The following is a 72,089-nucleotide window of genomic DNA, read 5'->3' as shown; positions in this document are numbered from 1 at the left end:
TTTTATGCAATTTTGTGCAGTACACACACACACACACACATTTTCAGAACCGCTTGTCCCATACGGGGTCACGGGGAACCGGAGCCTACCCGGCAACACAGGGCGTAAGGCCGGAGGGGGAGGGGACACACCCAGGACGGGCTTGTGCAGTACATGTATCCTAAAATCTAATTATTTATTATCTCACTAATTCCTTCGTTCAAAACAAGTTACAGTTTTGGTATTACAATGATTTATCATTTAAAAAAAACATGGTATTGTTGATATATTAATTAATGGGCCCTGTTGCAGGAGAACATTTCCAACTGGAGAGATTCAAATTGCAAGACAATATCCATAACCACTGCAATACAGCAGATGAAATGAAATCTTAGCCTTCACAAAACACATTCTGAATCAATCTTTACAATTGCAAAAAAATAATAATTTTTCATATGTCGCTGCCTTTAAGCCAATAGCTATAACTGATCTTTGTTTTTAAGTGGGTGGTTGAAATTTATTATATTTTGTTTCAGTCTTAAGCTGGCGTACTTTACAATTGACACATCAAAGAACGAAGCCACTTTTGGAGCTTTGGAAGAACTAAAGAAAGTACTTTTGTCTTGTGAAATTTTAGACACATGACATGATAAGTTTGCTTATTATGTTTGGCACCATTTTATTTTAGTTATGTGATGAGGGAAAGACATTGTTTACAGAACAAGAGAATGGATATGGGGAATTTAAAAAGGTAACGTCAGTCATATGTGATAATTGTATTTTTCTGCCTATAAAACTGCCTGTTGTTACTCACTGTCTGTTGACATCTTGACATTTAAACACAGCTTAGAATATTTTCTAAGTGAAATGTAAATTATTGTTCGATTGACCATATTTGATTTATGTCTAAAAGATGCTATACATTTAAATTTTTTATGTTCTGATCTACGTTTCATTTTGGATTTTTTTCTACAGTACAGAATATTATTCAGATATGCCGCATTTAAACTTTTCATTCTACGAAATAAGGTGCTCTGCGTGCAAAAGCAAAAATAAAGATTATACAGAACTTCCATTTCCAAATCAGCTTGACAGGCACATGACAACTTGAGCAGCAGGGCATGAAATTACCTACTTTATCATATCTTGGCAGGTAATTGTTTTGTGGTGGGCTTTCTATATTTGTAAAGGCCAATGGTTCATAAAAAATGTGTTAAAAGGCATTAACTGGGTGTTGTTGAGACATAACCTCGGCTGCGTTCTTTTGGGTCAGTGTCTCGTTCTCCATTTCACCTCTTGCTAACTATACAAATCTGGAAAAACAAAACACTGTTTGTGTGCCCTACATAATACTTTCAGCATCAAAGGCACACAGTTTGTTTTGTTGTTTTAAGATCATGCACTGTGTGTGTTATTAAGGGCTATGAGCAATTACCATCAGAATTTATGTCACATGCTTTTTTAAGTGAATATAGACAATTAGTATTCGTTCTGAACAAGATGACATGAGCTGCCACTGTAGTTATTGTATTATACATCTACATTTATTCATTTAGCAGATGCTTTTTGCCAAAGTGACGTACATCTCAGTGAAAATACAATTTGTGCATTACATTAAGAGGAGCCATACCTGCAGACATGTGATTCTTAAGTAAACCTAGTTTGTTACTTTCCACTTGATGCACCGATGTTCATCGCTCAAGTAGGTGCATAAAACACAGGATAGATTAATCCCGATCACCTTCCTACAATTTTTTTTTTTTTTTTTTTTTTAGAAGGTGCACAAACATTTACATACAATACATGAGTAGCGGCTGTATAAAGGCTTATCTGGGGATTCATGATGTATGTCCACATGTATTGAATCACTGACTTCCATGTTTAACATGTTTATCCAAAATGACTGTACTGCTACACTATGTATATTTGGCCTTCAAAGGCACCTTTAGCATAGGAAACAGCTTGTTGTATCAGAATACTCCAAGAAGGATTGCCACATAATAGGCCGTGCGTTTGCCAGCTTCTTCTAACAAGAATCCAGTTTTATTTTTGCTTTGGTGGTTTCAGTGTGTGCCTGTCAATCACAGCAGGTCATACCTTCCTTTCCAAGCTCACATTTGATCATTATGGGAAAATGGGAATTGCTGTTTAATGAAAACCTATAAGGGTTCTGTTGCATTGCATTTGTCCAAAATGCCTCTTTCAGAAACAAGTGGTGAAGAATGGGGGAGCAACATTCTCTACTCAATGGGCTACTTCTGCAACCTTCCTTTGTCACCATTCCTCACCAGTGTCACCCTACACCAGCATTTATGCAAATCCAAACAGAGCAATTTCAAACTGTGACAAAATTTTTCTTAGGGAAGCAATTGCTACAATTTATGTACACAGCCAAGTGCAAGACCTGTTTGCTTTTTTACGTCAAGGTGTTCTTTTCATCATTGCTAGTGGGATGGGAGATTATGCTGGATCTTCCTATGAGCATCAAACCCATACAGAAAGCCAGGCTCTCTTTTAGTGATGATAAATGTCTTTTCTGCCATCTTGTCCATATGCATCTGAACCTCATCTATGGATATTCAAGCTAATTCAGAAAATGTACTTTACTTCAAAACTTCAGATCTACTTTACTTCATATGATATCCCCAGGGATATCTCAACTGTGTTTTAAATCTAAGGGCAATCCTGGCAATCTAATACGTTGATTCTGGAATTTTGACTGGATGCAAGTGTACTAGAGTAGGGTTAGCTTAACCATTCAAAAAATTGCTAACAGAAATTTGATACCTGATATTTTGTTAACCACATGCCAAATTCTGTTTTTCTTAAAGTTATGGAACATATGTTGATTACTCTTACACACATACTTTATCAGAAAATGCTTTTATTGTTATAGTCTACACCTGAAGTTCTTTTTTCTGCTAGAAAAATCAACATTTTATCTGTATAATAATTCAGTGGAATTCTGGAAAGTCTGGATACCCTTCTGGAACTTAGATATTGCTGCAGGAAACTCTTGCCCTTGTATTTTTGTAGGTGCATGCTTGTTGTTGACTCAGTGCTGTTCTGTCAATAATTTAAAAAGGCACTAACAGTAATATCAACACATAGGATTCTAATAGTACTTTCGTTTATCTTGGTCTTCTCTACCTTTTTTTTTTGTGTACGTGGGCAACTATGCCCTTCCTGATTTGGGGGAGGATCATGTTTTCTGTAAGCTTTTCTTATATCAGCCAGTGATGCGCATAGCTTTGCTGTACAGCAGTCTCTCTCCATTGCATTAGATTAAACATTTAAATTGGCAATGCACCTCTGTCATATTGAATGTGTTGAGATTTGGCCTCTGCCTTGAACATTTGTGTAGTAAAACTGAAGCTTGAACCATTGTGCCTGGAAAAAAATCTGGTTGTACATTTTCGAGCAGTACAGCAGAATAGAGCACTAATTCTGACAGAGCACTAATTCTCAACACTGAATGAATGCATGCATAAATGAATATGCAATGATCTACTTCATATTAAACATTTTATTCTACGTAGATTCTGTTTTACAAGTATTTCCTTTAATGAATGCATGCATGTTGTACTTTTAGCATAACATAGGCCCTGGACCATCTTGGCTCTCCATGGAGAAAATGGTATGTTAAATTGAATGGATGGAGGAATGGATGAATGGGCAGACAGATGACTTAAAATATGTAAAAGAAAGGATCAAGTGAACAACCAACAAGGACAACTGTAAATTGACAACTCACAAAAGCAAGCATCTAACCTTTACTGTTTATAAAACAAAATCGGCTGTATTAGTGTAGTAGTGGCAATCCACAGATTGCCAGCCGAATGAAAAGTGTTTTTCTTTTCTTTGCCTGTAAAAATTCTTAGCATTACATATAATGGCCACATCAAGGATTATCACCTGACAGACTTCCTGGCTGTACTAATACTGCCATAGGCTAAGAGGCACACATGCAGTTCTGGAAGAAATGTAGTTTTGACCATGAGCATGCCATCCTATAGAAAAGTGATCTTTCTGACAAGGCTGAGTCAAAGCCTCTAGATTCAACTAGTTGTCTGGCTTTCATGTAAAAATCCATAATCAACCCCTCAGCACTAAGTTAAGATGGCTACCTGGAATCATTATTCATATAAACAGAATAAGATACAATATGCATACATATAGTGACTATACTGTATTTTTCAGTATCCATTCCAGCAGGAATGTTGAGTACACCTGACTGGGAATGATATGTCAAAACAAAACTCAATAATAATGAAAACTCAGCATGGGCTCAGAAAAGAGGTATATATCAAGTAATGCATAGAAATTGCCACATCAAATGTGTGTGGTAGTTTGTAGTCTGTGGCTGGTTAGATGGAGGGGTTATATATCTCATGAATATGCACCAATGCACATACACAATCACATATATAAAAAAAAAAAAAAAAAAAAAAAAAACAGTGGTAAGAAGTCATTTTTCCATGTTCTTGACATGGATTCACTGAGCACTATTTTAACACTGGGCATGGCCTCAATGTGTTCTCAGACCAGCCTCAATTCTTTGTGGCATGGATCCTGCAAGATATGGGAAACATTCATTTGATATCCTGGTCCTTGCTGACATGATTGCATCACGCAATTTCTGCAAATTTGTCAGCTGCACATTCATGCTGCGAATGTCCCATTCTACCACACCTCAAATGTGTTCCGAAGTCCACTGAAGAACACTGAACTCATTGTTATGTTTGTGAAACTAGTGTGAGACAACTTTTTCTTAGTGACAAGGTGCATCATCATGATCCAAGAAGCCATTAGAAGATGGATAAATTACGGCCATAAACAGATGCACATGGTTAGCAACAATACTCAGACAGGCTGTGGCATTCAAGCAGTAATTGATCGGTATTAATGGACCTAAAGCGTGCCAAGAAAACATTCCCCATATTATTATACCACCACCACCACCAGCCTGGACTGCTGACACAAGGCAGGTTGGGTCCATGGATTCATGTTGATGCCAGTTTCTGACCCTTCCATCTCTGTGCCTCAGCAGAAATCAAGATTCATCAGACTAGGCTACATTTTTCCAGTCTTCAACTGTCCAGATTTAAACAGCCTATACTCACTGCAGCCTCAGGTTTATGTTCTTCGCTAATAAGAGCTGAACCCAACATGGTCTTCTGCTGTTGCAGCCCATCCACCTCAAGGCTTGACATGCTGTGCATTAGAGATACTAGTTTTCTTCTCACCACAGTTGCAAAGAGTGATTATCTATCGTAGCCGTTCTGTGAGCTCAAACCATTCTGGCCATTCCACTCTGACCTCTCTCATCAACAAGGCATTCCTGTCTGCAGAACTGCCGCTCACTGAAGGTTTTTTGCATCATTCTGAGTTAACTCTAGAGACTGTTGTGCGTGAAAATCCCAGGAGATCAGCAGTTGCTGAAATACTCAAACCAGCCTGTCTAGCACCAAAAATCATGCCACGGTCAAGACCAAATTTTTTCCCCATGCTGATGTTTGATGTAGCCTTTATCTGAAGTTCCTGACCTGTACCTGTATGATTAAAATGCATTGCGCTGCCGCCACATGATTGGCTGATTATATAATTGTATGAATGAGCAGGTGTACAGGTGCTCCTAATAAGGTGCCCTGTGAGTGTATGTTTGGTGTGAGATTGTCAGCAGAACTCCATGGACATGGCTAGAATTAAGTATCTTCCTCACAAAATAAAGGCAATCATCTAACATGGTGTTTTGGGTAAATGATAAAATATCTATTCATAGTGTGTTCATGGTTAAGACAGATGATTTCATCTTCAAGACTGCCTCTGCACCTGATTTCAATTCTATGAAAAATTCACATTACTAAAAATTATATTCATGCAGACACAATGCCCTAATTTATATTCGGTAGGAATGCCTGGCACTGGAGAGGTGAACTATGGTTTTTTACACATTTTCTATAATTTTAATTCACCATAACATGCAGTGGCCAGCATTCTTGTTGCCTGAATCTATAAATCTAAATTAAATTGAAATAGTGTTTAAAACATTCCCTTGTTATTAAAACTGTAACATCAGGCTTTTCCTTCTAATTTCTATTTCCTGGACTGTCTTTACTTTTGGAACGACATTTGAAGTTACGTTTTCCTATGTGCTAATGGATCCGCACCTACAATTATGTTAATACATAGTGGTTAATCAACCATTGCTTGACATTATGCACTCTCTAACAGCAAGTGAGACACTCACCTCGATGAATAAATAAACTGAGCGAGTGAGAGCAGTAATTCTATTTTTTTTCCTGTAATATAAATGTATTTGATGTTATTTTTAAGCACTTTCGGGCATTCTTTAAATAACATTCAGAATTAGAAGCATGTGGCTTAATGAAATAAATGTGACATAATACATTGATTCAATTTGTTTCAGTAGAAATTAACAATTTATGGTAAAGTAAAGACAATGTCTTCATAATAAATGTAGTCAGTTAATTAAGAGAAAGTAATGGAATCTGGGCACAATGGCAGAGGGCTGGAATTGCATGGAGGCTTGGTAATAACAACCTCGCCTTATCTGACAGGTTATAATCAGTTGCCTTTAAACCATTAATTGGTACTTGTGGCTCATTCCGGAAAGTTTCATATCAGCTTTGGCCCAACTTTAAAAATGTTTTATTTAAAATTATTTTACACGTGTGAAGCCTTGATTAAAACCAGCATTCTTGCTTCTGCAGTATTACATCTAACTGTTCATAAGACAAGAAGTATAAGGCAGATATATGAGAATTAAACAAATAATAGCAAAAACAGCAAGAATAACAAAGCTGAAAATAACGTAGTTGGTTGTGTTTGCTTGGAAAAATTACTGGAGGTAAAGTTGTTAGCACTCAGAATATTAGACTTAGTTCTGAATCAGCATGATTTTGAACAAGTGAAAAATGAACCTTGCCAGGTTTCCCTCCTGCAGAAATGAAATGGGGCAAAGACACACAATTAATCTCTATTCTGGTTTCTGTTACAAAACGTTTCTTTTGGGGACTTTACCGCTGACTTTACCTTATTATGTTTGGCTGTGGCTGTTCTGTTCCAAAGGCACCTGTATTCTGTCCTTGACATTCTGCACGGAGTCCAGCGGTTCTGACACTTGCACTGGAAAGTGGTTGCTCTCCTTCAACCTTTATCATTTTTCCTGCCTCCTTTTGCTGTGATCTTTTGCCGTATCACTGTGCTCATTCAAACACAACAATTCATTGCTGAAATGCCATGAAATGGATGCACAAAGAATGGCGAAGGATATTAAATATTTCATATTTAGTCAGAGCTTTATTTTCCTGAATTACGTTTTTGATTTTGTTCCCAGTGTTCAATCAGTTTCTTTATAATCTCATAACATTATCCTACACTTCATGGCACTTTACCCTCTCTTGTTTATCAATCTGCTTGCTTATTTACTTAAGTCATTTATCTACTTATCTCTGTTTTGTCACCCTATTAATGCATGTTCATATATCATACTGTATGCATATGTATGCTGTATATTTTATGCTGCTGCAAGTGGAATTTACCTCTGGCATTAATAAAGTTCTGCCTCATTTGTTTGTTTGTATGTTTGTTTACTTATTTTGTCATTCATTCATTCAGCATAGACTGGGAGTAATTGTCTCTTTATACACTAAGGCATATAAATTTGCATAAATAAACTGTGGAGTGCAGCATAACACAGGACATAGGCTATTTAACAAAAAAAAAAAAAAAACAATTACTGCATTCATCTCACACCAGCTGCAGATTTACTAATTAAAAAATATATATATATAAATCGAATACAAAAACAGGATACATTGAATGTCTGGCCTGGGGCAAAGCACTTTGCTTGAGCTGTTTCAATAAATGTGCACTTGTTCAGCTTTGTTAAGTGTCCTAACCTGCTGATCAGGTTTTTTTTTCTGAATTGTTTTGAAATAACCTGTTGAAGCAAATGGTGAACCCTCATGAATTCTGTTGCTAAAGGCAGAGATGGGCGATAGATGTGGAGAGCAGGGAAGGGTGCCACACAGATGTACTGTGTCACTGGCATAATTTTGTCTTTTGGCATTGTTTATATACAAGGCCTTCCATAGAAATGACAGAAAGCTGTTACGCGAATTTCATTCTCTTTTGAAATCAGTCTTTGCTATCAGAGAAACAACAGACCGAAATTTATTTGCCAGCTGCAATGGCGTAAGCACCGTACTGCTAGATTTTTCTTTATTTAAAGGAGCCTATTCTACACTTATACTCTACTTTTTTGAAAGATGACCATGGGTTTACCCTGATACTTTACCAAGTTTCATTATCATCTTATTGTTATTACCGCAACATTATGGCTCTTCGGGGAAACAGTGAGAAGAAGGTTTTTGCATTTTCAAAAAGGTAGATGAATCAGTAAAAGTGTTTGGCCTTCAAATGAGAACGTTTTATATACCTTCTATTACATCTGAACAGTTCCAGCAGCCCCATTCACATGGACTCACCCTCCTTCAGCTTTTTATACCTAATTAACCTTTCATAAACCTACTACAAAAATATACTAACAGCTGCTTAAATCTGACAAACCGTTGGAAGTTGCAGCTGAACAGTTTTTATTAATATTTAATAACTGACTCAGCAGAGAAGAAACAGTTCGTGTCAAACCACATGCATAATTAATAGGGCAAAATAAGACAGCACAAAGGTCGCGCAACAAAGTTTCCGAAAACACTGGTTAAATTTAGTACACGGTATATTCCCTCATAGGGGGTACGGTAGCGCAGTGGGTTGGACCGGGTCCTGCTCTCCAGTGGGTCTGGGGTTCGAGTCCCGCTTGGGGTGCCTTGTGACGGACTGGTGTCCCGTCCTGGGTGTGTCCCCTCCGGCCTTACGCCCTGAGTTGCCGGGTAGGCTCCGCGACCCCGTATGGGACAGGCGGTTCAGAATATTTGCTCATATCACATAAATAAAAGTGCCCGTGAATATTCCTTACTTTCATTTTTAGGTTGACAGCCAGTCGGACTGCAGTTCAGCAGGTCATTCCAAAGATGCATCAGTGAGCATGTTTCTGCTGTACGAGTGGGACATTTTTCTTTATTGTGTCTATTCCCCCCGCACATTTCAACCAAAGAAGGGCCCATTAAAGGAAATCTCCCAAGCGGTGTGTGAGTGGCCTCGTACCCACCTCAGAGCGCGAAGACAGGAACGGGGGTCCACAAGAAGTGCCCCAGGAGGCCAGAGCCAAGGAGGAGAGTGTGGCTCAGAGATAAAGCAGCTTGTCAGGCCCCCTTGATATCTGACAAATGATAAGATCCAGACTCAGCCCATCAGGCCAGCTTGTGGCATTACCTGCCATGTGTGTTATAAGGCAACTGTCAAAAGCACTCTCTTGTCATATAACTAGTGTTACACAGACAGGATCTGCGAAACAAGAACTTGTGAACATAAGCCATCGTAGCATTTTATCACAGAGGGCAAAAAGCAAAAGTGTGTTGATGTCAGGAATCCAGACATGTCATGTGAGTATGAGTTACTAACAACAAAATGTATATTTTTATGTCTTGAGAAGTTCTATAGTGCCATTTAGTCTAACAATTGAAAAAAGTACGGTGTGTGAGTAAAATTTACTTCTTAAAGTTTGCTATAAAGATATTTTACAAGTTTATGTGAAAGACTTTTAATATATGTAGCCATCTTATTAGTGTGTAAAGTGTGAAAGAATCCAATGAATAAATATTTAATATCCTTATAGTCCAGTCCAAGACAACAGAGGAAAGTTACTTAATTTGCATCAGTAACTCAATTAATACAATAATATTAAGGGCAACCTCATATCTATCTATCTATCTATCTATCTATCTATCTATCTATCTATCTATCTATCTATCTATCTAACATTATGTTTTGCTTTTTAACAAAGATATGAGGTGATGATATAATAATAGAAATCATATAAATATACCATATTTGGCATGAAAACACCATCAGATACCAATTTCTGACAAACTGTAATTTAAAGGCCACTTGGCTTGTCATCCCAGGTCACAAAGCTTTGATTAAGAATGTTTTAAGGATTTCTGCTATTTTTATGCGTTCATAGCTGAACATTTACAAAACACTGGAATGATAAATAACTCCATGAAAAGGCTTTCCTGGATAAAGAAGACGACCTGTTCTTCCTTTGATAAACTTTTTCTTTTAACAGTGTCCTGGGAATGCAAATAATTAGAGCACAAATCCCATATGGGTGCTCTGAATGCAAGTCAGCTAAAACAGTTTAAATGCAGAAAACTGATCAATTAATTCCACAGAGCTCTTTGAAAAAGCCTCTCAGACAAGATATGAAAACATGCAAATAAAGAAAGGTATTGAACCAGTTACCAAGTAACTGTCAAAAAGCAGGATGCTGTTTCGAGTTTAATTGAAAAGTATGTAATTGCACATTAATTCATAAGGGGATAAAAATCCAATCTCTATACATCATTCATTCCTGATGTGTGTCCTGGTTTACACTGTGTTCCTTTTCTTGTTTTGTCATTTAAGTGACAAAACCTTGAGTTATTCACAAAAACTGTTGTCATGTGCATTGTGTTTGGTTTGTTATTTGAAAAGAAAATAAAATGAAAATAACAGTGCATGTTATATTTCTACTTTATTTTTTCATTGAGTGAATAAATGAAACACACAAGATATTGTCTCTTCCAAAACACTCCACGCAATTTCTTACCCAACTTTGTTTTTTTTTACATTGAGAAACAATACACTTTGGTTTTGAACTGATTTATGAAACAAACAATGACAGTTTTTATGCATTATAATACCTTGAATATTGAAGAGATACATCCTAGTGGGGTGTGTGTTCAGAAACTAATCAAACAAATTAAGAGAAAAAGAAAGTTGTCATTAGATGTGCTATTATTATGTATCACATTGAGCCAGTCAGTACTCCCCTCTACAGAAATCTTTAGTGAAGTGCCAAAGGTGCATTTGTGCCAGAGAGAAGCCTGATCTGAACAAATCTAAAATTAACCTTGAGCCCTAACTAAACATTTCACTTGAGAGGAGTGTTAATGAATGCTTGTGCAATGTTCCACATGTCTAATACAGGGAGTCCGCAGCTTGCACAGTAAATCATGCTCAGTGTTGGCACTTTTAGTGAGTTTAAGTCACAATACACATCCAAGCCCAGTACCATGATTATACTCACACAGTAACTCACAGGTTAAATATGTGTAAGAGGAAAATTGTTTTAAATACTCACACTAGAGCACAGCAGAATCATGATTCATGCAATAATAAACTTCAGCAGCTGATTCATGCCATAATAAATGTCAGCTGTTTCCCTATAATGAACAAATCACAGTTGCTTATTTACATCAATAGGAAAAATGTCAGATGTAACACAGAAATTTAGCCTTCTATTATTTATTATTATTATTATTATTATTATTATTATTACAAATGATTTTTTTGCATTTGATTTTTTAGTTCTGAAAATTAAAAACAGTATAATTTGTATTAACACGTTTAATCTTTATTCTGTTCACTGTGATCAAATTCAATATTTGCAAGACCTTTTTTGTACTATTTCAAATCATGTACAGACCTTTGTACATGAGAATTAAACATATGCACATAGCAAAGTAATATAATACTTTTCTCACAGCATAATAAATTAATATATTTGCTTTTTAAGTAATGAGTGATTGATACTTGTTACTGCCACATGTTGATATGCAACATATCAATTTTTATGCAGTACTTCACACTTCAAAGAATGGAGAATTGGGTTTCTGTTTTAAAATATGGTTTTCCATTTTTCCTTGATGCAGATTGTGCTGTTGAAGGTGGTCTTTTGACTTCTTTACATTTATACTTGGAAGACAAAAATACTGGAATGTGTGAAGTGTGATGACAGGACAAGAAAAGGCGTATGGGAAGGCATGAAAACAATTACATAATGTAATATCCTTCTCCAGAAAAAATGCTTCTTTCTTCTTTTGGAAGATTTTTCATAAAATGTCCATTTTTCATATTTCAGAGTTAAGAACACACTAATCCCATCCTCTTTCATTTTTTATGCTTGCATTAGTATCTGTCAATTCAGACCAAAATGTGTCTAGCATATTGACACAACAAAATCATCCATCATCCACTCCATGATTGTCATAAATATTTGTGTCAGGTACTATTTAGCTCAATGTGATATCAGCTGGTATCAATCAAAACAGAACATACAAATAATGGTTAGGTGATGAGTTTTCCTTCTTGAGTATGTTAAAAAAAAGAGTTAGGAATGCTGGTACAAAAGAAGTGAAGTGAAAGGGCTGCAGAAGCAAGAAATAAAAGCATTTCAGCTCACAGTCTATTTTAAAACCTAATGTGGTTTATGTCCAGTCAAATCCTGATAGCCACATGGTGCTGGCCCAAAACGGGGCCAAACCCATGTGCCACCTCTCTGCAGAGCTAGCAAAATCTGGCTGTCATATTAGCCTTGTGTCTTTTTGCCTTTTTTTTTTTGATTTTGCATGGTGAATCACTGCTTGCTACTGGTCTTAGTCTACAGTTCTTGTACTCTGCAATTTTTTTTTCTTCATGTGTAACATCAAAAATTATTTTTTGATAACAACTGAGACCAGGGGTAGCAGCAGGTTTTCTTTATTCAAGGAAAAAATCCTGCAAGATACAACACACAACATTACAATTAATCAAGCACAACATATATATGACATATGGGATAAATGACTAGTTTACCAGAACAACCCTTTCCCTATGTCATTAATTGTATTCATGGGAATACTGTAGAAATAGTAATACAAAGTACTCAATGTGGAAATTAAAAAGTTTCAACGGTGGAAGAAATTATACTAAATTTATGGATTATGCATATTTACTTTAAAAACTAACAAACAAAAAACAAGACTTTAAAAAGAGACAGGAACAGAAAATCAACAGATAGTAACTTGTACGGAACACCCCATGACTTCATATATGGCACTATGAAAGGCTTGTTTTTCGTGTCTGGACCATTTCTGATCCAAGTTTATGAACTGTCAAAAATGAAAAAAAGACCAACTTTGACCCAATTTGTACCAGGTCTGATGGTTGTCTGTTAAAAATGAAAAATCCTTGGGTGAGAGAAGGTGAAAAGTATAAGGAAATTTTGGAAGAGGAAAAAATACAAGATTTAACATGATCTTTCTGTTCTTGTTCTCATAGTTTCAGCCAATTTGCGCGCATTTTGGACACCTCCTCAGCAAGTTACCGATTTGTAACGGTTCCTTCTCGTCTTTGTCTCTTTCCTTTAAGAGCTGTACTGTGGTGAAATTAACTTCTTGCTGCTTCACTGACAGTATTTTGACACGGAAATTGATATTTATCTGTTCAGACAAAGCCCAGATTTATACATACATTTCAGATGTTTGTAGAGCTTCCTGTTGTCTATTTGTATCTGCAGTTTGTTTATTAATTTACAAGATTTTGAATGGACTCCTGGACATTTGCAGGAAATACACCCTGGATGAAAAGCATATGGCAGAATTTAAGTGATACAGTAATAATCTTCATCATCAGGACAATATTCAGTTTTGAAATCAAAATGAACAAAGCAAAAAACCAAAAAAAATCTGCCCTTTGGTATCATACAGTGATTCCCTCATTTTAGCACATCCTAAGACTAGATAAATAAGGCATTAGTGGTGTGGATGGTAAAAGAGCTTATGCACAGAGGGTAAATGTAATATTTTTCAGAGAAATTTCATTCATTCATTCATTCATTCATTCATTCATTTATTCATTCATACCAATAACTGCTCTTGAAATTCAGAATCTCAAAGTGCAATTTTACGGTCTCTATGCCTTTGTGGGAAGAAAAATGCCAGACAAATAATTCAAACTGAAAATCAAACGTGTTGGTGTCTTTTTTTGTGCATCACTTTCCTATAAACACAGCTGGAAGCTTAATTTGATCAGATGACATGCAGTAAATATGCACACACACACACACACACACATTTTCAGAACCGCTTGTCCCATACAGGGTCGCGGGGAACCGGAGCCTACCCGGTAACACAGGGCGTAAGGCCGGAGGGAGAGGGGACACACCCAGGACGGGACGCCAGTCCGTCGCAAGGCACCCCAAGCGGGACTCGAACCCCAGACCCACTGGAGAGCAGGACTGTGGTTCAACCCACTGTGCCACCGCACCCCCCTTCCGTAAATATGCACAATTATATTTTAAAATTTAACACTGATTATGCATAACATTATTCATTTGTCTAATGGCCATTCCAATAGAACCACATTTTTAAGAATATATATTAAGTTTCCAGTGGATTTCAGACAATAATTCCACACAATGAGGGGCAGCTGATAGCATAGTGGTTAGCGCTATGGTCATTGGACCTAAAAATTGTAGGTTTGACTCCCACCTCTACCTCTAGTACCTTTGAGCAAGGACCTTATTGTTAATTGCTCCAACAAAGATCACTCAGTTGTTTAAACAGGTAGATAACTGCAAGGTATTTTGGAGAAAAGTGTCAGTTTTTTTTTTTTTCTTATATTTTAAAACTGGATAATGATGTTATCAAATGAATATTCAACTCCTGTGGACATGTTCTTTTAGTCTAAACTATTGTAAAAAGAATGATATATCACTTAGAAGTAAAGTTTTATCCTTCCTGCTATTCTTCTTTTTTTCGTGTGCATTTAATAGTCTATGCATTTAATAGTCTATTAACGTATGTTTTAAGAGTGAACATTTTATAGAACACAGTGTTTATGCATGGAAGGACTGTCAGTGCGGAGTGGCTTTCTGTGGTTTACCGTGCTCCTCTCTCAGATCTTCCACATCACGGGACTTACGTCACGGGGCTCACGTCACAGAGGCTTCGTAGCACAGGGGGAGAAAGCCGGGTGACAGGCTCGATACGAGAGATAATTGGGCAGCACACGGTGCCGGGTGACAATGAGACTGTCTGTAGGGAGGGAGGGCTAAACCTCTCCATGCAGGGATTTGTCATGGGTAGGGGTGGGGGTGGGGGTGATGGGCAGCCTGACTCTGACAGCTGGAATCCATCCCTTGGATATAGGGCCACCACTCTACCTCCGAGGATAAGCTTCAAACACACCACAGAGGCTCCACATTTATCCCTCAATACCAATTTATGTAGCTTCTTTTGTCTACAGATTAAGTCTTGGAAAAGACTTGGCAGAATTAGCATCGCAATACAGCAAAGTGTTTAAATGGAAGATTTTGGTGGGTGGTTGTGCAACAGAACAAGAGAGTTCTACAAATAGTGCTTTTGTTGCTCTTGTCAGAACACGTCACACTGTGTTGCAGAAGGAGTTCATCTGTAACATGGGTCAAAGCTATTAACAGAAGCTCATTTTAATGTAAGAATCTACTGATGGGATTATTTGCAACCTCATTTATAACCAGGGCTGTGTAGCCTATAGATGTAAGTCATGTAGTGAGAAGAACAAGGTGGTACATGCAAAATATACAATACTTGTAACCAACATTTGTAATCACCCCAGCACTTAGACATAAGAAAACATTTAGTCATAAGTTCCATTTCTAATTAAAGATGTTCAGAGTATGTAAGCCTGTTCGGAATCATGCATAAATGTAATATTTGTTTTATTTTGCTCTGATGTTTCAAAATGCTTGTGTTTGTTTATCACACATTGCAATACCCGTCTTAAAACCCCCTTGAATATACAGACTATTTAAAAAACATAGGTATTTATTTCATCCATAAACGGATATAATTAAATGTCTCAGATGAACTCATGATTAACATTATTTCCCATAATGCAACTATTTACATTTAAACAGTAACGCGGGTCGTTACAATATGTTAAGGGTCAAGATATTTATATGTCATTTATATATCAATTAATCAAGAAAAATCTAATTCAAAACTAAATCCAGAATATCAGAAATACCCTGGAAACCTTTAATTCCAGGGCTAAGGCCCACATATCTGATTGAGTTTTTGCTCATTAATTAATATTCTGATTCCACATTTAAGAACTATATGGTGTGAATGAAATTCCACCTGTATCTATTCATGTATCTTGTACGAGTTTTGCTTTTTAACTTTTAACCTGAATCTATGGTAAATATTCAAGATCACTGAGATAAAGTTGGACTATCTTTTATCACTCACACAAAACACACACATTTTCTGAACCGCTTGTCCCATACGGGGTCACGGGGAACCGGAGCCTACCCGGCGACACGGGGCGTAAGGCCGGAGGGGGAGGGGACACACCCAGGACGGGACGCCAGTCCGTCGCAAGGCACCCCAAGCGGGACTCGAACCCCAGACCCACCAGTGAGCAGGACCCGGTCCAACCCACTGCGCCACCGCACCCCCTCACACAAAACAGATTTTCATATTTTACCAAACATGTACATATGGCATTTAATTTCTACAGCGGGTCAAGATGCTAAAATGAGGTGCATGACGATCAGGATAGTTTTTGTACTTACTATCTGACTGATATTGCAATCTCTTTTACATTAGATGAAGTTAAAACTTAAATGAAGGTTTAAAGTTTTTAGTTGAGGCACAGGAAAATAACTGAAACTGAATTTCTGTCATATGCTTGGTGCCAAGAGACAACTGGTCCAATATTACTAGGTTGTTAAATGAAACATAATTCAATGAAAAGTCCTTTCTTGGATGAGTCTAACTTCAATCAACCCTCCAAGTTAAGGGTCCCCATCCATGCCTTTGGATCTCTCAGCATTCTGCAGCAGGGGCTCCTATCTTCAAATAACACACTCACAGAGATAAACACAGTTTAAACTGCATTATGATTATAGTAAAGGATGGAAAGTAAACTTTTATTCCAAAGAAACTCAATATATTCAGGCATGAATCATGTTATGTTCAGTATTCTGCGACTGGCTGAATATAAATGCTGCAGAAACCTTCAAAATGCTACTGTTTTAGCAAATGTACAAATAATTTACAAAATATGTTATGACTTCATTCCTATAGGATTTCTGTGTGTGTAGTACTGGTTAAACCATAATATAAGTATAATTTGTTTTGAGGTACTTCTAAATACTCTATCTTTATACCTTTACCTTTATACCTAAAAAGAAAAAAAAAAGAAAACTCATAAGGACTAAAAGGAAAATGTAACAAATACCTTTAATTTAAAAATATGCAGCTCACTTCATTACTCTGCATTCTGAGAAAATTATGTTTGTTTTTCTAACACAAAGTCTCAAACTCTTCAGCACTGTGTCATTCCAGCATGTAATGGGAAACTGTAGGATAAATTAGTTGTTTAATTACAGCCTTTCCTATGTGTGCAATTATGTAGCAAGCAAAATTAAAGCAACTCAAACTTGTAAGATGGCTCCACAAAAACATTCCAGCAACATCTCTCATCCCTCGCTATTAGCAGAGGCAACGCAAGACATTTTGCTTCACATCAGAAATCAAAAACATTTTGTTTGCGATGAAACAGATTGGCTCATTTATTGTAAACCCCACAAGCTAGACACTGCAAGTCGATCATCCACCAAAAGTTACACTGCATGCCTACTTTTCATTTTGTGTCTCCTCCATAAAACATAGAAATACAAAGTGATATATAAAAATAAAGCCTACAACACACACACACCGACTGAAGCCGCTTGTCCCAAACAGGGTCACGGCGAGCTGGAACCTAACCCGGCAACACAGGGCGTAAGGGGATACACCCAGGGTGGAATGCCAGTCCATTAAAAGGCACCCCAGGCGGGACTAAAACCCCAGACCCACCAGAGAGCAGGACCCAGCCAAACCCGCTGCGCCACCACACCCCCACTTTGAAGCCTACAATACATAATTAAAAGCAAATAGCTCAAAATGCATCAGTAAAGGAAACCATACACACTGAAAATAAATTATTGTGGATGGTGCAATAGAAAATGGTGAAACACCTGCTTCCCAGAAGAGAAAGTTCTGTTTCCTTCGTTGATTTATTAATACCACTAATGTGCCCTGCAGCCTCCTAGTTGCATATTAGGATATCCTTTTTTAGATAGTACCCCTTTTTTGGATTAATTTTTCATCTAAAACTGAGAGAGCTCCTGTGACTTTGTAAATATTTTATAAACGTAAGGTTTTCCAAACACAGTGAAGTGAATTTCATGAACGAAACACGTCTGATAGGACTGCAGATATTATAAGTGGTCGCTGAGATCTAACTTGTTATACTCCTGTAAAATACATGTTGTAGATATTTTGTATTTTGAACCTACTTGTGTCTCTTAATAGTTCTGGTATAAATATGGGGTATATTCTCGAATTTTTTGCATTGAATGGAATCTGAATTATTACCATTCACATTTTCAAATCAGCACTGAATGGGCTTAAAATATTAAGCAAAAAAAAATCAGATTCCAAGATAAAAGTTGCAGTGAGGCTCATTGACACCAACAACTTGCATGAGATGTACTGATATTATATTATAAAATACAGTAGATTCTGATTTTAAAAAGTATTGTCTTGTAAAATTGTCATGTACTTCTGAACTAATTACACACCTTGTATTAATGGCATCAACAAAAAATGGTATTAAAATTAACTCTGTCTTACCCACTTTCAACTCAGTGAGAGTAGATTGTGGAGTACAATATTCAAAGACAAGAAATGTCAGTTCACTCATGTTTTTCTCACTACCAACAATTTGTGATCTAGATATCAAAAAAGTTGTGTCAGTATCAAATACACATCCATCAAAACTGCTATCTTTCCAAAGCTGTACAGTATTGCATTTGCAGGGGAAATGCTCTGACACTGCATTAATGATGAGTATTCATCATCCCCAGAGCATCTTCATGGCCAACTCCCAAAGTATTGTTCAGCTGTTAGGTTAACTCTGCTGGGATGAAGGGAAAATGAAATATTACACTGTTTCTTCCTGCAGAGAAAAATAAAGTACCTATCCTATTATATCCTGTCCCTTTCCATTCCATACCATCCTATCCTGTCCCATTCCATCCTATCCTATCCTATCCTATCCTAACCTTATAGATATTACGTGCTGACACTAGACATATTGAACAAAATCCGAGTACAGTTTCAGTTAGAGATTAGAATATATATTATATTTGTTAATATCTTCAATGGAAAAGGAATAGTTTGCTTTTCTCATTCTGGGAACATTGACGTTGTCCCAAGTTTTTTTTGCATAAACCAGTGGAAAGAGGAAGATAAGAAATAATTTGTCATTTGTGCCCAGTTTTAAAGCCTGCTGACTGATAGACAAGTAATAAAGCAAATAATATCAATAATTCTCTACATTTCATGCTTTATATCTCATTTAATAATATTACATTTCAATACATTTTGAATGTCAGGGCTGGATGAAATGAAGAAAGCAATGCTGCTATAAAGTAATTTTATAATACAAAATGTGGAAAAATAAATGACAATTGGAGCACAAGAACCAGTAAGACAAAATGTATCAAGCAAAACAGACTGAATATTTAGTGCAAACTCAAATTTGTGCTGGTGTTTGCTTTCTGCCTCTTGAGATTTTTCTGAAACTGCAACAAAACAGTTGAGCTGTAACGAGCTGAAAGTAGCTCTTCAGTTAAAAGTCTTTGCATTTCAGTCACACTGTTTCAAAATTGTTTAACAAGTGGCCCTAAGAGGATTTTTTTTTCTTTTTTTCTCTGCTGCAGATTACGCATATTTTATTTAATTTTAATGTTTAAAAGAAATGGACCAAGGCAGCAATGCCCTAGGCAGTGTTTTAGTGAAGAATCTATAGTGCACAACTCAACAAACATACAGCACTTTAAGTTTTATGAAATGTCTTAGACTGAGAAAACAATTGTTTAGGCCCACAGTCACAAAAGATAATAATAATAATAATAATAATAATAATAATAATAGTGATGATGATGATGATGATGATGATGATGATGTCTCCAAGCTGCCATTTGCCCATGAGATGAGATATTCTTCTAGTTTCTGTTGCTCAGTACTTTATATTATGCACTGTATGAAGTGGCAATACATTACCGGCTTTCATGGTTCTTGGCTCATACTAGATCAATTGAAATTATAAAATGAAATTTGAGCTCACTAAACCAGGGTTTGTTTTTATGCCAGTGATATAACACATTATACAAATGTAGCCCTAATTTTATTACCAAGCCTTTTGCCAAAATTCACTGAGAAATGTCCTCATATAACAAATAGCTCGTGCTTGCAGAGCACGGACTGTGTACCTGCTGTCAGAAACCATTTTCATCAGAAATAGTTCAGAATTGTCAAAAAAAAAAGAGAGAAAATTAGAGCAGGCAAGTTATCCACAGGATCAGTGCACATCAGTCACAAAGGAAGCTTTCTGAAAGAAATTAAATATGCTGATGATGTATAAGTATAGTTGGTATTTACTTTAAAACATCAGTATTTAATGCAATGCTATAAACCACAGGTTGCTCACACAGGCTTTATTTCATAGAGTGTTTGATTTTCAGTGTCTTTAGAGAGTTGTCACAGACCATCACACACTTTCTGCATGAGCACCATCTCATTTGTCATTAGCGCCTCACTGCAAACACCCCAAGCCCTCCGAGGTAAGCTGGTAAAGTCAGAATCCCTTTGCCAACACACACACACACACACACACACACACACACACACACACACACACACACACACACAGAGGCTTTTATTGAATAATTAATATGTTAATGTGAACATGTATCCATCCATTATCACTAATCACATGTCTTAATGCAAGGTCACACCCTAGGAACTGTGCTGTTGTGTTGCCACTGAACATTTCAAATAGTTTACAGCACCGTGAGTGAGGAAAAAAGTGAGGATCCTGGCTACTGGGAAACACTGTGTGTATATACAGTATGTATGTATGTAAGGCTATAGGCCTCAAATCCTGTGTAATCCTACATTTGTCCTACAAGACATTTTCAGTCTTGTGCTCAAAAGTTTGACAGTTTTCCAAGTTGAGTGAAAACTTTGTCTTGACTAACAAACAATGGGTATTTTCTCAAATTCTTCTTCTTCTTCTTCTTCTTCTTCTTCTTCTTCTTCTTCATCTTCTTCTTCATCTTCTTCTTCATCTTCTTCTTCTTCTTATTATTATTATTTAGAACATAATTTTTTTAAATGTTATTATTTTCTAACTTACAGGATTGTAAGAGATTTGCATCACTTTGGAGAAAAGCATCTGCTAAACAAATAAATGTAATGTCAATGTAAAAGATGAGGTCCCTACTTATTTAAAAGAACTTATTAGTATGTATAAACCAGAGCACACTATTAGTCCACAGAATACAAGAATCTTTGTACTTCTTTAAAGAAAAAGAAAAAAAAAAAAAACACAGAGGTGAAGTCCTCTAATATAGGACCATTAAACTATACAACTGTCTACCACCCAGTGTGAGGGATGCTGCTTCAACCGTCACATTCAAATCGAGAACTGAACCCCACTACATCCCATTAGACTTTCTGACTAAAGCTGATGGTGCTGCTCTCACCTTCCTGTTTATGTGCTTTCAATAACCATGCGCATCTGTTCTTTCCCGCTCTGACTCCCGTGGGTGTTGGCACACTCAGGGTGAACTCTGCCCAGTGGAGACCTGAGAGCCTTCTCTGTTTGTATGTTCTGGCCCACTGAAGATCACTGCTCGCAACACAGGGGGTATTTCAATGACCACTCCAGCATGTGCTTACTGAGTACCGACACGTGCTGGCCGGATCGCGAAGGCAGGTGGACAGCTGACCTTTGACCCCCTGCGATTTTATTTATTTCTCATTTCCTTTAGTTGTAACTTTATGAGCACTTTTCCCTCGGCTTTTGTCCTTTTTCTGGACTATTGTATCAAATTGTGTATCGTCATTGCTACATGTTCCATGAATCATTGCGATAACTGTACAGTTGTAAAATGGAAATATTTACATTGTATAATGTAATTATATAATGTATCATAATCCTTTCGTGGAGTGAAAAAGTGAAAGGAAACACAAAGACAGAAATAATTACAAAAAAGCACAATGACATTCTATCTATCTATCTATCTATCTCTTTGTCTGTCTGTCTGCCTACTGAATGCAAAGGTGATAAACAGGACACATTAGACATGTTCCCTCAGTAAAAACTGCACTACTTCAAGGGATTTTTCAGCCTAAAAGGACTATTTGTCTTGCACCTGACAAACAAGCAACACTCTTGGAGAAGCTGCTTTCATCCTGCTTTTAACTGTCACAACAAACAGATTCTGACAGTCACGCCTGGTTACTCAGCCACGATATTGAGTCCTGACTCCAGCAAGTTCCTACGGCTACATCGCAGCGCTAACTTTTGATCAGATTGTGTTCTGCTGTAGAGACGGTGAGGTTTTCTCCTTTTCTTTCCCTTTTTCATCTCTAAGCAGGAAATTACTAATGAGCTGCAAAATTTCTCAGTCCAATACATTGCTGTCTGTATGTTCATGTCTCACAGTTAAGTCCTTTTTTATTGTCCTGACCATTTTGAATCTGGACATGTGAACAGTTCTTTCTAGAAGAAAAGCCTTGAATTTCTTATTTTGTGCGCATTTTTTTCCTTCTCCCCAGTGACATAATTGTGTCACTGTTTACTTTTCTCTTTACACTTTTTATTTTATATATTTTTTTTTCCTATGACCACTGCTCAGCAGTTTGTTTTATTATTGACTACTAATCTTCATACTTTTGTTTTAAAATATAAAGTGAACCAGCAGAATTCGCGATCACATGCACCTTTGGTGGCCCTTTGTATGACTGTTAGGTATTTACTGAATGGAGCTTTTATGACCTTCTCTATACTTTACTTGAGGCAAGTAAAGCAGCAACAACAGCCAATGTAGGAAGCATTTTTATGAGAAACGGACCACAATTTAAAGAACATCAGCATCTAGCCTGTTTTTAAGAAATGTTTAGTGATATTAATCTTTTCCTGTTGCATTTTATATCTGAAGATCCCCCTATCAATACAATACAGGTGGTCCCCAAATTACGATGGGGTTATGTTCCATGAAACCCATAGTAAGTCAAAAATATCGCAAGTTGAAATGCATTTAATACACCTAACACATACCTCTGCATGACAGACTGGGAGATGGGGATTGCTGCCACTGCCCAGCATCGCGATAGAGTATTACACCACATATTGCTTGCCTGGAAAAAAAAAAAAAAAATCAAAATTCAAAGTACGGTTTCTACTGAATGTCTATCGGCAGCTCACCATCGTAACATTGAAAAATCATAAGTCAAACCAGTCTGTCACGCAGGAGCGTCTGTATTTGGATGGCTCAGGAGATTCATTTTCTTTAGTTTCAAAAATGAACGAACACACACACACACACACACTTTCTGAACCACTTGTCCCATTCGGGGTCGCAGGGAGCCGGGGATTAACCCAGCAACACAGGGCGTAAGGCTAGAGGGGGAGGGGACACACCCAGGACAGGACGCCAGTCTGTCGCAAGGCACCTCAAGCGGGACTTGAACCCCAGACCCACCGGAGAGCAGGACCCAGTCCAACCCACTGCACCCCCAAAATGAACAATGGATCTATATGATAATTCACAGAATTTTTTTCATATCTTTCTGGATAGTGGACATACTGGGCAATGGTACTTTACCAGAATTTGAAAAATTATTATAAAAACATACATAGTACTGGCTTAAACACATTAGGTTAAAACTTTTTGCTTATTATTGTTGTGCGTAAAGGGGGGTGCAGTGGCGCAGCAGGTTTGGCCTGTCCCTGCTTTCTGCTGGGTCTGGGGTTCAAGTCCTGCTGGGGGTGCCTTGTGGCAGACTGGCGTCCTGTCTTGGGTATGTCCCCTCTCCCTCTAGCCGTGCGCCCTGTGTTGCTGGGTTAGGCTCTGGCTCATCATAACCCTGCTTGGGACAAGCGGTTTCAGGCGACGTGTGTGTTGTGGGCAATTTGCCTGTTATTACTGTTTGCAAATTGTTCGGATACAGTTGAAATGTGCAGCCTTTGGGAAGGCTTTCTTATCTGAACTCATGAAGGACTTCAGGCATACTACTTGACTCTCCACTGTACCACTACCACTGTAATGTAAATGAGAGTTGTCTTAGATTTGAACCAATAGAACAACTCCAAGATTTGTACATACAACAACTAAAATTGTCCTATTTGAGAGTTTTCAGATGGACAGAAGATGTTCTACTACTGTTAAGAGATGAAATGCCAAGAAATCAACCGACATCTGCTGCTGATAGCCTCAGCAGCCATGACTGAGACACTTCCATAGTATTTTTGCCTTTATATTTTGTACCATCTGCATTATCAACAAGAAAGAACCATAAACTGTGGGTTTGTGGCTCAACATTTCATGTAATGCAGTGTACAAGAATGTTTGTAAAATTATTATTATAAACTGTACCAATTAAAGAGTCAGTATGCCACTTGCCATGATTTTTATGTGTGTGACCCTTGGACCAGTCCACAATAAATTTTGTTCTGCAGTACCGTATACAGTAAGGATCACAGCAATATGTAGAATCAGTTGTCTGTATTGTCTAATTCTAAAATTATACAGTAACAAAAAAACACAAGAGTTGCTAAACAAAGTCTTACAGAACAACACACACACACACACACACACACATTTTCAGAACCGCTTGTCCCATACGGGGTCACGGGGAACCGGAGCCTAACCCGGCAACTCAGAGCGTAAGGCTGGAGGGGGAGGGGACACACCCAGGACGGGACGCCAGTCCGTCGCAAGGCACCCCAAGCGGGACTTGAACCCCAGACCCACCGAAGAGCAGGACTGTGGTCCAACCCACTGCGCCACCGCACCCCCTTCCTTACAGAACAACAGACATTCCAAAATGTTTTTGCAATTTATTTCCATTTTTCCACTTAGCAATAAGTCCTGAGTATATTTTCCCAACTGCATATTTCACTGAAATCACTTTTCACCAGCACTGCCCACTCCAATGGACACCAAAGTGTGATTTTTTTATTGTATAGCGAGAAGTCTCCAATTAAAGGTGGCTACAGATTGTAGACTTTGGATGTGGCTCAGCTAAGTCACTTTGGTACTATGTAACACCACATGTGCTGTCAGAAACGTGGCGTAAAGTTTGATTTGTTCATTTGTGAAACAGATTCTCGGTGGGTTCCTTGGCCTGCGGCATGAGTAGCTGATGGAAGTGGCACCGGTTCAACCACAGTAAAAAAAAGCCCACTGCTTTTGCCTCTGATAATAGCAAACAAGATTCCAGGTCTGTCCATCAATAACTATTATTAGTTTTTAAAGGTTTAAATAAAATTATTAATATACATAATATGACAAAAAAAAACAGAAAGATGAGACTAAACACTATCAGCTGTACTGCACACAAAGTAATCTAATGCTATTCTCAGAAATATAGCAAATTAAAGCCAAGTTGAGCTTTGTGTCGCACAATATTTTGCATCACTACACCTTTCTGCTTTTAGCTTGTGCTTTGTAAAATATGATAGCATATTGCATCTTTGTCCTTTCCCTTGGTGCGCTTACTAAAAGAAGACCATCCTCATAAAAAAGAAAACAGCACCAAAAAAAAAAAAAAAACAGAGAATCAGAATAAAATTAAAGGTAACTTTTCAAGGGGGTGCAGTAGCACAGCAGGTTTGGCTGGATCCTACTCTCTGGTGAGTCTGGGGTTCGAGTCCTGCTTGGGGTGCCTTGTAACAGACTGGCATCCCATCCTTGGTGTGTGCCCTCCCCCTCCAACCTTGTGCCCTGTGTTGCTGGGTTAGTCTCCGGTTCGCCGTGACCCTGCTTCGGACAAGCAGTTGTAGACTGTGTGTGTAATTTGTTGATGCTTAGTTTAAAAAGAAAAATGTAGATGCAAAACATACAGGAATGATAACACAACTTTATTTTACTCACTGATTGAAATACCACTTTACACAATGATGATCTACTCACTGCTGAAATATCAATACAGTATGAAATATGTTTTATCAGTTGCCGTTTTTATTTTCTAGTCCATCTGGACATACTCATATGCTGAAAATATATTTTTTTTCTAAAAGTTACAATTTTAGCTTTGTACTATATCTTAAAGGATGAATATGCACATCTACCTACACCTGAGAAATGACATGAGCTCTGCAGGCTTCTGTTAGTCTGAATTTATGTCACCATTACATTATGACTTTTTTTGCAACCCTTGTTTTTTATCAGTTATCATATCCAAATACCTAAGTTAGGCAACTCTTGTAAGTTCATCCATTGCCAAGAACTGCTTGTCCCGAGCGGAGTCGCGGTGAGCCAGAGTCTTACCCGGCAACACAGGGCGCAAGGCCGAGGGGGGGGAGGGGACACACCAAGGATGGGACGCCAGTCTGTCGAAGAGCACCCCAAGCAGGGCTCGAACTCCAGACCCGTCACACAGCAGACACCCGCTGAACCCACCCCACCCAGCTCTTGTAAGTATTATCCAATAAAATGCCACTGTTTCTGTAAGAATCAGAGATCGAATGTCTCTGAAATTTATTCTCATAACTAATAATCTAAGTGGCCTGGTATATTCCCAGACTTTATTCTTTTCCATGGTAAATTGCATAGGTAATACTTAATACTAGGTGGTACTGGATGTCCATGAGAGTCGACTGCAGGGTTTCTTACTGCTTAAGACAGAAAAATACTGTATGCATAATTTTGAGTAATTTTTTAGATATGTGCAAAGGAGAATCACTTTGCAATTAATTATGCTGAAGTAGCCCAAACCTCTACTTCAAGTATATTACCAAACATAATGAATATATAACGATGTAGTAAACCGGAAACTTTTTTTTTCAGCTATACGTTCACAGAGTGGATGCCCATGCTGTTATTCAGCTTGATGTATGAGACTGTCTGAAAAGGTCACGGCCTTCCCTTCTGAGGTTAGTTTAACCCAGCACAAGAGACCCTGCCTCACACTGTCGACACACTGATGGACAGGTTTGTCCTCAGTGCAGACTTTTCCATATTCCACATGGATGACAAAAGCCTCCAACAGGGGAAAAAAGTTGAAAAGTCTGCTGCTTTCCCATGAGAAGATAACAAAAAGTCACTTACCCAGCTTACATACACACGCTTATACGTAAACTGAATAAAGTGTATCGAAGACATTGGCTGTGTAGAAAGTCAAAGCACAGCATCATATGTAGGATACTATAAGTACGTCCATGCTTCTTTATGGTAAAAGAAGTGCAATCCAAAGCCTCAAAATGTAAACATCATCCATCCATCCATCCATCCATCCATCCATCCATCCATCCATCCACCCATCCATCCATCCATAACTGCTTGACCAATGCACGTTTGTGGTGGTCCAGAACCTTTACTGAAAACATATCTGAGGTGGGGATATCCTGAACAGGACACCAGTCCATCACAGGGCAATCACACACGATGATTCTCTCTGTCACACACACTACAAGGAATTAAGTCACTAATCCACCTGAAACACATACCGCTGAGGAGAGGAAAGCAGAGCATGTGGAGGAGCACATGCAAATTCCAAACTGACTGAACCAGATCAAACCTATGTCTGAAACCATAGCCTAGGAGCTGTGGTGCACCAGAGCTACCATGTGCACTGTTGTGACACTTAAAAACATACATTTTTTTAAAGAAAAGGAACAAGCCACAAACACACCTACAAAGAATGTTCACATTTTCTTCTAAATTCCATGTTTCCACACACACTTTTTGTAAAGGTACTTATAACTGATTCAGATGGAAATGATTTCAAAACAAAACATTTCTTTTTTATGTAAAAATCAAATATTAAGGAGTTTAAGCATCATAATCCACACAAATAAATATGTCATTTAGTTCTTTCCAAGCTTTCCCAGCATCCCTTGCTTCGAGACAGCCGGGCCATCTCAGATCAGATTACATGGCCCAATGCCGCCAACAGGAGGGACTGGGCACCATTAGCCTGCTCTCCTTTTAACAGGATCATTTTTGGGCTCCACCTGGCCCTGCCCTCAACATTGACAGACCCACGCAGAGCCAAATCCCATTTACTGGATGTCAGCAGCACAGCAGGCAGTTCCATATGGGCTGCGAGATGCACATTTTAGCGAGCCAGCCTGTCCCCCTTTCCATTTGCCAGTGGTGTGCAGAGTCACATTCATTTGATTATATCTGCCGCACCAGCCAGTTGCCGGGCAGGTCCCTTGGCTGCTCTTAGCCAGTTTGCCGTCATGTTCATCAGGGTCACTTCCTCGCTTATTATTATTTAGTACAGGGACGTCCAACGTGTGGCCTGCCGTTTCACTGAATGTAGCCTGCAAGAACATTTGTAAATTATTAATGTACACTGTGTCTTTGAATCACATGGTAATAGTTATGCTTAAACACAGACACCTGAACGTCACTTAAACAGAATACAACAAATCATTTCTTAGTTTAGACATTTAACCTTCCGTATGTTGTGACTGTAAATTGTGCGGCTCTCAGGCCAGTTCACAGTAATGATTGTAGCTCTTGGCTAAACTGTTGGACACCCCGATCAAACATCCTACAAACTAACTCCGTGCCTGCTGTTATTTTTAATGGGACATTGATGTTTTACGTATGCATTTTGCATCAGCTCAATAACATTTTAAACGGGTTCTTTAGCTGTGTTTATGCAAAACGTGCTTTGCAGTGACAGACTAAATACGGTACTGTATATGCTATACCTAAACAACACATGCTGTGCTAAAGGTAGATATGACTAATATCGTGGAGTCGAAGCAACCACTGGTGTTTTCCACGTTCTTGACGTGGCTTAAAATTGCCTTCTGCCATGGATATCTTTGGATTATAATGCATAACGTACACACTTGGTACTATGATGAGGAGGCTCAGGCACTGTGAGGCACCAGTGCTACCCACTGTGACTAGTGCTACCCTAATTTGTGACTAGTTTGTTTTTAGTCTCATAACAGAGTGAGCAGAGCTTTATTTATTTATTTATTTATTTATTGTTTCATGTTTTTTGATGACTGCCTCTGATTCATTAGTAAACATGCACTTCTTTATTGAATAAATGTATTCATATGTCAGGTGATGGTCTTCACAGTGTTTCTGTCATCTGCCGAGGATTAACTAAGGTACTGCTGAATCAAATGCATTAAAGTTAAATTATTGTCATGTGACCCTTGATATTCTGGGAAATTTATCTAAAGCTTCTCCTTTCAAGGCAAATGCTGTAACAGTTCAAAGTATTATATATTTATTTTAGAGATCCATGTGATATTTGAACTCGTCAGCTTAATTGAAGAGATCAGATAAATAGGCCAAAGCAATTGCCAACTTTGCATACTCTGACAATGAGCAGCAGATGTACTGAGATGCATTTTGGTGGATTGCATTTAAGGGTCAGTCAGTTCCCTGGAGGCTTCATCCAAAAGTAAATACTGTACAAACATCATCTTTGTTTAATGGTCCCATGATAATGTCTAAGAACAGAATACATATTTCATGTAATTTATGCCAAAACTTGTGAGATGAAAATATTTCCCTTTCTTGGTGAATGGTCAAAGTAAAGAATAGGTTATTTTCTTTGTATTTCTATACTTACCACAAACGTAGAGGGACACAATACACACAGTTTCAGAACCGCTTGTCCCATACAGGGTCGCGGGGAACCGGAGCCAACCCGGTAACACAGGGCGTAAGGCACATTTTCGTTAATATCTGTCTATACTTGCAATACTGTGTAAGTTGACTTAATACCCAAATAGTTACATAAATAATACATGGTAGAGCTAAGGTAAAAGAATAATCAGTATATGTAATAGCTATGAAGATGCAGGTTTCACCATTTGTGATATACTTACTTTGGGGACAGCAATCAGAGACCCATTGTCTTAAAACCTGTAGGCCTCTGCCTAAAATGTTGCCCCTGTATGTAAGTATGGTTAGAACACTTATGTGTATTTTGCATCCCTTAGTTTTCATTAATGCTAAAAGATATGGAGAAAGGTGTCAGCAAAATTAAAATTTTTCTACACACACACACACACACACACACACACACAGAATGACTAAGTAGGTCATGATAGTTTTTTTTTTTAATTTAGCTGAATAATTAATTTATTTTTATTTAATTATCTTCCTTTTATTTTGTTTGTTCTGGTTTCTGTTACAGAAATGATATCAAAAATGACTGGGCATAGCGAAAAACAAACAAACAAACATACAAACAAACAAATAATATACACGCGCAGTCTGGAGTAGAAATGCACATTCTGTCCATTGGCCGAATACATTTCAAAATTCACTGAAATTGTACTAAAATATGTTTACTCGTTGTTTTACTTATTGTTTAACTATTTTTTTCTCTCTCTCGGGTTGCGGCATCCAAGAAGACGTAATTTCAGTGTTTACTAATATTCGTGTAAAGACATGTGTAACTGATTCCCCCTACAGAAAAGTACACGCGCACGCACCTACACGCAACACTCGGGCGCGCGCGCACACACGTGTTTACACGCACACCCCCCCCCCCCCCCCCCCAAAGCTGTTTGTACTTATGTTCAAAGTTCAACATCACTAATATAATTAACGTCTAATTACCATGCAAATCCATTCATTGTTTTGCATACAAGAAGAAGATGCTGCACAGCCCCTTCAAGGTGTTTCCCAAGGATCTGCGGGACAGTGGGATCTGTGGGGTGCCAGTTCTCATTGGTTGAGAGGTCTCGAACCCTGTTCGATCTGTGCGGGCTCTCGCTGAGCGGCAGCCGGGGACGCGCAAAGTGGCTTTGCGCCTCCACATGGCAGTCTAACGGGCAGGGGAGACGCGCTCCCGCACAAGGCTTGGGCTGCATCGCGAACGGGCGTCGCGCCGCTCCACTGAGGAGGGACAGCGGCTCGGACCTTTTCGGGTGGGATACAGTTCTAGTCACACTTACTCTGCCTTCCTCCTCCCCCGGTTCGCATCTCTCCGCGCGTGCGGCTGCGTGTGACTGTGAGCGCGCAGAGCAGCCCGTGCGCGGACTGTGAGTGATGCGCGTCTCCGCGTGTGGACAAGTGGGGCCAGCTGGTGCAGGCGCATGGGACCCCACCGGAGCCCTTAGGTGAACGCGCCTCTGTCAAGGTAAGTGCTTTCTGAAACACCTTATCAAGGCTTATGTATAACATGTGTTTGCAAGAAATATGTGTTTCATAGGAGATGGGGAGGGGGGGGTCGCGAGCAACCGTGTGATCTGAAACTGGCACTTCTTGTTTCTGTTTTCAGGGAAAATTAATATTTGATTCACATGATCTATGTTTCGCTGTTTTTTTTAATTTATTTTAACTACAAAACATCCTGATATCAGTTTACTGATCTGACACTTTATCCAGTCATTTCATTATTATGTCCGTTAGGACCATGTCGTTTCAATGCATACGGACATCCAAGGGTGTTTATCATTTATTGCAGGGCAGTTGACTTGATCTCACATTTGCAAAGTGTCTGTCATCTCGCATTTTCGGATGTGAATATTTGAACAAAAAGAAATGTTTTATTATTTTACCACGAATGGATGCTGTAACAGATAGAGATGTTGAATGTGGCTATTTTAATTACTCAAACCTAATCTTGGTAAATTACGGTAAGCGGAGAAGATCCAAGATGTAGTTGTATAATATGTGACGCAGAATAAACCCGGTGGTATAATTAAAACCTGATTAATTCTGTTCGATTAATATGTCCCCCCCCCCGAATCACTTGGATCTTTCGAATGCTAAGAACGTACCTCTGTACTTCTGTGTCTGTAGGCTGTCCAACACCCGCACTTCTTTATATCCGCAACGGCACGTAATACGGCTGAAATAAGGAATATTGCAGCACTGTATGAAATTTCTTTCAAAAAAGCTTCATATGAGTGGCAAAGTGGGTTTCAATGTCAGACATTCGATTCGTGAACACAGAACATGGCAAAAACAGCCGCCCGATTCTTGCTGTGCGTTTTTTTTCACCGGAGCTCGAGAAGTGGCGGCACGAGCCCGCGCGCGCGCGCGCGCGCACAAGCGAAACGCTCGAGCTGCCGCTTGTGGCTGTGCTCGCGACAACAGGTTGAGGCGACAGTTTCACACTAATTATCGGTCACCGCGTAACCGCTTTTAGTCACGTCGTACATTAAAAGCAGATATGATGTATGTGTTGAAACAGCAGAACCCACCGAAACTCGGAATCAGGGCTAAAAAAAAAAGCGATAAGTTTTTATTTTAGTGGTTTGTTTTGAAATACCACTGAGGCCACTGACTGGCAGTGGCACTGCAGTTCTTGTGAAGCCGCAGCAGGCCAGCAGTGCGCGTTATGTTAAGCTCAAATTTTCGACGCTAAACATGTACTTTTGACGTTGGACTGCCAGGTATTCGATAGTTGCTAAATTTAGGATAATGTTGTGTAATTCCATACGTGATTCACCGAGGAAACGACGCCTGACGGGTTTTCTTCGTCGAGTACCCAGTTATTCTGCTGTTTTTAAATGACTACACGCTTGTACCATAAAGTGATGCAGCTGCACACTCTGACACACAGTCCCCACTGCATCTGCGCCTGCACACATAAGCTGTACCCAGTTCTGCGTCTGCATGGAAAAATATAAGGTTTGTCCTTCCTTGACACATACGATCCATATGCATAACCATACACTTGAGTCAAAGATACACCCCCTTGCCCAGGGATGCTCAGTTCCAATAGGGGGTGCTGTTGCTCTTCCATGAACAAGTGTGTTGCGCACATCTGTACACATCATCTGCTACACTTGGGTCTAGTGACTACAATTCAGTGTAATTTTCATTTTGGATAATTTGGAACCTTCGACCCCCAAGCCCCTGAACTGTCTGAGTCGTTTTTTGGGTTTTTTTTTTTTTTTTTTTTCCTGGACTATGAGACAAAGTAAATGAAGACTGCTCAGAATGTCCTTCACTGTTCAGTGATGCTGCACTTGTACACTGGATGCAAATTGAACAGACATGCTCAGACCATAAATCAGTTGCTTGAAAAGAGGCACATGCTGAGGGATCTATGCTCATTTAGGTTTAACAGTTTCATGTCTGTGACATGTAAGGGTAGGTATATACTGTAGGTACTAAATACAGTGTGCGTCTGTGTGTGTGTTCTAGATTGTAGGTTGTATTTCTACTGATAGTGTTCCTCTGCATAATTTCATGGAACAGTCATAATGACAGTTTGTGTAATGGTATTCACAGTTGCGTAATTGTGCCTTTCAAGGCAAGACAGTGTTAATGCACCATCGACGTTCTCATTGAACTGCATTTTAGTAAGTTTTAAAAGCTTATGTTTCACCCCATTACTATACTGATAAAATGTTGCTTTCAAAATAAAGGTTAAATAGAGATTATGGCATCTTTGTTTGTGCAGATAACTTTCTGATGACTACACAGATATCATGCAATACTTGTCAATGTTTTTGTCTCAAGAAAAAAAAAAAGCTCTGGCAAGGTCATTGGTGGAATGCTAAGGACAACATTATAAAACGAAGAATTTTGTGCACAATGGGATTATTTCAAATTTGAATCTTGTCAATTAGGCAGACGACCTTCAAATAAAGAAAAGCAGATTTCATGTCGTAAAAATTTTTCTCAAATATTTGATGTGTTATTCAAGGTTTTCATGTTCCTTTTAGCATTCCTGTGTACAGAATCTCATTGCCATTGCTGGATTGCGGTAGGAGATGAAAGAAGCAATTAGAAGGGTTATTAATAGACTGCTTCACTCTGAGGTGAAGATTGATCAAATTAGGGGGGTTTAATTTAAGTAAAACTGCCTCATAGCACCACACAAATTTCAGAAGTGGGTCACAGTGGTAAATACTGGTAAACAGCAGGGGGTTGGTTGTGTTATTTATAGTATACAACTTTAAACTATACCTATTTTTTGAGAACTCAGTAGGTTTTGATATTGGTCCTCTTGTGTAGTTAAGTGCAAAGGAGGCACAGGTCGTGCCAGTGAGCTTTATTATCATCTTCTGGATGTTGTTTCAAATACAGAGTACACAGTTTTTCTATTGTCCTGTAAAGAGATATGAAATGAACTGAATGTTGAAAATCAGTAATGATAGTTATGTTACAAGAAATAAAGTTATACTCAGGGAGGTATCCTTGGCCCAATAGATTTTTAATAAAAAGAAAAAAACACACACACACACACACACACACACACACACACACACACACACACACACACACACCTGCTTGTCCCATACGGGGTCGCAGGGAACCGGAGCCTACCCGGCAATACAGGGCGTATGGCCAGAGGGGGAGGGGACACACCCAGGACGGGACACCAGTCCGCCGCAAGGCACCCCAAGCAGGACTTGAACCCCAGGCCTACCGGAGAGCAGGACTGTGGTCTAACCCACTGCACCACCACGCTCCCCCTAAAAAGAAACAATATTACAGAAATGGTAAACTGAATGTTTTAACTGTTAAAAATGAAGATGACCATATTACATGTATGGACTAATGTCAAAATTGAACATATGCTAAGGATAATTAGTGCACCTTTTTCCCTGTCTTACCCATTTCACAGGCAGCACAGACAACTAGTAAACCTAAATATGCTGCATCTGATGTATTATCACAGTAAATAAGATAAGAAAATGTTAAGGTTACTTTCTTTCACTTTTTATGTGCCTGTGAGGCAGGCAGATTATTAGCTGAGTACTTCTTCCTACACTTTCACTGTAATTATGGTAAATACATTTAAAATTTAATTAATTACGAGGTGCATTCATTCATTCTCATTGACATTTTTTCTTCAAAATCCATTTAAATTTTTAAAAATTGTAGAATATACAGGGTACTAAATATTGACTTTTTAGGAGAAGATAGGCATGCATGTTGTATACCTTAAAAGTGGCGAACTCCTTATTTACAGTTTGCAGCTTGAGATTATAATTTTGAGTTTATCTGATAAGCAGATACTGTATTGATCCTACTTTATAAACCTCAGATGATTATAAATAACATCACTTCCCTGACAGTGCTTTAAAGAAGACAAACACAAGAGTGGTGCCTTAGCTTCAGAATATGAGTGATAGAAAAAATACAATGAACACTTTCATGGGAGATTTGAATGACTATGGTTTACTTGCCAGTGATGTTTATGAATATTAGTTAAATACTGCAAATTAAAACTTTTTAAATGTTTTTGTAACTTAAGCATTTGTCATTCACAGGATTGTAATGGATTTCAACATATGAGTGCACTATAATTCTTTTACTCCCTTTTATATTACTGCATTACATTCATGATTCTGTTAGTACAGTCAATTGGTTATAATCCAGACACATTTTTATTTCTCCAGTGTTTAAAGATGCAAAATGACAGGTGGTCTCAGCAATTTACTTTGTGCCACTCAGGTAACATATGTCCTTGCAGAAGTTACTTAAGACAGCTGGGTGTACATCATCTCACCCGATAATTTACAGGAACATCAATAAGCACTGCGGAGGAGAAGAAAGGTGATGATCATAATTGCATTTACTAAAAGTGTAGTTTTGCTTGTTTCTTTATTATGCAATGATGATGCAGTTTCATAGACATACATGATAGTCCAACATGTCTAACATTTTCCGTAGTCATTGTCATTGCTTACAAGTACTCATTGTCAGTTCTAACCCTGAAATAACTAAGAGCAAAATAAATTAATGACAGTTATGTGCTGTTTTCATTTTTCATAGCACCTTAATGCTGCCTGAATTACAAAGTTCCATTCCATCTTTTGTATCTGTTTAGTATTTTTTGTATATGGGCTCTTAATCTTACAAACACTCTTTGGATCGGAAGTCTCTTTGTAACTCATTTTGCTCATAATTCCACAGTAACTTTTACTCATGAACCACAGCCAACAAAGGATCAATAATTCTTCCCTTTACGTACTCCTTTTATTTAAGGAAGTGCAGCTTAAGATAAATCAATCAACAGGATAAATGTTTCTACTAAAAAATTTTTCTGTTTTTCAAATTACTACACTTATGAAAATATGTTTGACATAAGTGACATTCTATAGCAAAGACTATGGAGCAAGAAGGTCAGCTACAGCAAGATGATTTCTGAATGTTTATTTTTTGAGTGTCAACACACACTGGTTAGCATATTATTATTTTAAAGAAAATTATCACTTCTTCCCACATATTTTACTCATTCATTTCCATTGAAATAACCCCATTACACAAACTAATGTGATTAAAAACCAAGTCAGGTTTCATACAAGTAGTTGAAGTCTTAAGAGGACTTAAGGTTATATGGCACCCATGTAAAATGCTATAAACGCACATGTACTTAATAAAAGGTAGAGTGTTAAGGACCCCCCACAGGTCAATAGGTTTTTCTTTTCTTTTTTTTCCCGCAGTATATTTATAAACCTGAAACTTCAATACGGTTTAATTTTTAATGTGTCAGGTGGCCAGTGTTATGTGTAATTATGGGCAGGTCAAGAGCTTTAGCCAACTCTGCCCTTGTGGGCAGTGTCTCAAAATGTCACTGGGTTTCTGAACCTCCTGGTTACAGTGCTGGCCTCCCTTCTCCTTTACCCTCACTTCTTCAGTTGAAATTCTTTGTTGGTCCCTTCAATCCCCGTAGCTCAGTCTACCAGCAAAGGAAGCCCTTCTGCTTTGTCTTGCCACCACATTCTCTGCTAGTAGTGCTCTTTAAGTGGCAGCAGGGGTGGGTGGTCTTCCATACCTGGTGCTTAGTTTGAGCTCTATGTATAAACAAAATAAAATAAAGGTATGTAGTAATATTGGAATTCAGAATTGTTACGAGACACCCAGGCACTTTGTGATTCCCTGGAGGGGGTACAGAGTGTGTCAGATAAAACAGAAGCACACTGCTGCCTGGTTTTTTTACTGACCATATCATTTGGGTGTCTGTGGCATTGTTGTTGCTTCAGAAGCTTTTTCCAGATTTTTCTTTATTTTCTCCTTAATTTCTTCGGAGAGACTTGCACACCAATTGACTTCCACTGCTTACAGTTTAATAGTACAGTATTTCCTTTTGATGTGTACAGCTGGTTCCTTTGCACCTATCTAAAAGATACAAAACTGTTTGACTTTTGGTTGCAGTCCAAGTTCCTATAAATAATATTTCTGAATCTACTGATGTCAGCTCAACTCCTAAAAATATTTGTCTGAATAAAGGCCTTTCCTGAGTTTAGTTTGCCAGACATGTTAGCTGGTTAATAAACATAAGGTCAGAAGGATTTGAAGCAATGGAAATGCCTCCTTTAAATAGGAGATTTAGAATTACAGTCAGAATAAGAATTTTCTTGGGAATAAATATGTACAATTCCAATGTGGTGTGTTATCAGGATTCATCTATCCTGCATTTTATGCACCTACTGGAGCGATGAACATTGGTGCATCAAGCGGAAAGAAACAAACTAGGTTTACTTAAGAATCACATGTCTGCAGCTATGTCCCTTTCCCCTAATGTAATGCACAAATTGTATTTTCGCTGAGATGGATGTCACTTTGGAGAAAGCTTCTACTAAATGATTAAATGTAAATACTGTAGAACACTTGCAGTTAGACACACAATTTAAATGAACCAAAACACAGTCTTAGAATATTTCCTTTGGTCAGGGTGGAATGAAGGATAATCTAAAGAAGATTTCTCGGATGGAAATGTTGCAATTGCTTCATCAAGTATGAAGTGATACACAGATGTACAAGCTTTTGTAAACATGTCATGATTTGCTTAGAAAACATGGTGAAACCAATTAGTTTGTGTTTAAATGTCTATCCATTACTGTTTTTATTTTATAATTTCAGTTCATGGTAGTGAATCATTTAAGGGGGTGCGGTGGCGCAGTGGGTTGGACCATGGTCCTGCTCTCTTAGGGGTCTGAGGTTCAAGTCCTGCTTGGGGTGCCTTGCGGTGGATTGGCATCCTGTCCTGGGTGTGTCCCCTCCCACTCCGGCCTTACGCCCTGTGTTACGGGGTAGGCTCTGATTCCCCGTGTGGGACAAGCGGTTCTCAAGGTGGGTGTGTAGTAGTGAATCATATTTATTAGAAAAAAAAAACCACTATATTCAAAAGCAACAGCACCAAAATGCCTGTTAATTCCCTTCCTAAAGAGCCAAACCTAACCATGCAGTAGGCCTTGAAAAAAATGGATTTAGAAACAACCAAATTAAAGGATGATACCATGGTGTCCCTAATGCACTATGCTATGTATCATATAACCTTTCATGTTAACATCTTTTCTGTGTAGGGTTTCAGTGATGTGCACCACAGGACTATCAAACTTCCTGGAAATATGCATACAAAAGTTAGTCTGCACATTACATTTATTCATTTAGCTGACGCTTTTCTCCAAAGCTACATACATCTCATAGAAACTTACTTCTTGTCCAATTTTGTCCAAAGGCATGTATCTGTGTATGTAGGAGATAACCCTGGAGATGCAAGGTGTCTTTTGTAGAGGTCAAAAATGCTGTTGTGCGCTGGTTTTTGGTATCAAGTCCTAGGACTAACCACGGAGTGTAATTGTGCTGTTGCAGGCTATTCAGCCAAGAATTACAAGATGCTATGCAATTCCATACCACCTTTTTCATTTCATTCTCTTTATCAGGCAAAAATGAAGAATTCAGGCTAGCCCTGTATCTAGGTGCCTTCCTTTACCAGTTCAAAGAAAAGAATACACAACCACTGTAACTAAAGGTTAGGCCTCGATCAAAAGCAGGAGGGGAATCCTTGAGTTATCCATTTCTATTTCACTTCTGCTGACAGAGAACTGGCAGGCATGGTGGAAGAGAACTACAAGGTTAAACATGGCCAAGTAAAGTAAACAAGCGGAAAGAAGAGCAGAATGAGAAATCTCTTCAATATATACAAATTACAGCTTTTGAGATGTAGACTTGTTTGATTTTTTGGCAGATATACACTCATGGAGCACTTTATTAGGAAGACATGTACACCTGCTTATTCATGCAATTATCTAATCAGCCAATTACGTGGCAGCAGCGCAATGAATAAAATCATGCAGGTACAGGTCAGGAACTTTAGTTAATGTTCACATCAAACACCAGAATGGGGAAAAAATGGGCACTCAGTAAAACGTGATCTCAGTAAAACATGGCCTAGTCTGATGAATCTCAATTTCTCCTGAGGCACACAGATGTTAGGGTGAGAATTTGGCATCAACAACAGAAATCTATCCACCCAACCTGCCTTGTGTCAACAGTCCAGGCTGGTGGTGGTGGCGTAATGGTGTGGGGAATGTTTTCTTGGCACAATGTAGGCCTGTTAATACTAATCAATTATTGCTTGAATGCCACTGCCTATCAGAGTATTCCTGCTGACCATGTGCATCCTTTTATGGCCACAATTTACCCATCATTTAGTGGCTGCTTCCAGCATGATAATGCACCTTGCCACAAAGCAAATGTCGTCTCAGACTGGTTTCATGAACGTCACAATGAGTTCAGTGTTCTTCAGTGGACTTCCAGTCAAATCTGAATCCAGTATAACACCTTTGGGGTGTTGTAGAACGGGACATTCGCAGCATGAATGTGCAGCTGACAGATTTGCAGAAATTGCGTGATGCAATCATGTCAACATCGACCAGAATATCAAAGGAATGTTTCCCATATCTTGCAGAATCCATGGCACGAAGAATTGAGACTGTTTAAAGAGCAAAGGGAAGCCCTACCCAGTATTAGTATAGTGTTTCTAGTAAAGTTCTTGGTAAGTGTATAATATGTGTTTACTGTTCTACTGCATAAATTCTGGTGAGATGGCAGTTATTTGCTTGAATACAGTTCAAAATGATGCTTTCCCATTGTAAACATTTTATCGCTTTGCAAGCCCTCAATCATTATAAATGCAGTATAAACATGTTGAGCAAGGGTGTTTCAAGGATATTGGATTGAAGAAAAGTCTTTTTTAATTTCTAATTTGTTTTTAAGGATGCCAGTAGTAAGTATTAAATGGAATTGCCAGTCTCCTTTATTAATTGAATCAGTTTAGCGTTTAAAGCGGAAGTAATGTGGCAGAACAGATACACTGCAGTAATGCAAAAGAGATGACGTAGGGCTCAGCGATGCCTGCAGCTTCCCCAAGGACCATTCTCCCCCTTCGTAGATCCTGAGAGCATTCATTAACTTGCCACGTAGGTGGGTGTTGAAAGCAAGACCCCAAACCATCTCAGAGAAACTAGCCTCCCATGGCCCTCCTTGTCAGCTTCTAAGACCCCCTGGAGAGCAAACAGAAACAGCCTTGTCATGTAATAGCTGCTTTTGTTTTGTTTGTTACCCCAGAAATCTGTTCCCATTTGCCCCTCTATTTCTTTACATTAAGGCTCAGTATATATAAGTATATTCTGTATACTACTGTATATAAGGGGCAGATCTGGCAGCTGCTGTCATAAAAACCTTCCTTTCTAATAACATCAGGTCATATGTGGAGTTACAGCTGTTGTGCCTGTCATGCTGTAACACATTACATGAATTTATATCTAAATTTTCCATTGATTGAAAGCTGGCACTTTTCTCTAAGGTGTCATACAATTAAAAGCCACATATACTACACATCTAATTTTTTTTATGAAGCAGCTTTGCTATTATTTACCCATTTAGACAGCCAGGTAGTTTCACTAGAGCAGTGTAAGATAGGTACTGTATTGAAGAGTATTACTGCTACAGAGAAGATTTGAACTTGTAACGGCTGGTTCCAAAGGCAGATGTACTAACCAGAACACCACCCCTTGTTCCTGCAAATATGCAAACATGCTTTCAGCAGCAGATTAAGATATCTGGATACAGGCACAATTGTTAAATCATCATGTCAGAGGTAAAACTATGAATCTATAGATTTTCAATTTTGGACCTGTTATGAGTGGGACCATCAAGCAACCAGAGGCTGTTATTGGTTTTTAACAGTGTTTATTGTTTTTTTAAGCAATAAAAAAAAAAAGTTATTTGGAAAAAAAAAATGTTTCCAGCGAAATGTTCTGTTGCTTAACAGGTAATTTTCAGTTCTTTAAGTAAACTGCTAAACCAGGAAAAAGCAATTGAGAGGATACATTAAATAATAGCGTTCTCATAAACAGTAGTGTGATATAAAAGTAATGAAGTGGCGCTTTGAGCATTACTGTGTGTTTTTATCGTGAAAACTCCTCTGCAGTACTTGTAATCCAGTCGGTAAATGGACGGGATGCATACCCTTCGGGACTGATATGGGTTTTAGGGCTCCTGTGGCGTGTTGCGCTCGGCTGCAGGCGGAATCTAAACAGCATGCAGCAGTAATGGCAGCCAGATGGACCATTTATCACGGGCCCCGACCCCGACAGCAAATCAGCACCCGAGGGTGGTGGTGGAGAGGTGGGAACAGAGGGAGGTTCGAGGAAACACAGAAGTCGGAGTGCCTGGTAACAGCATTAAAGAAATTACAGTGTACGCTGTCGTTATGCAGTTGCGTATAGGCTTTCAGTTTAGTTGCATTATCATTTTATTTTTAACTGAAAATCCTGCATTTCGTGTTTTAAACCTATGGAGACACTCACTTTTCAGCTTTACCTTGCATCTAGGGCAAGCACTGACGTATGTCACACGTTACAGAAGAGTCTCCATCAAGCCATTCTCTCAGACCAGGAGATGTCTAGAATTTCAGTGCATTGACCTGATAACAAGCTAACTGCTAACATTTCCAGCAAACGATTTTTCTATTGCCCTGCGTTTTGACAAACAACAAAAACAACTTGCTTTCTCATTTCATTCTGAGATGGCTTTTCAATTACATACTGGAGCTACAGGGAATAGGGGCTTGAGAAAAGTTATGACATAAACCATTTATACTATGACTCCGTGACAACTTCCATTGCTAAAGCAGCCCAGACAGTTAATTTAAAAGAAAAATTAATCGCACATAGTTTCAAAGACATAATAACAGATTATGGCTAGATGACAGCTCAGTAAATCCATGTGTGGAAAGTTTTTTTTTTTTTTTTTTTTTTTCTTTCTTTCCCCCTCGATTCTTTGGTGCCTTTGGAAGTTTAGAGAAATATTGGTAGTGTGAGAAATTCTGCCTGTGCATCAACACTCTTTTGCAAGACATAATTGAAAAATTGATCACTGTCTTCCTTTTTTTCTAAGGCAAGTGTTAACATTGATTTATTTTCTTTTCGGTTGTCCTTTAAAACAAATGCGGTATTTTGTGCATAATTTATAACTTCTACAGCAATTTCAAAGTATTCATTTACCACTGCATGACTTAAGATCCATAATAAAATCATCAAAAGAAGCTTGCTATTTCTGAAATCAGTCTTGCGATGTCTGGGCTGAGCGTGTTTGGCAAATGTTTTGTCAGTCTTGAACATCCAATTTGTTATCATGTCTGTGCCACTTAATACTTTACAGCCAAAAGCAATACTGATGCCAACTGGACGATATGATCAGTTCCTGGCTTCAGTGCTGCGGGCTTGTAATAACTGCAAATAAAACCCTGAAGTAGATGGTTATGGATTCTAGTCACCACTTCTGGTTGTGGACAAATCTCATTTCCCCATGAAAGCTGAATAGTTTGAAATAAAACAAAAGCAAGGGATAACAAAGCAATGCTGCATTAAGCATTCACGAAGTAACCTAGGCCTTCTTTTGCTTTTGTGAGGGTCAGTTCCTGCACATCCACATCCCAAGGCATCGCCTCTCCCGAGCACCCTGTAGAGTAATGGCTGTTTAAATGCAGAAGGTGGCCATAAAAGCTCTGAGTCGGGCTCTGTCACTTGATATTCATTGGAGGCTGTCTGACCACTGGTTCAGGGCTTCTTCTTATCGAGATCTGGATGGCGTGTTGGGCTCTTTGTACTGTTCAAAGAAGGTACGAAATATGGCAGGTCACTTGCAATGACAACAGCTTTCTTCTTCCACTTTTTTAGTTTGCTCAAGCCTACTCATAAGTGTCAAGAGCACATAAAAATGTATTAATGTATTTAATGCATTAAACTACGACAGATTAAGAGGGTGTGTAGCTCATTAAAATTAGATACTTTCCTCAAACAGAGACCCCGTGGTTTTCAAATGCACTGTTTATCTGCCTGCCTGTAACTGTGCTTTGCATTTCGAAGCTGCGCTTTACAGTCAGTTTTATTGTACTTTTAATAAATCTTCTGAATAGCTCTGCATAATCTCTAAACCTTGTGCTTGCTCCTAGAGAGCTGTGTGGATTTTGAATGAACTGAGGTTCAGCAATACAAATCCTATTAGAATCAATGGCGTGAACTGAAACCATTTCTACAAACAGACAATAAAATACCCAAATGAATTCTTAAAAATGCAGGATACAGAATCTATATCATGTACTCTACATATTTTGGTATTTTAGAGAGTGGAAATTCTTTTTTGAGAATTCCTCTCCACAAAGCACTCTTAGTATGACTAGACACATGTGGCATTTGCAATTAGATTCAATGCTGGAATGTACAAAAAGTAAAAGAACACTCTGCTTTCAAACCTAATCATAGTAAAGTGCAGTAAAATGGATAACTGGGATTGACTGTAGGGGAAGGATTCAAAATGGCATGAGGTGAGAAGCTGTTTTTTTTTTTTTTTTTTTTTCTTAAACAGCTGCTTTTTGAATAAATCTATGACTATCACTGATACAGTTCTTTATTTCTCAAAATTCTTACTGAAGAAACTATACCTGCACCGACAATATGTGGGGAAAGGAAGTGAGGACACGGAATGAAAGAAAAAAAAAATGTCAGAACTGATCTACGTGATCTATAATTTTCGCTCCTTTCTTAGCAAATGCACAGAATGCGCCACCAGCCTCTCCTAAATATTGTAAGAGTGTCAAACTTGCCCATACTTGGATTGCTAATATTCCTCCCAGCTAAAGGACAAATGCTTAAAAAATGGCGGTGGAAAGAAACTCATTACTTGCTGTGTACCCTCTTTTCAGATTCATCTGAAGAAAGGTGGTTAGGCACTGAAAGGGACAAAGCTCTAATTTCCATCCGCTTCCTCAAATGTTTATAGAATAAAGAAAAAAAAAAATGAAAAGAAGAATGGCAAAGAGATGAGATGAACCAACTTGAATAATCTAATTTCCTCTTATCAACACCACTATTCATTTGTAAAATAGAGGGATAATTTTATATCAAGTCTGCTGCTTCAGAGAGGGACAGGGCTGAATCCTGAAAACTGTTGCTGATATTTAGATAGCTTTTCCCTAAATGACTGCACCACCCCACCCTCATTCCCATGGTCTGAGGGGGACAATGTGTTTTGTCTATAGACACATAATTCTCACAAACTCTGCATTTACAAGAAGAGCGGACATAATACAATGTCCCAATTGTCATTTAGTGCTTTGTTTCTGAAGCAAACATGTATGAGGGACTGTGCAGTTAATGCAATCTGTGTTAGATGGATAATATTTTGCTTTCTTACATTATTGTTCTTCTGATAAAATATTAGTGGCACTGTTGAACTGGCACTCATGCCTTCATATTAATTTAGTATGGCTTGTGCATGCTGGAGCCTTGGGTGTATTTGTTGACTGTGTCATGGGAGGCCAATGATTGCTCAGGTTGGCAGTGTATTGCACTGCATTAATTCTGCCTTTTAATGCAGGCACTGGACCTGTTCACACTAAATACATGTCTCAGCATTGTAGAAATGCCAGTAGCAGGTCCTGCTGAACCAGGCACTTAGGGCCTTTAAGCTTTTGGCACATATAAAAGCATGTATGCTTTTATAAATACTGTGATGAAGTCTCAGAACCCAGTTCATGGGTTATGATTATTTTTATCATCACACAAGATACATTTAGAAAGTTCTGCTACTTAGGTTATAAATAAAAAATAAAGCACACTTTCTTAACTGTTGTTAGTCTGATGGTGCAGTAAGTATTCAGTAATAATGTTATCACATTAGTTTAAGTTTCTTAAATATTTGTGAAAGAAAAGCTATGGTTGTCATGCCCCTGACTGTGTGCACAAATTAATTCCTTTTTTACAAACAATATGGAGATGAAATAAAATAAAAAAAAAAATGCAAAGTTTATGCTGCAACATATTAACCAGAGTGAAGGACTTTGTGGCAGAAACAGTGCATTAAGAAGGACAAGGGAGGTGTACTTTTTTGCCACTGAGGATTTTGTCAACCTCGTTTTGCAAGTAATTATTGGCATATTTTGTTTAGATGAAAACCAGTACTCATACAAATTCTTTCTTGTATTGCTTCCATCAAAATCATTGAACAAAATAAGGTGTGAACCTTAGGTTTAATAATATAATAATATAAAGACAGGCACAGGGCGTAAGGCTGGAGGGGGAGGGGACACACCCAGGACGGGACACAAGTCCATCACAAGTCACCCCAAGCAGGACTCGAACCCCAGACCTACCAGAAAGCGGGACCTATCCAAACCTGCTGCACTCACCCCCCCTTTGGAGAAAAGCATCACAAAATGAATAAATGTAAAGTTAAAAAGAGTGACTCAGATATTTTTTGGGGTGGATTTATTTTATTTGCGATGAAGTTTTGACTATAAATTTAGTTCAAACCACAGAATAACCCAAGGTAATCAAGTGAGGTTGCATAACACTGTTTTAAATCCTGATTAAAACTAAAAGAATGCTGACATGCTTTGACAAGGCTTCATATCCTGATGCAATTTGAATGTATTCAAGTTTAAAGAGCCTTTATGCCATTTGCTCTGCCTGCACGGCTGGATAAGAGCTTTTACTCCACCAGGAGAGGTGTACAGATTCAAGTATGTAAATGAGAGACTGAGGCAGTGACGTTATAAATCAATATTATGCAAAGTTACTTAATTTGTGCAGATTTTCCTGGAAAAAGCAACAGAAAAAACAAATAAATAAATAATGCACAGTGTGATATACATATAGAGTCAAGGCACTGAGTAATTAAATACACATTTTCTGTTTAAGGATCTGCACTTCTGTAATTCATTTGTTGTTCTGAGCCTGAAGCTAATTATTTTTTAGCTGTCTTGATTTGTGATTATGTGATCACTTCCATTGATGTGAATCTACCAATTAGTTTATTGTAACATTAGTATTTTTTTCAAAGTACACTGTGTTCTTGTGTTATGAATGTTTGAGTTACAACCATAATGTTACAAGTTAAAAAGGCAAAAAATGTTCTGTTTATTTTGTTCACTAGTCTGTTTTCATAAATTTGAAGACATAATGTTTACTCCTATTCAACCTGCATGATATGAGCAGGCAACACTGTTGCCAGTCACCACAAGTAGTGAATCAGATTTGAGTTTGTAGTATTTCGGTTCTTTGAAATCCATTTCAGAATTGTAATATATGTTTTTATCTGCATTGGTATGTGAATCGATTCATCAAGTTGAAACAGATTTTGAATAGATGATGTCAATTTAGAGGCACAGCTGAGAGGCACATCGAGATATTCAGCCAACATTTCCGCAACTTGTCAGACAAAAAAGAACTGTCAAATTTTGCTTTAAATTATTCCATTTCTAATTTGAACAGTTTCCTTGCTTGCATCTAAGGCAGTTCTGACGTAGTTGTCAAAATGTACAAATTTTGCAAAAACTATATTAGCTATCAAAAAACTATTTTTCTTTTTTATTTTCAACTGAGGAACCTCATTTCTCAAGTTTTACATGATGTAGTGAATTTCATTTCTCATTCGCCATAACTGTATCTACATTGAAAAGTAAGTTACTCTCCTATTCCGTGTGAGGACCGAGCCCTAACACTTTGCTTGGTCTCTGGCTGGATTCTGCTGCTCACAATAAACTGTGTAAAACAAAAAGAAAGGGTAGGACCCAAGAAGTCCCACTGGTTTACAATCTCTGGTCATACTGAAAGTCAGCAAAACTCATCTACTCTCTGTGGGTCACTGCAGTGAATGAGTATTCTTCTGATCTGACTTTCTGCAAGAACAATAAGAAGCACTAAGGGAATGGCAAAAGTGGAACCAGCAGCCAAATGTGCCTCAGGGCATTTGTTTCTCAGACACTGTGGCGTCCATGAAGAACAGTGTGCTGAGTCCTGCAAATCAAAGATATCCAAAGAAATACAATCTGTTTCCTTACCCCGAGGCTGAGGTTACCTACAGTTAGGGACCTCCATGAGAAGAGGCACCCACATACATGTTTACACAATGTATTCCGAAAATACTCTGACACTTTGAAAGTTTTCAGATATATTTCAGTTACAAATGATTTTTTTTTTTCTCCAAATTCCCAGTATTCAGACAAAACATTCTTAAAGCCAAATCATTAGTTGTCAGTAGATATCTGAAATATACTGTACAGACATTTAAAACTAAAATATGATTGTGTGTGAGTTCATACCCCATACATTAATATTTAGCAGCTAAACATAAATATCTGCTTTGTTGTGTCTACTAGCTTTGCACACCTCTGAGAAGGTCATTTAAGTTTCTTTAATGGTTCTTATGAACCAAATTTTTAAAACATGCTACAGTTTCTTGATGAAGTTACAAGGAATGGTTTCATGCTCAGCAGGTTCAACTGCAGCCCTGTTTCATAAACGGTATTAAGTCTGCTAGTTCTCAGACTGCAGATGAGTTTTGAGAGATGTTTTTGTGACAAACAAAGTGGATACTGACACATGAACATTGATGCAAACACGGTTTTTAATAATTGGGAAAAGTCATTTCCACTTCCTCATCAACCCCAATCGCTGATCGGTTTAGTCCATAAACATGTGCGACATTTGTCAGCTTCTGGCCACTTTCAACTCTCTTTATTCATCACATATTGTGAAATATAACCACAAAGTATAATCGAAATGCTATATCATAAGAGACATGTGGCCGACACGCTGTCTTTAATATAGCATTCACTTAGACCGCACTGATGAATTATGAAAAGAGTGTGATGGGTAATTTCCTTCATAGAATCTCAAAAAGGTATGAAGTGGACTTAATTGACTTTGTAATGTGGCTCATTAACTTGTGTCTGTGGAACTGATGGCAAACTTTCTGTAGTGTTATTACTCACAAATCGACGTAAATGCACAATATATTGCTCATTAGGGATGCCTGCACTGGACCGCAAGACCCAGGGGTGACAAAAGGATTACATTTCATTTGGTCAAGTTTATGTGTTTGTCTAGTCCTTTGCATGTAGCCAGAGGCTGCAGTTAAGTATTTTTTGTCTTACGATAGACTAACAAGTAATGAAAAAATGCTAATTTGTCATCTTTTTTTTTTTTTTTTTTTTTTGTACTGTTGAGATTGTCTAAGTAGCTGTGCATCAGGAGCCAATAAACTCTGCATCACTGGAGCTGCGTTCCAGATATTGTCTTTCTGTAATGGAGCTCTTTGATGGATTGTAAACTATAAAGCAGATTATTGGAAAACTATATTTCCTAGGAGTCACTACCTGTATTACTATGAACGTGCATGAGTGGATGTATAGTACTAGTACCACCTGGTGGGCTTCCATGTACCTTTCTGAGACACAAAAATAGTATACCTGTGTGCATGAGTAGCAGCATAAACTGAGGTCATTCTGTATTTTGAGTTTAGCTACATTGGACACTGTTGCCTAGTGACCAAACCAGTTACCACTATACTTAGGGATTTCTGCACTGATTCCTGTTGTTTACTTGAGTTGTTTACATCTTGCTCTTCAGCCCTTCACTGCTCCATCAGTTCATCATAGTTAGCCCGTTCCTCTTTGGTGTCCTTCATGTACTCGTCTAGTAACAGGATGAATCCTAATCTAGGAGGTGTCTCTATAATGATGACTGAAAACCTGATCTACCATCCTCCATCAACTATCCAGTGCCAACCTTGAACCATTACCAGATGGATCCCTGAGATGTCTTTGGGTGCTGACTTTGCTCCCTTCCATTCATTGCAAACATCCTGTTACAGAAAGTGAAATGTCCATTCTTTGATGTCCATGACCTCTGTGATCTGGGAATTCTGGCAACTCTTCTTGCTATATTACAGTGCTTATTTGATTGTTTTATGCAAGGTGGCTAATAGTGTCAACTATTGACAAAGTTAATTTTAGGCAATTGCATTTATTCCTTCTAAACAGAATTTTGAAGGGATGTTTGCCACTGCCACATTAAAAAGTGGGAACTGCATTAAACTAAATGCAAGTACATTAGTAACTAGAAAAGAAAGAAGGAAAGAAAGATGGCTTCTGTAGACTCTTAGATGTAATTCAGAGACAAAGATTTCAGAAAGACAAGCAAGGAAAGCATACAAGAACCCATCTCAATTTTGGGCTCCAGCCAAGGCGAATTGTCCTCAGGAGCAACATATTTTCTGCAGATGTTCTACACAGTAGTCTATATCTGTGCCAGTTTTGAACAATTCCTCATATGGCTGTAGAGTGATAAATTTAGCTAAAAAACTCTTTTCCTTCCCAGGAATTTTCCATCTGTTCCCCCTGCATATCTCCACAACCTATGCCTAGAACTGGTGGCCATTTCTCCCAGATACCAATGCCTAATGTAAACATTCCAAGCATTTCATTATTCAGATCAATCACACACACATTTTCAGAACCGCTTGTCCCATACGGGGTCGTGGGGAACCGGAGCCTACCCGGCAATACAGGGCATAAGGCCGGAGGGGGAGGGGGACACACCCAGGACGGGACGCCAGTCCGTCGCAAGGCGTCCTAAGCGGGACTCGAACCCCGACCCACTGGAGAACAGGACCTGGTCCAACCCACTGCGCCACCGCGCCGCCGTGCCGCCCCCCAGATCAATCACAGAAGCAGTAAATTCCTTTTTAAATGGAAAATGATTTTGTGAAGCTGTCTTAACCCCAAGTTAAACAACATGAAAAGACTTCTGGTGTAGGACCTTTTGCAGGTGTAAAATAAATCCAGTTACTCTTTCAGTCTATGCATGATTCTTAGACAAAATGGGCAACGTGACACTTTTTAAAGCAGTCGCTCAGATATAGCAAATTCTTGACATTATTACATGTTTATTGTTATTGGTGAACCATATTACAAAACTATTATGGTCTGTTCATCTGTATACCTGTTCCTGTGAGTCAATGGAATACAGAATCTTGAAATACCCTTTAAAAATTAAACTGAATGTGGAAAGGATTAATTCCTGCTGCATATTCTTAACTGGAAATTTGAAATGTACTTTATAGTTAAAGTCTGGAAGAAACAACTGGAAAAGGCTCAAAGTTAACTTTTTATTATACATATTTTCTTAGCTGGATTCACTTGAAATATATATGTATGCTATAATCATATAAATGTATATACATATCTGATATTTCATGTATGCTATAAGTGCATACTTATCCTGTTAAGAAAGTGCAAAGCTGCTAGATTTCATACTTTTATCTTAATTTTATTTCAGTGTTTTTTTAATAGTTTAAACTAGTCCGTTTTATCTAAAGTAAGTCTCATTGAACTGAGGTGTACTGTGTGGTTTACAATTACAGGTATTCCCAGCAAATTGTAAAAGAGGAGAATGAACCAGAGCTAGTTTTTACGGGCTTTTTTCCTAAGAAAGACAAAGAAAAACCCAAACCAAAAACTATAAAATAAAAGAAAATAAATAAAAACTAAAAAAAAAAACATACACACGTTAAGCATACTAAGCCTATGAATCAGCACCTTCCTTTCAATTTGCTAATTTCAGGTAAGAGTGCATTTCAGTGCTAATTTCAGTGTGAGTACATTAATGAGGGGTAATTCAATAATAGAATACAGGTTAGAAGCCAAAAAGAGTGCTGAGTCCTCTCAAGGTAATTTCCTGTCTTCCCAAATCAAGCTCTCTCAATCAGGAGGTTTTTTTTTTTTTTTTTTTTTTTTTTAAATATCTTATTTGAATAATTTCAGTGCGACAAGTTAGATGAATGATATTTTTAATCATTTATCTACCTCATTTATCAAATGAATGAAAGCATTAGATTTGATTAAATGCTTTTTGTTCATAAAGTTGAGAATGTTTGCCTAAATGTTTAAAATTAAAAGCATACACATAGATTTATAACCATAAAACTAAACTGGATGGTTAATGATAGAAATGCCCTGGAATGCAGAAAAGGAACTTTAACAATGATTTGTGCTTGGTAGATAAGATATCATGTGGTTACAGTGGTATGAAAAAACACAGCTCATATTCTTGTACATAAATCCTGCATGAATAAACAATAGGATAACACGTTGTAAACAGGGATAAATAATGAGACACATTACACTGAACATGCATATTCATATTCAGATCCTTAATTGCTGTCCTAATTACTAGTAAAATTGACTAACACCACTACTGAATATAAATTACTTTCTCAAGCAGCTGTCAAGAAAAAAGTAATTTCATTCCATAATGTTGCTAACCATAGTGTTTTGGCTAATTGAACCTCATTTTTAGGATAGCTGGATGTTGAATGAGATGTTGCATTGTATGATTTTAAGTTCTGGCTTAACAAAGATGTGAAACTAACCTTTCTTTTGTAAGTTTTTAGAACACAGCAGGGCTCAACATTAATTTTTTGTGTTTGATTGTCCACAGGAAAGGTACGTTTCACCTGTTGTACCAAATATTGCCCTATGTCCTATTCTGGAACATATCGGAAGAACAAAAAATTAAGTAAATATATCAGTTTACAATATCCTTTAATGGGCAGGAACTGATCACACTTACTGTTCACAAGTTTTTAAGTGTAATTAAATTAAAGCAATCACAGTATCACTCACTATACTAACAAAAGAGGCTTCATCATAAAGAAACTAACAAAAAATATGAAGATATTGGCTGTTTAGCTCAATCTTTAGTGGATTTCGGCAGGTTCTAGCCAGAGTTTAGAAACAAAAATGCAGATGACATAAATAGTGACATAACATGGTTTCTTTAGTATAATGGCAGTTGTTTTGCATGTTTTTTCTTTATGTACTCACTATCATTTGTTGACTGCACATGTCCTTTATTGTCCATTCTAAGCAAATTACCTGTCCTGAACAGTCAGATAATTGTCAGTGTTGATTGCTGCACCTAGTTAAATATACTGGCTTTAAACTCCAAGGACATATTTTCCCTTCTCAAACACAGATGGGCTGAGCCAGGACACATTTTGAAATAGTATCTTATAAAGGGCATGGCTTTAGCAGTGACCTCCGCCTTTTCCATCTTGTCGGCGTCTCTCAGAAAACGTCGCTTGGCTCCACTCCCAGCAGCATGTATCACAGCTTTGCCTAGAAGCCAATTACCGACTCTCTCATTGGGCGATGACACTGACAAAAACACCGGTGACAACACTGGAAATGGCGTTCTTTTACTGAAACTCCTCCAGGAGAACTGGGATGACACCAGTAACATATTTAGACACACCCTGTCCTTTGAGTCTCAGCTGATAAGCTCTGCAAGAATGTGTCATGGTGTTTGATTCCTCTCCTATTTGAATGGCATGGTGTCTGAAACACAGTGTCTTCAACAGGAAGACCAAACCCTGTCCCTTCTATAACCACAGACATTTAGTCCAACCTGAAATTACACTTTTCTTCATGTTATCTTTCCTCATTAGACTTTGTTTTTTGGTCCTTACACTGTGCTTAGGTGTTTGCTGTATTGTATTGCATTTAGTAGCTAGCAGTGTTTAGTAGCTTGTTTTCACATTTATTAAACAAGGCTGTCATAATTACCAAAACCAACTTTTGAACAGTTACTGCAAAGTTTCATTTAATGGTTCTGCATTTTATCTTTTATAGGAAATTTTGTATTGAAAATGAATAATTTTCACATATTACTCAGGCTACCTGTATGTTAAATGAAGTGTCGAACACGATGCAACTATATTAAGAATAAAATGCTCATGTACATTAGCATGGCATAAATTACACAGATTCATCTCTTCTTGATTATGTCAGCCTGGCCTGCTATACAGTTTCTGTAATGATCTTCACGACAGGATTTCAAAATGCGGATGTTGATATATTTTGCACATTCACTTAAGCTCAGTTCCTCTCAGGGGAAATGTCTAATGGGCGACTCATTGTATTACTGTAATGGATGAGAAATCTAACACTGCTGGTGAATCATTTACTACCCCCAAATGAATTCACTATAGAGTGTGTGTAATGTATTTGTCTCGGTGAAGTCATACGCAAGGGGGGATTGACCTTGGGCTAAACTATTTATTAGAGACCTCTTAGCTCTGTTTGTGTTGATGCAACCAACCATCAAATTAAGCCATGGGCTAGACTTTCATTCCGTAACATCAATATTGCTGTGTATGTGGGCACCCGAAGCTTCAGAAATCTCTAGTCCTTGGAACAGACATGAAGAGCGGATGCAGAAGAAGAGGTCGGTTAAAGGCCGAAACAGATGACACAAAATCCAATGAATAGAGGAAAAACAGAAGTCCTTAGCTGTGATGCCAAGGAGCTGCGGTGTGTGAATGTTTTCTGTCTACTGAAGCCCTTAAAGTCTGGATGCGATAAAAGTAATCAGCTCCCTAACCAACTGAGCCTTTTTGTTCAGCACTAGAGATAGAGTGGCTTAAAGAATCCATTGAATATGTCATAGTCTCGATTTGTGGATGGCCATACGCATTCGCTGACACGCACACTAAGGGTCATTGACAGTCACCAGTTCATCAGAAACACAAATTCTCGATATGTGAGAAGAAACCCACGAAATCACGGGAAGAACTTGCAAACTCCACACAGAGACTGAGCAGGTGCCGAACCTACTTTTATTTTCACAGCTCAGGCCCTGTAAGGTACACGTGTTCCCAGCTTTGCCACTCAACACATAAAATCTTTTCAATAATTGGTGATGAAATATGACATCAGATGACGCGTATATTTGCTTTGTACTTCATGTAGGCGTGTGACATGAAATCTGGGATCTAAAATCCTTCTTGAATAAACTTTGAGGAAGCGCAGTAATTATACAGCCCAGAAAATATGCCAGCAGAGCCAATGGATTTTTAACAGTAGTCAGTTGGAGCTGAAAGTAATTAGTAATTTTCTTGGCAAGAAAATCCCTTGCTGTCACACTGTCCATCATTGATCAGCCATGCAAAAATTCAGAAAGCCATCAAGAGAGCAGCATTAATACCTCATTTTTGAGTCATGTGATTAGAGATATTTACTCCAATACATGTTACAGGTGCTACAGGGTAAGGTTCTCACCATTTTGTGTTGTGTGATTGATATGTATTCAAATTGTTTTGTGGTAAGACTGGAAAAGATACAGAACACTGATGAAAATTATCTGAAAGTTTTGGTAGCTTTATTTATTTATTACTTTTTCAGGATTTCCTTAAAAATTAAGACATTTTTGTGCAAATACAGATGTTGCTGTTCACTGTTGAATTTGCATTTTTATTATTTAACAGAAAAGGAAGTCATTGTCCCGCTAATAATGTTTAACTGCATTTAACTGAATGCAAAAAATTCATTTAATTCACAGGGAGCACTTTGTATTTAGAAGAGAAATGCATTGAAATATTGTAAGATTACTTTGAATTATATTGCTTTATGTGTCCGTTAAGATGATTGTGATGTCCTTCGAATTTACCACAAAAAACAGATTGTTTTAGAATATCAGGATGTTTAATTAAGCAGGTCCTTGTATTTCTAGCTCTCGGGAAAGCTCAAGCGGAGAGCAGTGGTGGCGGCGGTGACGGTGGCAGCATGTGGGAAGGACTGGGCCTCCAGGTGGTGCTGATATGGCTGGGGATAGGGCTTTGTAGTCACGCCCTCACTGCCCTGGAACATGCCCAAGGCAACGTCCACAACCATGCCCACAGGTGGCAGCTCTCATTGCACAGACACAGGGAGAGAGGAAAAGTGGGCCAGGTTCTTCACCGCTCCAAGAGAGGCTGGGTTTGGAATCAATTCTTCGTCATCGAGGAGTACACTGGACCGGAACCTGTGCTCGTGGGCCGGGTAAACACAGTTTCTACTTTATTTTTGGTACTTTTTCGTTCTATGATGCTTGGCAAAAATCTGTGGGCTTCTCACTAGAATACTTAAAATTCTTGGAATACGCCGCATTCGGTGCACAGGTACAGATTAAAAGCTGTAAAATGTGTAGTCTTTGCAGCATTGATGCTGAAAAAATCTTTATGACTCGAAAAAAAAAGATTAAAAGTCACTAGGTACCATACAGAAATATTTAGTGTTAAATGGTCTTGCTGTTTCATTACATTTTAAAGGTTCAGAGGCAATTCTGGTCCTCAACCAGTAAACAGTTAAACAGTGCAAACAGTTTGAGTCCTGGGAATATGCTGAGTTTTCTACAGTTTTTATAAAAATGCTTAATGGTTTTAGCAGATCTCCTACTGGTAGCTAACTGCTCAGTGCTGACTTGTATTTGCTTTCTCACTCATAAGCATGGTGGCATTTTGGAGGAGTGGTTGAACAGTGAATGTTAAATTTAGGTTAAAAAAAAAATATGTTGTGAAAATAATGTAATTATTTTATCTAATTTATTTTAAATAATTGAAGTTAAAACTTTGTATCAGTTCACTAAACAACTATTAGTTTCAGAAATCCATCCTTGTGTTATGGTATGTAGGCTAACTACTCTTACACACTTGGCCAAGTAACGTTGTGGTTTACACCAAAATTTCCTGTGTAAATGTGTATGACTGAACTGTTTAAAACTGAAGAAATGACAATTCCAATGAATTCTGGAATATTTCAACACCCTTCTGGAAGTTATAAGAAAGTGCTGCATGATCAAACCTTTTGACCTTAAGCCCTCGCTCTATGTATATGGACAGATTCGCATTTTCTCGATGTACTGTCTATACTGTCGTGACCCTGAGCTTCAAAAAAAAAAGAAAAAAGAAATCACCCAATTTCTTTAACTTTCATCTTTTTGTTTGTATTCCATAAATGTAGGCCTTGTAAATTTCCATCGTCCTTAGATTTCAATGTAAAATCCATGATTAAATTTGGTTTTCCTGTTTGTTGCGAGACATTACACATCACAAAAGTAGCAGCAGTCGCCAGTTCATCTGTTGCTTCTTTCTACTGGCAGGTGCTCCTAGATGTTGTCTTTTATTTTCTTATTTTAACACATACATTTAATCTGTTGCTAGTGGCAACATTTAGTACTTAAAGCAGCCATTTCCACAGTGCCGAATAGAGTTGCAATCATATCTATAGTGTGTGGATACATTTTGATGCTAAGTCAATTCCACTCTTATGGTTTTTGACTGAGATTATTTGGTCTAAACAGTTATTGGACTGAGTTAAGCCTTCAGCACTGGACAAAGATATCCTGAAAGTAAACCACATTCAGAACCAGTTTGATTATTAAATATGTCTGTGTGATTTCACAGAAATTAGAAAAGTACTAGAAAGCAATTCTCTTAATGCAGCCTGTACTGTATTGTCAAAGTTTTGCATGTGGGTTATACTGACTGCAAAATATTTGTAGTTGCACTCAGATGTCGACTCAGGTGACGGAAACATCAAGTACATTCTTTCGGGGGAAGGTGCTGGAACCATTTTTGTTATCGACGACAAGACGGGCAACATCCACGCCACTAAGACATTGGACCGGGAGGAGCAGGCCCAGTACACGTTGATTGCGCAGGCGGTTGCTCGCGACACTGGCCGACCTCTGGAGCCACCCTCGCAGTTTGTTGTCAAGGTGCAGGACATCAATGACAACCCGCCCGAGTTCCTGCACGGCCCCTATCATGGCCGCGTGCCCGAGATGTCCAATGTTGGTGAGTGCACCACTATTACTCACTCTATACAAAAGAGTATGAGGTCCAAATACATAAATTGCACTGAAGTATAACAGAGTGTGAATTTTCCTGAAGATTGTTTCCTAACATAATTTATGTACTGCGTTCACACAGTTGCAAGCACTAAATGTTCACATCTATCTATCTATCTATCTATCTAATCTACTTTAAATCTGGGAAATCTGCTTAAAATCAAGGAGCAGTTATCAATGGAGAAAAGTACATTCCCTCAGCCAGGACAGCTCTTTTCTCTTATAGCATGTTGCTCAGAGTGTCAGTGTGTTATAATGTGGATGCAGTGGGTCTGTGTATAACCAGGTGTTTTCTTTTTTGGTGTGCCACATATCATGCGTTTTCCATTTTGGCACTAATGTGGACTCCAGGCACTTCGGTGATGCAGGTGACAGCCACTGATGCAGATGATCCAACATATGGGAACAGTGCTATGCTGGTGTACAGCATTCTCCAGGGCCAGCCTTACTTTTCAGTGGAACCACAGACAGGTATATAAAACAACCTTCGGTTCTTTGCATTTGTTAATTTAGCTGACACTTTTCTCCAAAGCAATTTACAATTGTTTACCCATTTATACTGCTGGGTAGTTTCACTGGAGCTATTTTTTTAGGGTAAGTACATTGCTCAAGGGTACTAGAGCTGGAGGCTGGAATTGAGCCTGCAACCTTCTTGGTCCAAAGGCAGCAGCGCTAACTATTACGCTACCAGCTGCCTTAGTGTTCCAAAATAATCATCATTTATCCAATAGTCATTTAGCTGTCACTTTTTTTTCCAAAGCAATTTACGTTAAGCTACCTGGAACTATTTACCCATTTACCATTACAACTGGGTAATCTTAATCATGAGATGGTTTAATGTGATTTTCCTCATAACACGATTATAGCGTTCAACATTGTCAGATTATTGCATCAGAAACATGACTCCTTAAGTGGTTAAGGTTATAGTGATATAACAATTAACTGCACAAAAGTAATGCTGCCTTTTTAAATATTATTTTAAATAATGCATTATGTATTCTGAATACTTTATCCTGTTTGTTATATGTGCCTTTGGTATGCACATGTACCATTCTAATGTTGTTTGTTATTGGATTTGACCAGATGACTGTAGCAGAATTCCACATGAGCAAGAAACATTCTCTGTGCCAAAGCTGAGACTGCCAAATGGGGAAACCACAGATAGAAAAAAAAAAAAAAAAACAATAAAAAATGAAAAAAAAAAAAAAACACATACTTTGCATTCCCCTGGAACCCACCCAATATTCACGTCTGATTTATGCTGGGATTACCATCCTTTCAAGTACAAGCTCTGCTAAATATCACTGGTGATGTGCCATCCTTGCAATGTTCTCTTGTGTAACAAGGAGTGCCAGTTTGCTAACAGGAAAAGTGACTAGGGTTGGATGACAGCCCTTATGAGAATAGAATTATAATTAAGCAAATGAACAGACAAAGGCTCTGTGTGAACAATTATTTTCCTTTGAAACAAAGTGAATGCTTTGGCTCTCATGTGCTACCTAAAGGTATAAAAAATATACTCCATGGTCAATTAGACCCAACTGCTATACAGGTCTGCTAGGAATTATGATCTTTCTGTTTATGTGACTTAGATATATGTCATGCATATAATTCCATAGGAATCATCAGGACAGCCCTGCCCAACATGGACAGAGAGGCACGACAGGAGTATGACGTGGTCATTCAGGCCAAGGACATGGGGGGCCACATGGGAGGACTGTCAGGGACAACAGAGGTGAAAATTATCCTGACGGACGTAAATGACAACCCGCCAAAGTTCCTCCAGAGTGAGTACAAAGGAGCATTGGTCAGATCGTAAGCAGTGTGTTTGTGGGCACTTATATTGTATACCTACTAGGAACTGTGCCAGTCTTTTTTCTCTTCAGACACAGCTTTTTTCTTTTATTTTAAGAAAAAACAAAATTTATTCAGTTAGGTACTGCATTTTTGCTGGAGCAATTTAGGACACATACCTTGCTGAACAGTACTACATCTGAAGGTGGGAACTAAACCTACGGGTTCAAAGGGAGCAACTCCAACCACTACACTACCAACTGCCCTATTGAATGTTCACCTAATTTTTTAAAATTCTCATGAGTTTATAGAGTAGTGGTTTTCCAGCCTTGTCTTTAGGGTCCCTTGTTTATACCAGTTTGCTTCAGCTGAATTGTAATGAATTATACTTTGAACTGTCGATTGAATTCTGGGCCGGATTTTGATTTATTTTAAGATTTCTGCTAAAAAAAGAGCTAGTACAACTGTCATATTTTGACATTTAACATAAAGGAATGGTGCCAAATTAAATTCCTAGTTTAAGAATCTAAATTACTGAATGATTAATTGCAGAGAACACCTGAGAAATTTTAAGCTTAATTAGGCTAATCACTTCAATTGTTTGTTTATAAATGAACAAATTCAACTTAAGGTTATAGATTTTAAGAAATGACACAAACATGCCTGTAATATCTTATGCTGGATGTTACCTGTTACTTTCTATTTACCATGTGAAACCTGATAAATAAACAAGGTGGAACACTAACCAACATCATAATTCTTTATGTAGCTGACGCCTTTGTCTGAGTTAAATTACAATGTTGCATACATTTACCCATTTATATAGCTGGGTCATCTTAGTGCAGTAATTTATGATACCTGAATACCTTGATCAGGGGGATTGCAACAGGTACAGGAAACCTACGATTAAATTTAATCATTTAGTAGATGCTTTATAACTCCTGATATACAGCTCAGAGAAACCAAGATGGAACTTTGCCAAAAGATGAGAAGCTTTACATGCAGACAATTGTTGAAGCGGAGACAGTTTAACCAGTATCACCATTGTCTTGCCTACAGAAGTAGTTGCCTAGAGAAATGACAGGAAATACAAGATGGTTGTGACAGATGCTGTGATGCAAATTTATGGAGTAATTCTTAGATCAGGATCTGAAAGAGATGTGTTTTTAGACCCTTTGTGAATGTTTTAGTGTTTTTCCCCAGCTCTGGGGGGAACTGGGAGATCATCCCACCAAATCAAAGCCCAAACCAAGGACCTGAAGACTTTTGGTTTTGATGTTTGACCTCTGGGGGTGCAGTGGCGCAGTGGGTTGGACCGCAGTCCTGCTTTCCGGTGGGTCTGGGGTTCGAGTCCCGCTTGGGGTGCCTTGCGACGGGCTGGCGTCCCGTCCTGGGTGTGTCCCCTCCCCCTCCCCCTCCGGCCTTATGCCCTATGTTGCCGGGTAGGCTCTGGTTCCCTGTGACCCCGTATGGGGCAAGCGGTTCTGAAAATGTGTGTGTGTGTGTGTGTGTGTGTGTGTGTGTGTGTGTGTGTGTGTGTGTGTGTGTGTGTGTGTGTGTGTGTGTGTGTGTGTGTGTGTGTGTGTGTGTGTGTGTGTGTGTGTTTGACCTCTCATAAGTCAGACCATCAAGTGGCCACAAGTAAAGGAGCACAGCACTCATGCTAGGGTGTATCAAGTGAACAGGTCCTTAAGTGAGCAGGTATCAGGGGAGAGACCTCCTTGATGATCTTGTGGGCCATAACCAGTCTTGAACTTGAAATGAGTGGCTACAGGAAGCCAGGGAAATGACAAGAGGAGGGGAGAGCACCAAGTCTTGGACAGGAAGCTCCACAGAGTGTGTTATGAGATAAGGGCAGATCCTCCAGATGTTATGCAAAATATATTTGCAAGACTGGGTTGTGGCTTCAGTGTGATGGCTACAGACTGAAGGACAAGACCCTTAACCACTATGCTACCCACATTCCACCTGAAGTTCACAGGCATTTACCAGATAAACAATGTGGGACTACTGCTGTTCAGGCTGGGTGCTGAGGCCTAAGTGGACACCTTTGCTGACATTTCCAACAAAACCTTATATTTTGAGAATGCCTTTTTCATGACAAGGCCATTTGCGATTTGTTTGCTGTTAGAGAAAACGTCGAAACACTGCATGTCACACATAAAATAACATCAGAGAAAAAATACCTACAAAATATGAGCTCAGTGAGCGTTTGCCTGCCCTTGCGAATGTGACTGAACTGCATAATTTTTCAGATGCTACATCATATATGCATAATATATACCATCTCACTTTTTTGACCACGTTTGGCAGCACACAAACAAAGAAACGTTTCTTTCCTTTTGCTGAGGTGAGAATGCTGATATTAGGTCTGTGTTCCTGGGAGGTTTTCTCTCTTGCTCATAGAGTCAGCAGAAAGAATGTGGATTTCAGTATACAGAGCAGGGGGGAACTTTCCCAGACAGAGCGGATTATGCACCGTTTTTTGCCTCCACTGTTTGTACTTGATTAAATCAGTGCAAAGTTTTGGTTCTGGGGTAGAACTATGAATTCCCAAAAATGTCTTGGGAATTTAATGTGACTATAGGAGAGAAATCATGTGTGTTTATAAATTTATAAGAAAAATTTGAGGAAATTTGGTCTGGGATTTTACTTTTCATTTTAATTCTTGGTGCAACAGGGATTTCTGGTATTCAAAGCTACTATAGAAAAAAAAAAATCAGTTTTACAAAGTCTAGAAGTTGTCTGTGTGTGAGGGGAAGTGTATTTTATCATCCATTTTTATTCTAAGGGTTTTAGATGCAAACCTGTGCATGAGTTGGGTTTCTCATGTGGGTGGCTGGCTTGTTCTGGCAGGTGTGTATGTCATGTCTGTGTCGGAGGACAAAGCTCCAGGGGAGGAAGTGGGCAAGCTGAAGGCCAGGGACCCAGACATTGGGGAGAACGGCCTCATCACCTACCGCCTGACTGAGGGCGATGGGATGGGAATCTTCGAGATCGTCACAGACTTGGAGAGACAAGAGGGCATCGTAAGGCTGAAGAAGGTGAGAAAAGAGGAGGGATGGATTGTTTTACACCTGCCTCTGAATAGATTGAAGGCAAGACCAACCTGTTGATTTTTTTTGGTGCACATCTAAAAGTAGAAATATGGAGTTTAAAAAGAATTATTATTAATTTTTTTAATCCACAGCACTCAAGACTTAGATGTCAAGATAGATAGGTTGTTATTAATAATTCTCGAATTCGCTGAAATGTGTGCCAGGTGACATTCATTTTCATCTGGAGGCATTCTAGGGGTCATTGTTGCCCAACATCTGTGTGCTGCACACAGGTCTGTGGTACTTTTTACAACAAAGAAATTCAACAATTACCTGAAGTGTTATAAATGTGGAATAATGGAGCCTGCATACAGAGGGAACTTTAAGAAATGAATTTCAAGCAAGAAATGATACAGTGCTGAGCACAGGGCCAGAGATCAATGCACAAGAGCTTTTTCAAAGGGCTGGGGCTTAACATGTCATTGGAGGATATGCGGCTGCCTCTGCTGATCCCTGACTCGCGGAAAAGAGGCAAACAGGCATAGTCAAGCTGGCAAACCGTTGTTGTGACAGTAGTTATGCTCAGCACCATGCCGATGGCATCCTTAGACCCCTCTCAGCACATAATCATCCCATGTGCCTGAAAGCGAGGTGAAAATTAAAGTTGAAATTACTGACAGATTTGCTAGGGTTTTAATCAAGTATTCAGTCTCATCCATAGGCAGGTGTCGTGGCTGGATTCTTAAGCAGTACCCCAACATTATTGGCAATGCTATCTGTGGCTGATGACTGGTTCTAGCTATGAAATTATTAAATGGAAAAACACATGACAAATACAAGAATGAAGTACTGCAGAAAGAACATATGGAGAAAGAAATAATAATAATAATATGATCATGCAAATATTGGATTATGTAATGGTTATGTTATGGATTGTGTAAATTGTTTTCACCTTTGCATTAAAGTAATTACATTTAGGGGAGAAAGAGCTTTCTTTTCTCGGCAGTCAGTTACATTGTTCAAATAATAATAATAATAATATTAATAACATTTATTAAGTGCTTAATGTGTTAGTGTAAAAATAGTAAATGAATAAATAAGACTTGTTGTACTCTGACCTCAAACTCTGGTACTGTCTCACAATATGCAGACAAGTACGGTGACAGTATGACCATTTAACCATGAAACTTTATATAATGCATTTGTTAGTTTACAGAGGAGGCCACATGTTTATTTCATGCTTTCATTCTTTGGCAACAGGACCAACTGGCTTTTTAAATTGGTAATGTGTGTTGGAAGCATAGCTGGAACTGATTACTAATTATGAAGCAAATAAACAGTATATAGTATGCCCTGCAGGTTCTTATTCATTTATGATTTTCTGTGTTAAAGATAGGGGGTGTGGTGGCGCAGTGGGTTGGACCACAGTCTTGCTCTCCGGTGGGTCTGGGGTTCGAGTCCCGCTTGGGGTGCCTTGTGACGGACTGGCATCCCGTCCTGGGTGTGTCCCCTCCCCCTCTGGCCTTACGCACTGTGTTACCGGGTAGGCTCCGGTTCCCCGCAACCCCGTATGGGACAAGTGGTTCTGAAAGTGTGTGTGTTAAAGGTGAAAATCTGCAGGCATCATTAAGGCAGTTTGGAAATTGTATTAATCTACAAATGTATTTTTGCTTTCTAAGTAATTATTAGAATTACAGACACAGACACCCACACACCATCTGAAACTGCTTGTCCCGAGCAGGGTCGCGGGGAGCCAGAGCCTAACCTGGTAACACAGGGCATAAGGCTAGAGGGGGAGGGGACATCAGTCCATTGCAAGGCACCCCAAGCAGGACTCAAACCCTAGACCCACCCGAGAGCAGACCTTGTCAAACCCACCGTGCCACCGCACCCCCATCAGAATTACAATTTAATTAAAAACATATTTATATAAATGATAGTATACATGGTACCTCAGTTAAAGCTCATGGGTACAAGGTTTGTAGACTAAATCTTAATATTTCTTTCTTCTTTCCTGTAACGTCTCTTTCAGATATTAAAAATATGTAATGGGAATTAAGGAACTTTGCATTGATGACATGTGACTTTCTTTTGATTGCAGTCCTTAGATTTTGAGGCAAAGCGGGCATACACCTTGCGTGTGGAGGCATTCAATGAGTACGTGGACCCACGCTTCATTACTTTGGGACCTTTCAAGGACTCGGCCACCATAAAGGTCATGGTGGAGGACGTAGATGAGCCACCTGCTTTCACGTCACCCATGTACAGCTTTGAGGTGGAAGAGAATGCCCCCCCGGGCATCGTGGTAGGACGAGTTCATGCCAAAGACACGGACATCGCCAATAACCCAACTAGGTGCAAACTCCAAATCAAGATTTTTGCTTTTGCTTAAATACAGCAAAAAATTATAGTCATCATTGCTGTCTCACTGTCTATAATTGTTATGACAACCTAGTCCCTGGTGTTATTACTATAGATACATGATTCGGCGGTACACAGATTTGGAGGAATTCTTCAGCATTGACCCAGAGGATGGCATTATCAGAACCACACGGCCACTAGACCGAGAGTCCCTGCCCTGGCACAACATCTCTGTCAGTGCTGTGGAAATTGGTGGGTCTGTAGTATGGGTAGGGAAGTTGTTAGTGGCCATCTGTATTGTGTGACTACAGGCAGGCTACCGTGCTGAGACTGAATTTTAAGTGAGAATGAAAACTTTGAGAGTTTGAAGGAACTGAACCTTACATTGCCACTTGGAATCCATTAATATTTCTTGTCACAGGTACAGACAAGTTTTCTTTCATTCTGTTCTGTATATCATTAATCTACCATTCAATGCTTGAAGTCTGATTAGCAAAAGTACTGAATTAATTTAAGGTGACATATTTTTTGTCTGGGAACAAAGAACAAGCATTCTGATACCCTCACAATTATAAATCCCAGCATCATTTCATAGGAATCATGCATTTCTCCAAAGCAACTAATAGTGTTAAGATCACAATTAGCCTATTTACACAGCTGGGTAATTTTAATGGCGCAATTCAGGGTAAGTACCTTGCTCAAGGGTAGTACAGCCATAGGTGGGGACTAAACAGGTGACTTTGGGGTCCAATAGTAGCAGCTCTAACCACTACACTACCTGCCTTCCCCTGTAGAGGTGCCTTTATCATGGAACAGATTAACTGAATTAGGTGACAGATGGGTGTATATTAAACATTTTTATGTGATCTAATATCCTCCCATGAAACTAAAATGTTACAAGTTTCTGAATGAGTTGATATGACATTGCACTAAATGGTGTAATCCCAAAAAGACTTGGGTGAAAATAGTCTATTGCTGTTCTCTTTAGGGGGCCATCACCAAGACGCTAAAGTCCGGGTCAACATAAGAGTCAAGGACATTAATGACAATGCTCCTGAACTGACATCACAAAATGAAGTTCTTATGTGTGAGAGTGTTACACCTGGAAAAGTAAGTCTGATATTGCATTAAAAAGGTAGGAAGGTAGAAATTAATGGAGGAAAAAACTGCCTAAACAAGGCTTTAGTTCAATGCAATGCCTTCAGTTTATATGAACTTCTACAAGCAAAATGTTACAGGAAGACACTCATTTTTTGTGTCCCAAACATTTTGTTAGGTTGTTGATACACTGAGTGCAGTAGACAAAGACGAAATGGGCCCCCAGCAGCAATTCCACTTCAGCATCGCCCCAGGGGCCATTGGCAACCAGAATTTCTCCCTCAAGGATAACCAAGGTGGGTTTGTGACTGCAGTCTAACAACAAGGTACAATTCAGTAGCAAGAACATGTTCATTTTGTTTGACCAGTGAAACATTTTCTGCCAAGCAAAACTGTTACAGTAATCCTGGCACAATTTTTAATTTTCTTAAAATTTTTTTCTGATTACCTCAAACTAAACAGCTGTTTCTGTCAGTCTGTTCAAAAATATACATGTAAGTCTTCCTTTATTGGTCTGTTGTTTTGTTTAGAAAGTCTCAGTCTACAAATGCAGTGGAGTGCAGGAAGAGTTGTCTTTCAGTGCGTATAAAGCAAAATAATTTATATTTTGTATGGTACATGTTCAGAAAGTTCGCTTGTTAAAGAAAACTAAACTAATTTTAATAATGTGTTCACTGGGTTATAAAGGTAAAATTCTAATTTAAGCTGATACTACAGTGTGATGCTCAGAACCTTGTTTACTCAATCAAGAAATAATGTAATATGGGCATTTCAGGACACTTTCTATAAGGCGGAGTAAAAGTTGAAGAAACAAGCTTTTAACCACAGGCATTTAATTGAGCTTTCTCATCTCTGTCCCTACAATGACCATGTACTGGGACATGAATCAACTTACTTTTATTATTTAAAACCCTTGTCATCTTCCACACACACACACACACACACATACACGCACATACACATACACACACATAGTGTCCGAAACCTCTTCTCCCAAACGGGGTTGCAGTGAACTGAAGGGGTTAGAGGACACACCCCAGACGGGACGCCAGTCCGTCACAAGGCACCCCAAGCAGGATTCAAACCCCATACCCGCCAGAGAGCAGGCCCCAGCCAAACCTGCTGTGCCACCATACCTCCCTTGCTATGAATGTTAGAGGATAAAGTCAGTTTTCTGATGTTTTCACTCCTTTTTCTTATAGACGGTACCGCCAGCATTTATGTGACACGGAAGGGCTTCAGTAGAATCACCCAAGATGTCTACCTCCTGCCTATCGTGATTAGTGACAATGGGAGCCCCCCTTTGAGCAGCACTAACACCCTGTTGGTGCGTGTGTGTGGCTGTGACAGCAGGGATGCCGTCCTCTCCTGTAACGTGGAGCCCTACATTTTGCCGGCTGGGCTCAGCACAGGTGCCCTCATTGCCATCCTCGCCTGCATTGTCATCCTCCTGGGTGAGTCCCCTTTGTGATGCTTTGAAGTCGCTGTAGATTGAACAGTCTGATAAGTAACACAGTTGTTGCAGCTATACTGAACTTGGTTGTAACCTACAACAGAAGAAAACAGCAAAATAAAAACAGTAAATAAAATTATCTCTATTATTAAACAATGATAAAGATAAATGGTGAGCAGGAAAGGAAGGGAAAATAGCTAGTAAATGTGTTATGTAAATACAATTTTCAACATGTGGGTCTTAAGCCTGGATTTAATGGTGTCCAGGGTAGCTGTGATATTCTGGACTTCTTTTAAACTAAATTTTCTCAGTGTTTAAGGAATTGGCATATTTGGATAAAAATGTGTGAACATTTTGTGGCTTAGGGGCACATCAATTAATTTTCTTTTTTAAAGTAATTATTTTTTGTCTTCTGATAAATCACTTTTCAACTTTTTTTTTTCATTTTAATTTCTTACAGGCCAGTTATACATCTGCTCATAGTTATCTAAGTATCTAATTACTCTTACCACCTGAGAACATGTTGATACTTATTGAATTATAATTAGATGTTAATTTCAGAAAGCACTGACTGTCCTTGCTGTTGCAGCCATTGTCGTGCTCTTTGTGGCTCTGCGCAGACAGAAGAAAGAGCCCCTTATTGTATTTAAGGAAGAGGATGTCAGAGAAAACATCATTACCTATGATGATGAGGGAGGTGGTGAGGAGGATACGGAGGCCTTTGACATTGCCACGCTGAAGAACCCTGACAGGGCAAGTGGGATCCTACCGAGGAAGGACATCAAACCAGACATGCAGCAACCTCTTCAACAGAGGCTGCAGCCAGGGGCCACCAGCGCTGATGTAGACCGTTTCATTGCAAGCCGTGTCCTGGAGGCGGACAACGACCCGGCAGCACCCCCATATGACTCCATCCAGGTGTACGGTTACGAGGGTCGTGGGTCAGTTGCTGGCTCCCTTAGTTCCCTGGAAACAGTCACCACTGACTCGGACCTGAACTACCACTACCTCCAAAGTTGGGGACCGCGGTTCAAAAAGCTGGCTGATCTCTACGGCACCAAAGACTCTGTCAACGACAGCTCATAACGCCTAGAAGATTCCTGTCAGTATCTGGCCAACAACAATTAGTGTATGAAGTTTACTATAAGTTTGCCGTATGTTAATTTATTTATAGTAAACTTTTTTTGGTTTTAAGTATGCTTATAGTATACTAAATCCTTATAACGGGGTTGATTTTATACACAGTTGTAGTGATGAGGACAGCAAACAGTGCAATGGGACATCTGAAAGTTACCATAAAAAGCTGTGTACACCACAAAGTTTTGCCTTGTTGGTTACTGCAACACCGTTCGCATAGAAATTTCTAGAAAACTGTTCTGGAATCACAGAGAGTCTATGAGTTGTTGATACTGTGAAGGAGCTCACAATTTGTAACAGATTGCCTTACATTAGAAGTAAAATCTTGAGAGAAGTACATGAAACAACAATCAATAGTTTCTGTGTCCATCTTACAAAACTATCCTTTTTGACAAAGTATTAATTTTTTTAAATCAAGAGAAAGTGAATATGAAATTTAAGAAAAATAGTATGGTCTTCACTTTGTCAAACGAAGTCAAAAAACACAGGACATGAGCTCAAAAATCGCCTTAAAAAAAGACATTTGGTACACAGTGAGTTTTTGTAACTTGAAGGTATCCTGAAGCAAGCTAAATTCCTTATGTATGTACAGTACAATGTGCATATTTGTCGTTTGGGGAGTAAATTTATGGATTAATGTAGAAGTTATATTTTATTACTTCATGGTTATTGTTCATTTGGGTTTTATGGTAGCACTATTTTACCTTATGTACCTAGTACCTACTAGGAAACTACTTCATAACAACTGGTTCATATGTTCCTTACTAAGAAATTTTACCTAATTTATGCAACGATTAATGATGTTCAGCTATAAAACTTTGGAAAGTGAAAATGGAAAATGGCCTTTACTTGCAGTATAGAGCTGTAATAATTAGGGTACAAGATCATCATTTCATGGTAATTTATGAAATAAGGAAACACTTAAATTAAACCAGTACCTGAGTAAAATGTAACACCATAAAACGGCATGAAGCCAGGTTTGTGGTATGTTGTCAGTATGGCAAGAAAACAACAATATATCCAGTCAAAGCAAAAGATCTAATTTCAATGTCAATTTTATGGTACCTATTTGTACAATTTAGAAATGTCTTATTTTACTATATACAGATACCAGTATTTCTGTGTGTAAAGCATTACTACATCCTCTTATATTTTAGAAACATTGTACTGTTGCTTTATTACATGCTTCAGTCAAAGAAGCAAAAAAAAACCTTTTAAATAAAACCTTTTTATAAAATGATTGATGGCATTAATATATTATTCTATTACATCTATAGATTACATAAGTATGTTATTTATTTAAGAAATTAAGAAATGAATGATTAATGGATTGATTTTCTTTGTCAGAACAGAGAATAAGAGTCAGGAAGGGTACACAATGCACAGAAACACTAACACACTTCCCATCTCCTTCCCAATGCAACCAAACTTTTTTTTTTGCTTTTCAAGGTGTTCTTTCCGGTGCAAGGTTAACACATACAATATATTTTAAAAATGACCATAAAAATGGACAAAAATAAAGAGGACAAAGAAACTGCTGAATGACATAGTAAACATTCAGAAAGAAGCAAAAGGACACTTTTTTTTTTTTTTTTTTTTTTTTTTTTACATTTCCAGTTATTGAATGGCATTTTATTTATACCACATGCGGGACTCCCACTCCCTGAAGGATCCAGTTATGTAGGTCCCACTGTATCTGTACTCTGTGTAGTCATAATTAGGATATGTCCTATTTACAATGTTTAAATCCTCTGCCCTTAAATAATTGAGGACAGACAGAAAGGTACAGGGTACTGCTTCTGTACCCTTGAGAACTGTGCAGTGTTTAACTTTGCCTTTTTTAAATGTGTAGCATACCAGTCAATGCTGACAAATGTAAAGCAATAATTATAATTTTAAGGGTTGTCTTTTTATATCTGTTGGTCTTAGAGTACATCATAGTATCAGTAGTGTGTCTGTGTAACACAAGCAAAGAAGGTGAATTTTACAAAGCTGGGCAAGGGGAAGATACAGGCCTGGAAGAGGGCCCAAAACTGAATGTTTTATGGTGTTTCTTGCTGCTTTTTTGCACTTCAATGTGTCATGTCATCAATGATCTTTTCCCAGGCTTGTCTCAAATTGTTTTTCTTTCACATATACAGTTCTACAAAACTATAATGCTTCATTTAAATAACATTCAGTGTGTAAAAATACAAAGACTTTTAAAAAAGGGCCATATCTCAATGAAATACAATTTTTGCATTTGTGACATGCACAGTGTTTTTGCTACCTGAAATTCATTTAATGCATATTACTCCAAGAAAGGGCCTTGTCATTTTTACACCTCAAGGGTTTAGACAGACTATGCGTGGTTTTACGCCGTGTCCTGTCAAACAGTGGGAGGCAAAGTGAACGGACCATTTGATCTCTGCATGCAGTAAAAAGAGAACAATATTACAACAGAACAAACAAATGCAGATTTCAACAGAAGAAGAATTGACTGAATTTTCCCTAGATATGGAATTGTCAAAATTAAGGTTATTTTAGGAGCAAGTAATTGGGTTAACACTGAAAATGTGCAGATATCCCCCATTATATGGACTAATTCATTCCTAAAAACAGTCCGTATACCAAGAGTCAGTAAACCAGAAGGTCCTTTGGTAGGATAGGAAATAGGAACTAGGAATAAGAATCGGAAAAAAAAGGGGAAAAAAAAAAGATGCATTCCTTTACTTTACAGACATCCCCAAATATTTTCACAAATACCCTCCAAACACTTAAAAAAAAATCTCAAGATATAGTAATCAAAACATTAATATAAGATATTTATATAATCAAGAAGGAAATTAGCATGGTTTAAATTAGGGCAGAAATTTTATTTATTAAACTACTATATGTCATGGTGAGCAGATGACACAGAGGAGGCTGGACCCAAGCGTAGGATTGTTTCTTCAAAATAAAAGGACTAGGCTTGTTCTTGTTATCAGGGATGGGCAAATGGTCAGTTGATCGGCGAACTGGAAAGAGGCAAGGATCTGACGTCATGGATGCGGGACAAGGCAAGCGGTCATAAGCAAGGAGATGTGGAGCAGGACTAGGGGACGATGAGTAATGGGACTTGGGATAAGCAAAGCAAGGCAGCTTTGAGAGCGCAGAGGAGACGGTTGTCTCAAGTGAGATTCTGCAATTGGACAGTGGTGGAGTGATGGTTTTTGTAGCCAGGTGCAGTCATGACGCTATATAGTAAGTGCAAAAGTAAACATACATTGTACTTATTTATTTAGCTGATGCTTTACCCATTTAGAAAGCCACTTCATTTTACTGGAGCAATTTAGGATAAGCAGTTTGCTCAAGGTTACTACAGCTGGAGATTGAACCTGCAATCATTGGATCCCAAGGCAGCAACTGCAACCACTACACTACCAGCTGTCCCATACAGAAATGCTATATACACACACACACACACACACACACACACACACACACACACGTCCCATACAGGGTCGTGGAGAGCCAGAGCCTAACCTGGCAACACAGGGGGCAAGGCTGGAGGGAGAGGGGACACACCCAGGACAGGATGCCAGTTCATCACAAGCACCCCAAGTGGGACTTGAACCTTAGACCCACCAGAGAGCAGAACATGGCCAAACCCACTGCACCATAATGCCTGCTACAAATATATACAGTGTACGTACACACACACACACACACACACACACACACACACACACACACACACACACACACACACACACACACACACACACACACACACACATATTTTCAGAACCGCTTGTCCCATACGGGGTCACAGGGAACCAGAGCCTACCCGGCAACACAGGGCGTAAGGCCGGAGGGGGAGGGGACATACCCAGGACGGGACGCCAGTCCGTCGCAAGGCACCCCAAGCAGGACTCAAACCCCAGACCCACCGGAGAGCAGGACTGTGATCCAACCCACTGCACCACTGCACCACCTGAAATGCTACATAGTATGTTTAAATTTATGCATTAAGCAAAGCTTTTCTCCAAAGTGATGTACATCTCAGAGAAAAAAAACAAACAGTGCATTGCATCAAGAGAATGAGACATTTGGAGGCAGATACGTGATGCTAGAGTACAGTTTTTTGTCATGTACCAATATACAAACCAGTGTACATCGTACAAGTGCATTTAGGCTTTTCATTATTAAACAAAATATTATTAAAAATACTGGGGGTGCGGTGGTGCAGTGGGTTGGACCGGGTCCTCCTCTCTGGTGGGTCTGGGGTTTGAGTCCCGCTTGGGGTGCCTTGCGGCGGGCTGGCATCCCGTCCTAGGTGTGTCCCCTCCCCCTTCAGCCTTACGCCCTGAGTTGCCGGGTTAGGCTCCGGTTCCCCGCGACCCCGTTTGGGACAAGCGGTTCAGAAAATGTGTGTGTATTATTAAAAATTATTCAGCATAACAAACATGTACATGTTTATCCACTACTGATAAGAACAGTGGAGAAATGAG

At 38.7% G+C, this 72,089-nt stretch overlaps 1 protein-coding gene across 1 annotated transcript; it reads left to right on the top strand.

Annotated features, from left to right (window-relative positions):
* Window positions 1-30,743: 30,743 nt before the first annotated feature.
* Window positions 30,744-68,641, top strand: LOC108926185 (cadherin-11-like). Its single transcript, XM_018738748.2, has 12 exons — window positions 30,744-31,106; window positions 54,580-54,887; window positions 56,389-56,683; window positions 57,088-57,207; window positions 58,356-58,523; window positions 61,387-61,574; window positions 63,670-63,923; window positions 64,045-64,181; window positions 64,918-65,039; window positions 65,206-65,323; window positions 66,230-66,481; window positions 67,070-68,641. The coding sequence occupies exons 2-12, from the start codon at window positions 54,633-54,635 to the stop codon at window positions 67,564-67,566; spliced, it is 2,406 nt and encodes an 801-aa protein (XP_018594264.1). The 5' UTR covers window positions 30,744-31,106; window positions 54,580-54,632; the 3' UTR covers window positions 67,567-68,641.
* The last annotated feature ends 3,448 nt before the right edge of the window (window positions 68,642-72,089 follow it).

The sequence above is a fragment of the Scleropages formosus genome, chromosome 7, assembly GCF_900964775.1.
Source record: "Scleropages formosus chromosome 7, fSclFor1.1, whole genome shotgun sequence".
NCBI lineage: Eukaryota > Metazoa > Chordata > Actinopteri > Osteoglossiformes > Osteoglossidae > Scleropages > Scleropages formosus.
Note: the sequence above shows the minus strand (reverse complement) of the source record. Positions and strands in the feature narration are given on the sequence as shown.

Coding starts and splice junctions, on each gene's coding strand:
- LOC108926185 (XM_018738748.2), top strand. CDS start 54,633: ATGTGGGAAGGACTGGGCCTCCAGGTGGTGCTGATATGGCTGGGGATA. Junction 56,684..57,087: donor GCCCGAGATGTCCAATGTTG/GTGAGTGCACCA, acceptor TGTGGACTCCAG/GCACTTCGGTGATGCAGGTG. Junction 58,524..61,386: donor CCCGCCAAAGTTCCTCCAGA/GTGAGTACAAAG, acceptor TTGTTCTGGCAG/GTGTGTATGTCATGTCTGTG.